The sequence below is a fragment of the Juglans regia genome, chromosome 14 (genome assembly GCF_001411555.2).
Source record: "Juglans regia cultivar Chandler chromosome 14, Walnut 2.0, whole genome shotgun sequence".
NCBI classification, from domain to species: Eukaryota; Viridiplantae; Streptophyta; class Magnoliopsida; order Fagales; family Juglandaceae; genus Juglans; species Juglans regia.
In genome coordinates, this window is record NC_049914.1 from 19203613 (window position 1) to 19275701 (window position 72089).

Genomic DNA, 72089 nt, shown 5'->3' on the forward strand with positions numbered 1-72089 from the left:
TTTTGGCTTCTATATGTTTCGGCTAAGGCCCTTTTTCATGGTTCCATGTATGTGTTTTGATATCTCATATGGTTTATGTTATCATGCTATGAATTGAACATGTCATGCTTGGTTATTTCATGCACGGCATTTCATAAGCCATACGTCAAGTGTAAGTACGCATTTTATAAGTCTCATGTCACATGCATTTTGGGAAAAGTGTTTTCAAAGAAAAGGGTTTAAAAGTTTTAAGATGACCCCAAGTGGTAGGGCAGGGCAATGTCCACTCTGGAGTGATTAAGAATTAAGTGGAAACCCCTGGGTCGTCAAAGTATCATCGACAAGTCTCGAATGGATTCTTTTCAAAGAATGCCGGAGCGAGGAAGCACCTAACGCTAGTGGATGCATAAGGCATGTAACGCGACGAAATAAGGTCGAGTTAATATGAATCTCTATTTATGACGTATTCATCACGGTGCACGAACCTTGATGGTGTGGTAACTAGCAGGAACATGATATGCTAAGGGGAACCGTGTAGTGTCCACCCTTTGAACAAGAATAAGAAGGATCACTCGATGCAAACCTTGTGATATCTTCTGATAAGGCTTGTTCTGATTAAGATCACATGAATAAGAAGAGTTAAGAAGTTTTTCTGAAAAGTTAAGTTTCGTTACAAGTCTTTTCAAAATGGTCGTCATATGTCAAGTACATGTTCATGCACGCATTTCATGATGTACCTCTTGTATGATTGTGTTAACTATAGTATATTGTGTAATTACTTGCTGAGATTTCTTGAAATCTCATTGTGGTAGTTTCCACTACCATTTCCCAAACAGAATGGTATAAGTTGTTATAGGTATAGTAGACGATGCCCATGACCAAGAGAATGATAAAGTCACATCCTCCTCCGGAGAGGATCATGCCTAAGATGGTTGCAAGTCGCCTTAAGTCCTCCATCTTGGATAGACTCGAGGCCATCTACCGGGAGATCTCTGGAATTCTTTAGTTTATTGTGAAATTCAAACGGAAAACAATTGGGGACAAAGATAAGACCTTGGAAAAGTGTGTGAAGCTCGAACCCTCTTGAAGAAAATGGGAACTTAAGTTGTTTTGTCGGAAAAAAAAAAAAGAAAAAAAAAGGGACTTATGGTTTCGATCTCAGCTTTTATGGAACTATGTTTTGAGGAGGTCCCAGGTTTTGAGAGATTTAAACTATACTGATTTGAACATGTGGGAATGGAATCCCTTGAACCCACAATCAATTTGAAAACTAGGCTCTTGAAACGAGTTCTTCAACGGGTCTAAATTTTCCATTGGCTTGATTTTGGCTTTCTTGGGTGAGTTTTCAAATTAATTGTTGGTTCAAGGGATTCCATTCCCATGGGTTCATATCATATATTCTACGCTTTTGGGATGCTATATTTCTATGATACATGTTTATGTTTTGGACAATGTTGAGAAAGATGTTAGTATGGTGCCATGTGCTTTGCAATTGCTTATCGCATTGCTTAGGTTATCCGACCTTTACTATTTTTTTGCTGCTACATTATTGCATACTGCTAGTGTACTTAAGTGCATAGAATAATATATGTCATGTATGAGGGATATGTAGCCGTGTGTTATATGTCCCGCCGTTTCAGTCACCATCAAATCCCAAGTGGAGACTGGGGGCAACTTACATGACATGTGAAGTTTTCACCATTTTAGCATGTTTCATGAAAATGTCATTTTCACATTAAGCATACTACATAAGCACATGTCATGAAATACATTTTGAGTATAGCATGAAAGTAATTTTTGTCATGACCCCAATTGCTAGGATGAAAAATTATCCTAGTGAAAATCCTTTGTTCACTCTAGTGTGAGTAAAAAATGAGTGGTAACCCTTGGATTAGCAAATAACCGTCAATGGGTTTAGAATGGATTTTTTTTAAAGAATACCAGAGTGAAGTCGTATATGACACCTAATGCTGGTGGATGCATATGTTTTGATGATATGTTATGTTGATGAAATGTTATGTTATCAGTGCATTGAGTTATGAGTCTGCAGATAACATAGTTTCAACGTGAGTTGTACTACGGTCACCAGTAGGTACTCACAGTGCAAAATGAGGAGTTGTGATGATACCATATGTTATGTTCTATTAATGATGGCTCTAATGAATAAGAAATGTTACGTTTTAAAAAAAGATGAAGTACAAAATGTTATTTGTAAGAAAATATGCATTAAGGTTTTTCTAAAAGATGTTGATGAATCAGAATGGGAGACAAATACGGATTTTTTGCATATCTGGCTTGCATCTCATGTTTATCATTAATCATCTATATCTTATTTCTGTGCAAATTGGTTGTTTAACTTATTGAGATTTCAATGACTCTCACTGTGGTAGTCCCACTACCATTGCCTCTGGAATGGTAGAAGCTATGTCAGGGCCAACCTCTGATGAACAGGATGGTGATGAACTCCACCCATTGGCTTCAAATGATTGAGAATGAGTCCAACCTTGACAAAAAGATGGAGTTAATAATGATGTTCCTAGAGATGGTCATGTTCACTATGGAGCGTATTAGAGAGATGTTTTGATCTACCTATTTATGGAACCTACTATAGTTGTCCATGATAAGGAGATTCAATTTCTCACTTTATATCTGAACTTATGCCTTACTATTTGGACCTTTAAGTAAGGCATCATCTATCTATGGTTAACTTGAATTATTGGGATGTTTAATTTATTTTAGCATGAAATTTTATCAATTAACCTTTTTTTCGTTGCAATTATTACATACTGCTAGTTGCATACTAGAATGCATTGATATTAACTATTACGAACAGAGGTATGTAACCATGTGTTGCATTTTTCGATGCTTCAAGTCTCTGTTACATCCCAAGTGGAGATTGGGGCAACACAATTGTGATGGTTATTGGAAGGTGGAGACGCAAAGAGCGCAGTGGTTGAAGTCAAATGGGAGGTACCACGTTTGTGAAGCAGAAAGAACACGCCGAACAAATCATGTATTTTACGCTACACAAGGAGATGTGTCTTAAATGGGCTGACGGATTTCAGGTTGCATGATGAAATGAATCATGGGGTGATAGGTGGAATGCACAAATTACTTACGCTACAAGGGAAGGACACATGTTCTAAAGGAAGGTATAAGATTTGAAATGGATGACTTGGAGGGAAAAGATAAAATTCTCACTAGCACACGAGAGGCAAGGATTTGCAGGGGGTAATTATTGAGAAAAATTATGTTTATTAGGCGAAGAATGAGCCACAGGCGACCAAAGGCACAATCATGAGTGGTTCACGTGATAAAGAGCAATTAAAGAAACGAACTACATCAAATGAACCATATGGGGCTAGGGACAAGGGTCAACCACTTGTATTTCTATAATATAAGTGCCAGTCCACAAGGATAAACCTTAGAAGGGTGTAACCAATATGGAAACCTAACTAACCATATTGCGACAGGATTCAGATCTATGAAGATAAGTTCGAGCGAGATATTTACGTTTGACGGACACTATCAATGGTCAAATCGTGCTACTTTAGAAGGTAATATCCCAAACTAAGTGCCGAGAATTGTATCTACAAGGAAGTCTTGCATATTAGGTTACCTCAAGCTTATAAATAACCTACTAGGTACGTACCATTGATTCATAGATTCATTTGTACTTGCAAGAGTACAACTCTTCACTCACAACTCTCCTTTTTGGTTGCAACATACCCTAGGACACTCGTTTCTCCACATCCTTTCAGCTCAGTCGTCAAAGGTCTAAACTCAAGTTTGCCTCATGATCCCATGAGTAGGCCACAAGAGACCCTACAATAGTAGTTTCTACAATCTTTTGGATTGTCTGCCAACAATCTACCCTCGAGTCTGCCTTACAATTCTATAAGAAGGTCTCGAGAGAACCTAGGTGCTAGCAAGCCTAACTCATGATCCCACGAGAGGGACTCGAGACCCAAGGGCACCATATTCTCCATTAGTAGAACAAGTTCTCGTGATTTGCAATTGCCTCGTGTTGGTCTTCCTCTAGGAACGAGCCACCGAGCTCCGAAACTGCCTTGTGTAATGTACATTCATGAAGAAACCTTCAAGCTCCACAGCCGCCTGGTGTCACGCTAGTTTCCTCCATGATCAAGCCGCTAGGCTCCACAATCACCTCATAGGGTTCCATTTCAAAAACGAACCAATGTGATCCACAATTGCTTAAAATGGTTTCAGAGTTGATGGGCCCCTAACGACCTAGCACTTGTAATTACCAATAACAATTTGAAAACTAACTTCAGCACCGTTTAGTAGTGAAAGTACTTCATCTCATCTCATTTTATCATTACAATTTTCTCAAATTTCCACACAAAATATAATAAACAATTCAACTGTTTCAAATCTCAAAATAATAATAATATTAAAAAATAACATTCTAACAATATTTTATTCAACTTTCAACTTTTATCTCAACTCATTTTATTTGAACTCTCTATCCAAACCACCTTAAACTCTAACTACAATCTAAGAATGACCCTCCCTGAACTAAGCCACAATCATAGCATGCTAGCAGCATTTATGACACCAAAAAACTCATTGACATTAGTTGAAGAGTCACTCCTCAAAAACAAAACCTAAACATCCTTTTATGTTTTGTTTATAAATTGCTTGGTGAAATTTTCAGTTTTTATTAAAAAAAATTACTAAAGTTTTATAGATAAAATCAATTTGCTTAAAAAATGAAAATAAAAAGTATTAAAAAAAAAAAAAAACTTCTTTTCAAAGGAAGACAAGTAGGGAGGGGAGGCCCTTCCATCACAGGCCACCAGACAAGTATGGACCACTATGCAGGTGGTAGACATTTTCATGGCCACCCCATTGTTGTGGCCAAAAGATTGGGCCACCATAGCGGACTGAGACAATGGTGGTCGATCGTATTCAACCCCCATGGCGGCTTACCTCCCTCCCTACCAGCCTTACTTTTTTTTTTTAAAATAAGAGAGTAAATTCCTTTGCTTTATGTGGCTATAGATAAAAATCAATTACCCAACTTATACAACCTCGCTAAAAATCCTAGTTATGGTTATGACCCAGAGCACGGTATCTTGGAATTGGAATAGGTCTTTAATATAAAATGATGTATTTTATTGGATTTTCTTCTTCGTATTCTAAAATATAAATTTGGTTAAAACATATAGGGGCATAATGGTAATATTATTATACAAGTATTCATTTCCCTTCCATCTAGTTATACCCTCAAACAAGGCTATTTGTTTTTCATTCCTTTCCATCATTTTTTAAATGGGTGAACTTCAAAATTCGTCTTGAGTTTTTACAAATCAAGACCTAGGTTTTCGCTTTTTACAAATGTTAAATATGTACTTTTAAATGGCAATATTAGTTTTCTAAAAGAGGAGAAGATTAGGGGTGCAACCCGCACCATACGGTGCGGGGGCACCCCTTACCGCTCCCCACCCCGCATGAGACAAGGGTGGGATTTTCCCCCTGGCACCTACCCCCGCACCACAGGGTACCGGGGTGGATACCCCCTGCCCCGGGGACCCCAGGCCCAGAAGCTATTTTGGGCACAAAATGGCCCAGAAGCCATTCTGTGCCAATTTCAGTGTTTTTGGGTCATTTGGGCCCAACAATAAAAAAAAAAAATGTATACATTTTTAAATAGCAATAAATTGAATTTACAATTAAAAAAATACAAATTAAGAGAAAAAAAAATTAAAGAAGTACTACTATTACTCTTAAGTCCTAATTAAGAGAATTACAATTTACAATAATAGAATTTATAATAAAATTATAATAACTAAACTATTACAATAATACAAATTAAGAGAAAATAATTAAAAAATTACAAACATAAAAGGGACATTGTGATTGTATCAACATTACAAAGAATTGAATATGTAAAATCTAAATACAATTGTCAATTGAACATAAATGATAAAAGTGACAATGGAGATCTTTGAATTTTGACTTTGACATTTGGGGCAGGTGGCTAAGGGTGGAAATAAAATATAGTGCTGCCTACTGTGAGTTGTGAGATCATAAAATTTGAAACATTAACAATTGAATAAGAAGAAAAATTAGAATTATAAACTAGAAACAAATGAAAAGTTATAAATTAAAATCTGACTAACCAAGTTGAGATGGAGATCAAGATGCGACATTGAGAATATATCATTTGAATTTCGGTTTGGAATTAGGATTGAGACTTGAGGTGCGCATGACAGTAAGATTATAAAAACAATTATATACCAAAAATTATATAAATAGGAAAAAAAATTAAGAGACAAGACAAATTGTACAAATATATGGCAAATGGTAATGGTGGGTCAAGGTCCAATATAGTGGACTCATACTGCAACGATGGTAAACGTCATATCATGTATAACTATAAAAATTAAATTTAAAATTAATACTGATGAAATGAATATACATAAAATAAATCAAAATAATAAAATGAAACATTGAAATCAACAATTACCAAATCTAGGCTAATTACCACCCTCCTCCTCGTCGGCCTCATTAAGTCAAGAACATTCGGAACATGAATTTGAGTCTCTTTAATCCAATTCTACTTGCAAATCAATGTCTTCACAATGGTATAAAACAGAGAACTCCGAAATGGATCCAATATGCATCTTTCGATACTAAAGGCCAACTCTAAGGCTACGGTGTTAATAGAGATGATCAAAATACTGCGGGCTATCTCTCCAATAACGGGATTGTTCACGCCATTGATCTTTCACCAAGTTAATATATCAAACCCTTCTGTATATGGGAGAAGATCCCTGCCAAATATTGGTCTACGTTCGATTTCACCTTTGTAGATTGACAAACTAGTTGGGGGTTCTGTGAGAGGCTTTGGGCCCACACCAACCTATGTTTTTTTTCCTGCCCCAACTTCTGGAGGAGGTGCTAGGGTAGGTGTAGGTGCACTACCACCCCTGATCATGGCAAACTCATCAAATAATCTACAGAGGGTGTCTCTAACCATGCCCCCAATAAGCTTAGCCCATGCGGCCCCTTGCACAAGTCTCAAACCATATACCATGCAATCAAGCTTGAGCTGGGGGTCACAACCAAATATAACAAAATATTTTGCCTACTCAAATCCCTCAATACTTGTTATATTTGACCCTCATCATCAATGTCATCTCCCGAATCCTAGTATGGTCACCCATACACATCTAATCCAATTCTTCTTTTACCCTATACATTTGTTAAGTGAACCATTGAATGTAGGGTACAAAGAACCAGATATTTTCAATGTCAGCTTGCAAAAAAACCTTAAAAAATCTACAAAGATAGCAGCCATCTTCCAATCATCATCAATAGGCTTTCTTAATTTCTCATGCTCATCAAAATATCTGACATAGTGGATGTTTTCATCACCCTATAATTCAAAAACTGCTTTATATTCTTGAGCCGCCTCCAACATCTAGAAGGTTGGGTTCCATCTTGAAAGAACATTAGTACAAAGGCCCTTCTTGGATGTTATGCCCACATTCCTTGCAGCATTTTTGAATTTATCCAAACTAGTAGGAGAAGCTCTCACAAATCTCACAGCCATTCTGATTTGTGCAACATAGTCATCAACATCTTAAAAGCTATCAGACACAATTAAATTCAAAATATGTACAACACATCTAACATGCAAACAATCACCATCCAAGATTGTCTTATTTTTCACTCTAAGATAGGTATTAAGGTATCCCAATGTGACATCGTTAGACGAGGCATTATCAATTGTAACCATCGAAACCCGTGTCAACCCCCATTCCTTTATTGCAGCCTCCAAGGCCTTTCCAATCGTCTCACCCTTGTGATCGGAAATTAGATAAAACTTTACAATTTTCTTATGTAGTGTCCAATCACAATCAATGAAATGCACAATCAAAGACATGTAATTAAAATTTTGGACGGATGTCCAAGTATCAGTAGTGAGGCTTACAACTTGATCCACCAATTGGCCCCTCAGCAAATCCTTCTCCTTTTGGTAATGTTTTTTAATATCTATTGTCACAGTGTAGCGATAAGGAATATTAAACCTAGGTTCCAAACAACTAAAATATTCTTGGAACCATCTCCCCTCCATAAATTGAAAAGGCAACTCGTCCATGATAACCATATGAGCTAACTTTCTTCTATACTCATCGGAGTCATACTTAGTATACCTCTTCAACGTAGACCCCCACTACTCTCATCCGTCATTTTTTTAGTCCAATCTCTAGTCTAGATTGACTCTTCTCTCGTAAGGATATCAATATTGAATTCTTCTTGCATTGTTCTTCTAAGGGCACATTTAACTGTGATGTACTATGTTTCCTATAGTGACATCCATAGAGTTTAATACAATGGTTACACTTTGCTTGGGGTCTATTGGGGTCACCACCCTCTAGTTTGATAAAATGAAACCAAACTATAGAAACATATTTCTTGCTTTGTGTGACTTGGGGGTAGGATAGCTGTCACTAGGGTTAGTACTGGGTGTAGGGTTAGAGGTTGGGGTAGGCCTGATAGGGGTAGGATAGCTATCACTAAAATCTGAGGGAGTAAAAGAAGACATTCTCCAAAACAAACAACAAATCTGAAATTAAAACAAAAACATGCCACTAACATCAACAATCAACACATAGGGATCAAGTATCAACAATCAAAACATGCCACTAACATTTTCATTATTATAATTTGTTTTATAAAATAAGCATGCACAATCAAATTTCAACATGTCCCTAACCTTTTCATCATTATAATTTATTTTATAAAATAAGCATACACAATCAAAATAGACAACATATTATAAGCATGCACAATCAACTACAAATTTTTAAGAATTTTTTTCTATATTTCTATAGAGTCTTACTATACAACCTCCTACTGTAGCATAACCTCCGCACACAGCTGACCTGTAATTTGTTTTTTTTTTTTTTTCAAAATTCACCAAATGAGCCATTTTGAAATTTAAAACCTCGAAATCAAAAACAGCATCCAGATTTCATTCCCTGCTTTTCCCCCCACCCACCCCCAAGCTTGGTTCTCTTCCACTGGGTTTCGTTGCACAGCACTTCTCACCGATCGTCTTCCAAACGCCACCCTTTATTGCCATTGACAAGGGTAAGAACCGACCGAAAGAAGTCTTTTTTTTCTCTCCATTTTGTTTCCCAGCATGAATCATTTTGTGTGTTTTTGTGTTTCTTGGATCTGCGGTTTTGTGTTAGTTTGAATCTGTGTTTTGTGTATTTTGGTTGCTTTTTTTGGGTATTTCTCTGTATTTCTTCTCAGCCACGGTTTGTTTCTATTTTTGGATACATGTTTGGTTGTTAAGAAAATGTAGGGAAGAAAATGTGGTGGTTCCGAATTTACTTAATAAGACGTCATGCCATGCGACCCCATGCAACACTCGAGGATCTTGCACAATAAGCTCGACAACTCTTTTCTTCGATTTAGATTTTCTGTTCTCGGTACTGGAAAATTTTAGCCACTGTTTAAAGTTTGGTTGTTATAATATGTGAATTTTGTTGAAGAATGAAACTTGGGATGATGTTTTATACATACTGTTGTTACGTTTTAAGATTAGATATTGAACGCTATAAGTAAGATTAACAGACACTGGGTGAGTAATGAAGTAATGCACTGTTTTAAGCTTTCTGGTCTGAAGGTGACGATTGGTCTAGATTTGAACCTTGGGTAGGACGTGCTTAGGTGTTGTGATTTGTACATAACTTGAATCTATCGAGTTTTGATAATAATTTGAAGAGTTTAGCCTCTATTTTGAAGCTTTACCATTTCTAATTAAAAATTATGCAATACTCATTCAGTTGTATAGGTAGCTATATATCATGTATTTAGTTATGTCTGGAAGAGATCAATAATTTGTAATAAAAGATTGTCTTCTTCTATGAGACCATGGTTCATTTTTTTTAAAAAAAGATATTGTTGTTTAAGTGATAAAATGTCCTATTTCTCTCTGTTTTCCACCAAATTGTAGCAGATAGGAATGGAAGAAGCTCATCCACAATAGTTTTTGGGCCCTTTATTTTCTTGCAATGATTTCTGATCGTGAAAGTTCAATCTTATGGTAAGGATAAGAAAATGAAAGACCCAATATTCGCAGGTCCCATTTGACCAAAGCATACAACCTCTGGTCCCATATTTTTGTTTCCCCTATCACAAAGGATATGCATCTTTTTTGAAGGTGGCAAAGATATGACTGATTTTCTTTATTTTTAAGAGTTTTCAATCAAAGAAGCAAGAGTGGATGACTATTATTAAGCTTAATAGCAATCCCATGGAAAGATAAACACTCCCAAAGTAACTAAATCAACTATAAAGATTGGTGGCACTTATAGACCAGCACTACCTTTTTAAACCTAGGCCCTCTACATCAATTTCACAGACTCAGGTATAATACACATTCGTTATTTGAAACTGTCGTAGTGTCCGATATTCTTGTCATCTAGTTAATATATTGTTTATGTACGTAAATAGGTAGTACATTCTGGTCGAGTAATTCTCTATATGGTATAGTGCATGCATATTAATGTGTAATGAAAGTGTATTTTTGTTTTGTCAAATTAGACGTGAAAGAAAATATTTGACGAAGACTCACAATATGGTGAGGTCCCTGAAGCACAACTTGGTCCTGTTGTTAACAACATTATTATCCCAACCCATTGTAGTACTATCACACGACCAACGCCACCTGGCAATGATGAGGTGTGATATGTTTCACTTTTTTAGGTCTTTCTTCTCGTTGTTCCATTTTTAATGTCTTTGTTTAATTTTTCTAGAATTTTAAAATATTCAGGATGGGTCGTGCATGCCCAATGGGACTTAATATCTTCAGAAATTGGTTGAAGTATTTTTTATGGTCATGCATTTATATTGCTGTTAGTTAGTTAGACTCATTCAGTTAGCATTTTATATGGTCGTGCATTTGATTTTTGCACTGTTGGTACAGGTATAAACCACATAATGAGCAACGAGAGGAGTGATGCGTTCAACATACATGAGGGAAGATTGGGCGTGTGGCATTTTTGTGAAAATGAAAGTGTTCCATTTTCTTCAAGTGTAATATTTTCAAGAAGTGTAAATCATGATATGTAAAAGGGGTACTATTTTTTGAAGTGTAAAAAAATAGGACTTCATTGAGCTTTGTAAATATTTTTTGTTCAATTGTGAAATGCAATGAGGAGTGCGTCTTATTGTTCAGGATTTTTGGAATGCATCATGCTTAGGTATGGGATGCATTTTGCCTTTCTACTTTAGAATGCCTTGACGTTCTACCTTTATGATTTTCAACCTTTTTTATTCTATTTTAGAATGCATACTTTATGGGAGAAAATCCAGCTAATGAGATCAAACAATCCCATGCCTCTTGTCATGGTCTTTGGATAAATATATGCTAACTCACGAATTGGTGAGCCAATGGGCAGTTGGCAACCATAAGATGAGACCAACTATCTAGAACTAATCTGATTAAATAAACAGAGACAACTTGCCTCAGGTATCATAAAAGAAGAAAAATGTGTCACGGGTTTGTCCCCTAGCTACATCCCTCATTTCATTCAAATCCATTAATCAGAAGATTCATTACCTCATTTCATTGCATATAAATAAAGCTCACAAAACCTCATTCCATTACATAAAATCAGAACCCCATCCCATTCAAATGCCTCATTTAATTGTAACAAAATATAGTTTGGGCTGTCCAAGCAGAACCTCATTCCATTGCATATAAATACATACTTCCTACTCCACAAGTATTAATTAACACTTACAACTCAACATACAACTATGGAAGGAAATACACCAGTTCAGTTTTCAAAATAAAACAACAAGAATGTATTGTATCTCTCTAACTTGAGTTTAAACAAATACAACAACAAAGACAAAACCAGCAGCTAAAGCCATTATTTGGCTGCAACTATTTCCATAAATCTTCAGTCCTGCAAGTGTCCAAAGTGTTGTCCAAACCCATTTTTGCATATCCAACATTATTTCTGTAGAAAAAACAAAGAAACATATAGATGAGACTGACTTAAATTTCCAGTAACGAACAAAAGCATGTCCTAAATATATAAATGGGACTGACTTAAATTTCCAGTAACAGAAAAAAGTTGAGTGCCAAAACAACAGGAAAATGTATTAGAGAATGGAAATTCATCATTGCAATAAAGTAGTCGGCAGCCACTACTTTGTATAAATAGGAACAAATTTAACATAAAACTTTAACAGCAATGAAACACATAGGGGGAAAATAATTTTTCTAGAAAAGTAATGTACAAAAGAAAACTTCTTAACTTGAATGGTATCGTGTGTATTGGGAATCTCTCGCAGTTCCCGTCTAATGCACATATATTCACCTAGCAAAGCCATCACTGCAATTCCAGTACCATTAGAACCCACCAGGTTATTGAGGAAGGCCAACCTCCATAGACAATGCATATGAAGAGATGTGTGATGTAAACACTGGCTGAAAAGTCTATGCACTTTTTTGCCCTCTCAATCAGAGAAGACATATATGCAACTCTGCACAAACAAGAAAGGTTTGCTAATCAACAAGATAAAACTACTATTTATCCTCTTATTTAAATAAAAAAATGATAAACATTTGCAACCCACAAGCATGCTTTGCCAAATTCTCTTTAGTATTGCAAAGTGCATAATTTGTTTTTTGATTGGTAGCATAATAGTTTTTAAAGGAAAGGGCATATTTTAAAAGCAAAAAACCAAGTCAAACCATCACAAATACAACCTATAAAAGCATACAACACTTTCAAAGATAGAAAAGTGGCATGGAGTTCTTACCCTGCAAGCGAGCTGAACAGAAACGAAGCAATGCCACGGAGGAGACGACGACAGAGGGAGGCATTGGTCATTGAAGAGGGTGAAGGAGGGGCTCGAAGCTCTGAAGGGGTTTCTCCTTGGGCTGGGGTGAGGATTCGAATTTTTTCTAGGGTTTCATGGGTGAAAGACTATTTGGGTGAGGATGAGAAAATTTTCTTCTAGCCTTACAAGGTTGAGAGAATACCAGGGCTGGGGGATCTCGGCGTGAGGTGGTGTTCGCTGGGCTTTCGGAAGGGAAAGAAATGGGGGTGACGGTTTGCAAGGGGCTAAGACATGGGAGGGTTTTCACTGGGGTGAGGATGTTGGAAGAAGGTGAATCAGGTGAGGGCTTTCGGGAGGGGAAGAAAGGGATGTGAGGGAGGGGGAGAAACATATTGGCTTTCGGGAGGGAGAAAGGGAACTGAGGAGGGGGAGAAAGTCTCGTCAAGTGAGGGAGGGGAGGAAAGAACCGTGACGTGGAATTAGACTCGGTTTGCCATGTTGGAGGTGTGTGGAGTGCGGTAGGAGACCGGGGGCTGAGCAGATTTTCTCATTTCTATATGCATCACAAGGAGCACAATTTTCTAACATTTCTTCTTTACAACTTGGATTTCACGTTCGCTGAAGGTCCAGATTTATTGAATCAAAACTAGAAGCAAACCCTTTATGCATTGATATACTAGAGAGAATATTTGAGGACCAATACCAATTTAAATATTGTCAGACTATATCTTAGATGCAATTTTGTTTTAATTTTTCTAGCTCTCAATTCATAGGAGCTATTTGAGTTTTTGTCTTTTTATGTTTCTAGTGGTGGCTACAACATAAAAAAAAGGAATAAAAATGTATTCCTGTTAGCTTTGCCACGTGCCTCGTGGGTTGATGAATATAACTTGAAATTGTGATGTTTTTAGTCAACATAACACTGAAATTTTATTTGAATTGAAAATAGTGGAAAATAACATTACTTTTAATACTCAATTCGAATATAACTTTATATGTAATCATTAATGTAACGAAATGTTTCTAATCATATCTCTAGTAAACCAATATTTCTTCTAGTAAAACATTGTTCATTTGTTTTTTTTTTTTTCTTGTATGGATAGTCTTACTACAAAACTCAAATATATAATGGCCGGCCAATATTGTAAGGAGTATCATATATAAAAACAATGCTACCCAAAATCAATTACATGATTAATTCCATATTATTAGCCTCATTTCTAATTAGTGCCAATTTTGAAACATTTTTTAACTGATTAATTGGTAAACATATTTATTTCCAACAATAGCACACATGAGCCCAAAAGCACAATTGAAAGATGTTAAAAGACATTATAACTCTCATACGAGAAAAATAAAATAAAAAACTATGACAATATCTGAGGAAAACCCATAATTAATAAGTTCAACAAAAATTTAGTAATACATGCATCTTCAAATCTATAGTTCTGAGGTTGATTTCTTTATCAAGTAACTAAAATCAACTATAATCTATCAATATTGATGCTTAATAATTAATTAGCTTTAATGGTGGGAAAAAAGCCAGATTAACATGAATTAATAGACAACATTAGCATAAAAAGATATACCATATAAATTTATAAAAGAAGGCGCCTGTATTTATTTGGATTGGAACCCTAAATTAATTTAGAGGTTTCATAATTTAGATTGGAACCCTAAATTAATTTAAGGGTTTCAAAGATCAATCTTTGAAACCCTTAGATTAATTTAGGGTTTCAGATTTAGTTTAGGATTCCAATCCAAAACCCATGCACAGAATCACGAATCACAAAAGTTCATATTCACAAATCACATGCACAATCAAGATTCTCCACAGCACACAGTTCACAAATCTCATCCTCCATCTCCATTTAATCCCAACCTTCCTCCAATCTCCATAACTCAACAAAAAAAACATAAAATACTAAAATTAAGAGGTTCGGATTTGGGGCTTACCTTTAGCAACGATGATGCGATGGACACATAGAGCGATGGCGACGGCGACGGACACAGATAGTGATAGAGATGAGAGACGTCGGACACAGTGAAGAGACAAGCGACAGAGAGAGACTAAGGGTGATTCGATTTCGAAAAGGGGAGGGCTGGGGGGGAGGGGAGTCACGAGAGGGGGGGGATTAATTAACCCAGACCAAATGGCGTCGTTTTGTCTATAATGACAAAATAGTGTCGTTTCGTCTGATTTGTTTTTAAAAAAAAACCACATCATTTTGTCTATGTAGTTTTTTTTTAATATATATTATTTATAGAGGGGCAGGGGAAACCCAGAGTGGGGTTGGGCCCCCTCCATACCCCGCCTCTACTAGGGGCCACGATGCGGGCAAGGCCACCTACCCCCTACATTTGCTGCATGGATCCCCCGCCCCGCTTAGGTGGGGGAGGGGTGAACGGGGCAATGCAGCAGCTAGCGGAGCCCTGCTGCCCACCCCTAGAGAAGATGTATGAATTTTGTGAAAGTTGAAAACCTAACTCTTGATTTGCAAAAACATGCAAATCCATATGCTAACTTTGAAATTAACTCTCTCTAAAACAACCAAGTAAGAAAGATTCATTCTACTTCATTACATTCATTGGTTTAAACTCCTAAATGAAGCTTTAATGCTTTGACCTATAATCCCGTATCAACCCCATCATACCAATCGATATCAATCCACCACCATATGGACAAATTGACCTACTCCCAAGGGATTGTAGAGTTTCTTGAGATTAGACGTGTCATATATATGGGTGCCAAATGATATGTATTTACTGCATGTACCATGTTTGTAGTATTTTGGACAATTGACCCTTGTGGGCATATGACATTATGGGATTTGTATATCCACATATATACATAAATATCATGTTGTATCTATAAGTTCTTGTTATTATCATCTATTAAAAGTTTATATATAAAAAAAATGTCCAATCTATTAGCCTCTTAGGAAATTTAGATCATGTGCCTGAATCAAAGTATCAAGACACCTCACTATCTCACTACTTTTGGTAGTTGACCGAGTCAAGATTCGTGGGGTTGTGACAATGTTTTATAAGAATACTGGTATATATAAATTCCAAATACACAAACCTCACACATGCATCTTCTAAAAAAGCGGACCACATTATGAAAAAGTGCGAAGAACTCACTTTTTTCTTAGTAAGATCTACTTTTTTACAAAAAGTTTGCGCTTACACATTTATGGCTTGTTCTTAACATTACTCTTATTATAATAAATCTCATTTTGAATGTTGTGTCATGACTTATTTGTATATAGCCATCTCTTATTAGATATTGTTGGAGTATGATTGAATAGTTATATCTTGACCATATCACAAAATACCATTTCATTTAATTTATTTATATAAGCAATGATTTTTAACAATATGACATCACGAAATTAATAATAACTTGTCACAAACTCGTGTGATGTAAAAACATTATTTTATTTTTAATATTACTTACAATATAATTATGAATTTGTTAAATACTAAATTACTCAATTATTAATTATAATAAATAAGATATAGGGAGAGAAGAAGAAGAAGTGTTATAGAGGAAAGATTATGAAGTGCTAGATATCGACCCGGTAAAATTCTTTTTTGGTTTTTTTTTTTTTTTTTTATAATCAGATTTGCATTAATTCAAAATCTCTATAAAAGATGAAGAATACATGGCGAAATATCATCCAATAAGTTACATCCAAAGCATTTTTTGTACGGGTATGAGCAACTCTGTTATTAGACCTACAAGTGTATTGCACTGACTAAGAATTGAAATTTGCCAACAATACTCTAGAGTCTACCTGCAACATGCCAAAACTTGTTCCAACTTCATGATCACTTTAAGTCCCTAAAACCCATTATGATCAATTATTAAAGGATACAACAAAGATAAAGTTTTACTCAAATTGATTCATATAAGCTAGTATAAACTCGAATAACTCGTATTTATTATTTTTATATCTCTCTCTATTTATAATGAGAGTATTTAATCCTTAGGCATTGACTCAAATGGTGAGAGCCCTGATCCTAGTGTCATGCTCCCTCTAGGTCTAAGGTTTGAGTTTTTGGTGCAAACAATTTCAGTGCCATAGGATTGGGTGAATTTCATTTTCAATTACTAAGGTGCACATGCATGAAACTTCTTACTGAGAACTTGTGTACTTCCATGATTAGTTGAGACTTTATTATGAACATTCGGTACCAATAAAATCATATTTCTAAAATTAAGCATATTAATTACTTGAATGCTTATAAATATAATTACTAATATATATATATATATATGTATGTATGTATAAACTCTATTGTTGGGTATAAATATTATTTATAGGTGAGGAAAGAGCCGCAGGCGATTAATAGGAGAACATGCCGACATAGTGGGCAAAAAAGAAATAACTGACAGCTAAAGATTGTGGTCACGTGGGATTGACGTGATAGAGGACAATGATAGGTAAAGCCACGCAAATGCACAATATGCACTCGAGGATAAAGTCAACTATTTGTAGCCCTCTAATATCGAGATCAATCTATAAAGATAAATCATAGAAAGACGTCACCAATATGGAAACCAGCTAATCGTCTCTCGACAAGAAATGAATTTACAAAGATAAGTCCAAGCAAGATATCCATACAGGATGGGCACTATCAACTACCAAATTGTGCTCTAAAGGTAACGCACAAAACTGGGCACTTAGAATCGTTCCTCTAAAATGATTTTTCCATATTAGAATACCCAACCCTTATAAATAGCCTACAAGGTACGTACTATTGATTCATAAATTCATCAATCATTGAGAAATCTTAGTTCTTCGCTGACTTAAGAATCGAAGTCATCCTGCACTAAATTCCTCAAGTTTTGGCACGCTACAAGTATACTTAGAAGAGAAATTCTATATAAAAGCTTTACACTACACAGCTTCACCTAATCAATATGTGATTTTCATCAACATCTATAAGGATTTTAGCAAAAAGTCAGAATTTTTTTATTAAAGTTTGTAGATAAAGTTATCAAATATAATACATATAATCTAGAATTCGCCTTAATTTGACTTTGTTAGCAAAACTAGGTTGGCGATTGATTCAAAATCCTAACTCATTGTTGTCTCGGGTCTATAAAGCTAAGTATTTCCCTTCCACAAATTTTTTTCATTCACATTTGGGTAGCAAGCCCTCATATGTATGAAGGAGTATTTATGCTACTAAATCTCTTTTGTTAGCTGGGAGTATTTGGAGGATAAGGAAGGGTGCTGATGTAAGGATAATTCAAGATAAATGGCTCCCAATTTTCTGGTTGCCTGAGTCTATTCCACCTAATTATGTCATTTATAATGATTCGAAAGTTAATATGCTTATGCATCAGCCTAATGGTTATTGGGATGTGGATTTGATTCAATCTATATGTAACACCCCGTATTTTAGTGTATTTTTATTGAATGATTATTTTTATGTTATTCAAAAAATTATTCTCTTGTTTTAAAATTACTGGATTTTAATTGGATTATTTTTAGGATTTTTAACTGGGTGAAAATTATTTTTATGTGCTTCTTAATATTTATTTATTGTTATGTATTTAAACTGCTTTTAATATTTAAATTAATTACTGTGAGATTTAATTATTTCAATTTGACTTTACCATTACGTTTAAATTATTTTATTTAATTTGTGGTTTTAAAATCATTTCCGTTGGATCATTTTCGTGACCCAAGTTATGAGGACTGGACCTCATTTCTTTCCCTCTATTTTTCTCTTTCCTCTCTTTCTTCTTTTCTTTTTCTCTTTTTCTTTCCTTTTTCTTTCTTTCCCGCTGCTTTCTCCCCCCGTGCGCGAGCTCTCTCTCTTTTTCTCTCTCCCCTCTCCTCCGCCCGATCCTTCGTCCCCTCCCAGCGCCGCCGTCCGTCGGCAGTGGTCGACACCGCCCGGTCCCTTGCATTCCTCAGCTGCCGGCCGTCCTACCCCACCAATATCACCGCCGTTCGTGCCACCGTTAGCCCCCACGAAGCCCACAAAGCCGCGGCACTCTTTCCGCCCAGCGCCGCCGTCGCACCACCATTGGCCACCATCTTCCTACCACTTCATCCCCGACCTCTTGGCAACCCTTTGGACCCAACCCCGGCTCCGATCCGTCACCGGTGAAGCCCCACCAAGTCCATTTTCGATTTGTACATTTTTGGCCTTAAACCACCATTTGCGCCGTCATTCACGGCAAACCACCACCACCATTGGCTTCACCGACCTCTCTAGGCCCTACCCTATCATTTTGGGGTCTTCGTTTGTCTCCGTTGAAAAGTGGGTATTTGTGACCCGCGGCCACAGTGTATTTTACACTGTGGTGTTGCTCAGACGTCGCCTTTTTCAGCTTCGTGATCCTTCGGAAATTGCTTTATTGCACTGTAAGTATTTCTCCAAAGAGTTCTCATGAATTTTATGTATTTTTGCACTAACGCATTTCACTGTATTTTTTTGGCATGCCGGACTGAGTCCGAGGAGTACGGGGGTCGGATGGATTTGTGATTGGAGTTGTTGGTTTGATTGGATTGGATTGGATTGGATTGGTTATTGGTTATTGATGGATTTTGGATTGGTTAGTTCATGTGCATTTCATTATTTCATGCATGTTCATGTTTGTAAAGGAAAACTGGGTTTTCGTATATTGCATTCATGTTCATGTGTTTATGAAAACTGGGTTTTCATGTGAATGATTTGTTGGGTGCGTGTGTATCACGAACCCCAAGCCGAGATGGGGCATTATCTCGGTGGAGCTCCTCTGGTTACTCGGGAGCGGAATAAACTGAGTAACGTCCCCTGGATTGTCGCTGGGCGACAATGGGATCGGACGAGAGATTCGTGCCGACTCCGTGGTCCTTCTACTGGCGGGGACTAGAGGATGTCTGGCCATGTACGCGCTGGGCGCGGAACTGGGCATCGCTCGTTGCGTAGTGAGTGCTCGGCCATGTACGCGCTGGGCGCGGAACTGGGCATCGCTACGAAGCCAGGACGTGCGGATGGTCCCTAGGGGAGGCCATGGTGCATAGGGTATTGACGGATTAAATGGACTATTTTCTGGGAAAAATAGTGTGAGTTGGATTTTGTGTAAATAATTTTCTGGGAAAATATTTTACAGATTATTTGTGGGCCAAATGGGATTTTGGCGTGTGTTGGAAAATTATCATTTTCGGGGAAAATGATATTTTGAGAAAAATATATATCTCTTCATATGCATGCATGTTAGTTGTATTAAATGCATTTTATTCCTGAGATTTTTTTTGGGTTATACTTACCTGCGGTACCATTCTGTGATAACGCAGATTTTGATGCAGATGAGGAGGAGGGTGAGCCTGAGGAGACGGCTCCGCCCGAGGAGTGATCTAGGATCACTGTTTATTGTTATTTTATTTTACCATTCTGTATTTTCGGGACATGTGTTAACTTATTTTGGATGACTGTATAACTACTTTTAAAACTTTACTGATGTTTACTTGTATTTTAATTCTGGTACTTAGTTGACTAATCCGCTGCGTTGTTGTTGTACACCGTTGCATGTACACACACTTGGCACTTACGTTGGGATGTGTGACCGTGTTGTCATCATCCCGGCGTCTCGATTCCCGTGTTTTCCTTACACGGGGGTCGGGGGCGCCACACTATATTTCCTTCTTTTGTTGATAATGCTATTGTACAGCTTCCTTTATTACCAAGCGGTTGGGATGACAAGTTTGTATGGATAGGCACAAAAAATGACTTGTATTCAGTAAAGTCTAGATATCATCTTGTTGTCACATTATTTGATTCTACTGTTGGTGCGAGTAGTTCTAAATTTCAAGGCTCTTCATCCTTTTGGCATCAATTCTGGAATTTAAGTCTTCAGAATAAAGTTAAGAACTTTGGGTGGAGAGCTTATAAAGATAGTCCTTCTACAAAACTGAATTTGCTAAAAAACAGTGTTATTTCTAATGTGGATTGTTCTCTTTGCTCATTGGTACTACAAGATTGCTATCATATTTTTTGTGGATGTCCAGATGTGGAAAAATTGCTGGTTGTATGTTTTCCTTTTGTTATACCTTTTTTGGAGATGATGGGCAATTATTTTGATTTGGTTGGAGTTTTGATGCAATATGATATATCTTCGGTTTCACATTTTATTCCTATTTCTTGGGGTGTTTGGAAATATAGAAATATGAAGTTATTTCAGAAGTCTAACTGTATGCTTAATGATGTGGTTGATAATTATTTGGCATATGTTGAGGGGTACACTGTCATTAAACTGCATCAATCGATTTTACGTAAGGATATCATTCTTTCTTGGAAACCTCCTTTGCAAGGTAGGATAAAACTTAATTTTTATAGTGTTTTGCTTCATTCTTCTGATCTTGGGATGTGGGGGCTATTTTAAGAAATAATAAATGGGATGCTTTATTTACTTTGTGTTAGAAAGAATTTGGGTTGTTTGAAGTGGATGACATTGAGCCTTTGGCTACTTTGAAGGGTTTACAAATGATCTTGCATTTGGGTTTCTCTAGTTTGTTATTGGAATGAGATTCTTTGTCTGTGATTAAAGCTATTGTCTCTAAGGAAACTAACTTTTTGGGAATATAATATCTGAGATTCAAGAACCTTTTTTTTTTTTAAAAAAAAAGGGCAAAACCTCTACATTTATTAGATGGCCTCACTCAGGTGGAGGGAAACATGTGGTACATAAGCAGATAAACGAAAAAACCAAAATGCCGGAACAGTACATTCGAAAAAATGCAAAAACACAAAATCCTCCTAACGTCATGCTATTGTCTAATAGAGGGAAAACCCAAAAGTATCTAAACGAATAATACCCCCCAGTGATCTTGGTAAGCATGCACCTGAACCGAAAGTCCAATTGAGTCCCTCTTCGCCTCGTCTTGCCAGAAAATCTGCCACTTGGTTACCTTATCTAAATGGATGAACCACCTGAAATTGAATGAGCTACAATTACCAAAGATCATCCTAATAATCCCAAAGATACCATAAATTACAGCACCGAGTATTCAGCCAGTCCTCCACTATCTTTGAATCACACTCCAGAATTGCCAATGTACATGCCATTTCTTTACAAAGTCGCACCCCTTGTAGCAGGGCTTGTAGCTCTGCCTCGTTATTAGTCCCAAAACCATACTGTGCCGAGAAACCTGCCATGATATGGCCCCCATGATCCCACAACACTCCACCACCACCACAGCTTCCCGGATTCCTAAGACAATTGCCGTCCACATTCAGTTTCCACTAGCCACTAGGGGGTTTCAACCAAGCAACCTGCTGAATTTTTTGTACTAATCGGACTTGAGTCCGAATATCCAATGCATTCAAAATTTGGAAATCTGTCTGAGACAACTTAATATCAACCATTTCATTTACCAATTTGTCTAACCATAACCGAATGTTCCTCCAAACACCTAGTACAATGTCCTGAACACCTTCCATCCGAGCCTTGCAGCGGCATCGCCATAAACACCATGGTTGAAGACTAGGCAAGAGGCCAATCAACAGACCCCTCTTGGTTCTTTTTTTCGCACATCTCATCCAAACCTCCACTCGGTTCCACCACGTCCTAGATTGCACACGCGAAACACCCAGCGTCGAGGATGCTAGGCGCCATACTTGGTCAGCAATCTCTCCATGCACGAGAACATGATCCAGTGTTTCCTGAGTTGGGGACGAACAACAATTGCATTTGGAGGCTATCTCAATTTCAAGTGACTTGACTCTATCATCAACAGACAGACATTTAAACCGAGCACGCCACATACATACCGAGATATTCTTAGGCAAATGTTTGTTCCAAATCTAGTCCATCCAAGTAAAATGATCCCCTTTAACTCGGATTAAATTCCAAGCTGAAGTTGTCGAGAACCGACCATCCTAAGCTAGTTTCCAACAAGCACGTCTTGCCCAGGTTTGCCTACACAGATCTTCCGCATCACTTCCTCTGCCATTTCCTTACCAATTAATTGTTCTAGCCGCTCATAGTTCCAATTGTCGCCAACCCAAACATCCTTGACTAGCAGAGAAGGAGTGCCAATCACATCCACCGTATGAGATAAAGGGCCATCCGAAAACCATATGTCAAACCAGAAGGAAGCCACACCTTCCTTTACTTTAATTTTCGTAGCCTCACAGACCTTAGGAAGAACAAAAACAATGCATTTCAAAATCTAGAACTGGTCCGGCATGATTCCAAAAGAGACACATGTTGTCCTCTTCCATATTTTTTCAACAAGAAATGAGATCACAAGGAGTCCATCGACAAAAGAAGCCAACCCAACTTCATATGCAAAGCTTGTTGAATCTCTGAAAAATCCCACCAATCCAAACCTCCCTCATCTGTTGGCTTATTGATCCAAGACCAAGCACATCACTTATCAAAACAAACATGGTTTAGCAAAATCAACATCCCCCCTTATCAAAACAACTTCGCTTTCCAACCTGCAACCTTGGCTAGAATTTTCACTATCAACTTATCAAAATGGCCAACTTTCAGTCGACCACGCACCAAGGGACCAAATACGTCACTGGAAAATTACCTTCCACAAACCCAGTCAAGTGCACCAAACTCCTCTTCCAAGCTAAAATAATGGTGGTTGAACCAAAAATAGAAGATTTCTCACGACTAATGTGTTGCCCCGACCGTCGCTCATAATAGGACAATCTGCTACAAAGTTGACGCAATGAACGGTTCTCACCATTGAGGAACATCAGAATATCATCTGCATATAATAAGTGTGAAATCAAAGGGGCCCCCAAAGGATGATAGAACTTGCCAATGCGACCATCTTCAAATTGTTTCTGCAAAAGCTTGGAGAGAATTTCCTGCATCAAAATAAATAGGGCGATAGAGATCCCCCTGACGAAGGCCCGGCTTAGGCTGTAAAAAACCTTTGTAGGATCTATTCATCATCACCGAGTACCAAGGAGAAATTACACATTCCTTCACCAATTTACAGAACTGATTTGAAAAACCAAACCCTGCTAGATCTTGAAATAAAAAATCCCAATGAACCTTGTCATAAGCTTTAGCCATATCGAGCTTCACCATAACATTCCCGCCTTGGGTTTTTTTATTCATCACATGAACCATCTCCTAAGCGAGGGATATGTTTTCAAAGATGCTTCGTCCCTGAATGAAAGCCCCATGTTCCGATGACACTAATCTTGGCAAAATACCAGTCAAACGAGACACAAGGATCTTTGAGAAAATCTTGTACGCCACTGAACATAGGTTAATTGGCTAAAACTTCTCAAAACTTTTAGAATCCAGAACTTTAGGAATAAGCACAATGTACAAGAGGCATAAAACTTTGGCAGTTTAGCACATGCAAAAAAAACCCCTTGCCGCCTCCGCCACATCTTCTTTCACAATATGACAACAAGAAATATAAAAAGATGAGCCAAAGCCATCCTGGCCTGGGCTACTGTGCTATGGAATGGAAAAAATCACTGACTTCACTTCCTCCTCCGAAGCTAGACGGCATAAATCAAAATTATCCTCCATAGAAATTTTTGAACCCAAAAACGGTGATAAGTCCGCAACCTCAGTACTCAGCATCTCACTAAAAAGTTTTGAAATAAATCAACAGCCCCTGAATGAACCTTCTCAGGAGAATCCAGCACCGTTCCATCATCCAGGCGCACCTTGGAAATAACCAAACCATGCCTACACTGTGAGACAACAACATGAAAGAATTTTGAGTTCTGATCTCCCTCCTTCAGCCACTTTTTCTTAGCAACTTGGGCCAATCGAATCTCTTATCTTTTCTCCCAAACATCAAGTTCCAGTTTAGTAGCCAAGTAATCCGCATCTGTCTCTTCCAAAAACTCAAGTTGAACCTGAAATTCCAGTGCCGCAAAGCCTCTATTCTAGGTCTTGAATACGTTTTTCCACTAGTCCAAAAATGTTTCTATTCCAAGACCGCAACTCCATCTTTCTCTTTAGTTTAGCAGCAAGTTTTATCAAACCCGAACCCAAAACGGGTTGCTCCTAAATTTCTTTAACCAGACTTTGAAAAGATTCATGAGAACACCACATTTTTTGGAATCGAAAAAGAGAGGGGCCATACCTGGTGTCAACACAAGAGTCTTACCACCATGGGGCTATGATCAGAAGACTTTCTTGTAATATACTCAAATTCCACCATATTAAAACGAGCTGAAAAAGCCACGTTCATGAGAGCCCAATGCAATCTCGCCCATTTTCTAGCAATTCCTTCCGGACCATTGCACCAAGACAAATGATTCCCATGATAGTTTACTTCCACTAGGCCACAAGCATTAATGCACTCATTAAAGTCATCCATTGCTTGAACAGGTCGGGGACATCCTCCCACTCATTCACGATCCTCCCAAATAATATTGAAATCCCCGATGAGAAGCCACGGATGACCAGTTGGTCGGCAAGCCACCAAACTCTCTCATAGACTCCTTCTGTCCACATGGTTACACTTTGCATATATGAAAGAAACAAGAGTCTCTGTTGACTCTAAAACGAGCCATCCCGTAACCATCTGGTTAGAGACACTAACCACCTCAAATTTGTATGGAGTACGCCACAATACCCATATTTTTCCCCTTACATCTTCAGTACAAAAATAGCCATTAAAACCCAACAAACTGACTAATTGTTGTAACTTGGCTTCACTTGCAAACGGTTCAAAAATAGCAACGATAACTGCATTATTTTTCCAAATTAAATTTCATAAAACACGACGAGAATTACCCAACCCCCTTATGTTCCATGCAATGATGGAGTCTATCATAAGTTCAATTTAGCAGTGCAAGTAGAAACCCGCTAGGATTGACGCACAACCTTGTTTTTCCTTTTGATGCTCTACTTAGAAACATGAAAATTCTCAGAACCATATCCCTTTTGCTTGGCAACCCCAATAATGCTATCCTCCTTCTCTCCCTCAGTACCATACAAAACAAGGTCATTTGGCCCTTCAATCAGTGGACTACCCCCCCCCCCCACCCTTTGGAACACAAGCCCCACTATTCTACACCTTGGAGGTATCATAAACTTCCATCTCAAGGCTAGTACCCTTCGCACTATCTCCCACAAGTGGCATTCTTTCGAGATCACTGGGGTTCTAGAGGACCCCAATTTAAATTGAAGAAAGCTCTTCAACTAGCTTTTTACACAATATTCTCTCCAACAATTTCATCGACAAACTCTCTAGATCATCTCTTATAACGTGAACATCATCATCCTTAGTATTCGAAACATCTTTATCTTCAATTACCATCAACTACGCAACCTTGTCGTCCTGAGAATCCTGTTTCGTATCACCCCTGTCTTAGTCACCATGCACCTTTGTATGTTTATGCTTCTCTTGCCATATTTTCCGAACACCCCCTTTTGCCTCCTCCCTTCCCCAACGTGATGGTCCTTCGCCAGCCCTACAAAAAACTGAAGTATGGCCCTGTCAAGAGCATTTTTCATAGTAGAAACCTAGCCTTTCATAATGGACCTTCTGCCAAAATTTTCTGTTAGCCACCACGATGGGAAAACCCTGCACCGGTTCATCGGCCAAATCAATCTCCACACACATATGTGCCCCTGATGCTCTTTATCTATGTAGCGTGGCATTGTCGACACCTAGGAACCTTCCAAACCTTATTGCCAGCATTTGCAGACAGTTTGTTCTATACATATGTAGCGATAGACATGGCAAAAAAATCCAATGAGGCGCTAAAGAGGATTCCTTATGTAGATCAAAGTCTTTTGTCCATCTAAAAAGCTGGAAAACAGAATCAGCAATCAAGCATCCCCGCGTGCCCATGCATGCACAAAATCCCATTCAGATTGTAGATTCACCAAAACATGGTGATCATCCATCACACTAACCGTCAGAATCTCCAATAAACCCCACGATTTTAAGATGGCCAAGCGTATATCATCAATCGTTGGTCTAATACGTACAAACTTCATCACTAGAGATAAATGAAAATCCTCAGCCGCTTTCAACATCTCTAGTTCTGTAAAAAGGAACCCAGGCTCTCCATCCACATCCACTGAATATATCATCTGTAACTTGAAAGTGGAAGACGATGCACCTTTCAACACCATTTGCGCGAAAGACAGAGCCCCACCATCACCACCAGCAGCCCCCTTCGACGAAGGGGGAATGGTGGGCTCCACCATGGGCTAACCCTAGGCGAGGAAAGACTAGAATCTCAACAAAAAAGTAGGAGCGTTTTCAAAACTTGCTGGTTTGGCCACAGTGCTTCTCCGTATTTGAGATTCAAAAACTTATTTCTTCTTTAGGAGCCTCATGTACTTAGGTGTCGTTTGGATAGTGAGTTAAGATGAAAGTTAAATAAAATATTATTAAAATATTATTTTTTTAATATTATTATTATTTTGAGATTTGAAGATTTTGAATTATTTATTATATTTTGTGTGAAAATTTAAAAAATTTGTAATAATTAGATGAAATGAAATGAGATGAAACACTTCTTGTATCCAAATTGGATTTTAATGTTGTGAGATAAGGTATAAATAAAGTAACTCATTTATTTGTGAGACATGATGGTCTTGTGAATGATACAGTTTAGTAGTCTCAACGTCGAGATTTTATTCTATCTAAAGTGTTACTAGATGCTGATCTGTAATTACATGATTTATCACTGCAACTGTTAATGTTTTTTTTACGATTGAAATTGTTCTGTTCTAAAATAAATAAATAAAGTGTTCGTTTACGTTTATAACTTTACGCATGATACAGATCTGGAGTTACGCTCTCTCAAAAACTCCCGCTCTCTCTAAAACTTTCTGACCGGCTCGAGGTGGGAGCTCCTTCCCTCACTCTTCTCTCCTTCCCTTTGTTTTGTTTTTCCAGGCCGAACAAAGGGAGATTCGCCGTTCGTGATCTTTCGGGTCCCTATAGTCAACACGCGCCCCACCAGGAGGTTGTCCAGCCGCCGATCTACACGTCCACCGAACACGGCCCCAACCGAAGTGGAGCGTAGCCTGCACGTGCAAGACGAAAATTCCAAGCTCGACGGCGCGTGTCCTTCATGCGCCACCAAGGAGCTCTCCGCCGTTGCAATGCGCAGATGCTCCCGAACCGGGGACTCTAGATCTTCCAAGATCGACCGTCGATTTTCCCTTTTGAGGTGTTTTTGTGCACTGTTTTTCCCTTTTTACAGTATTTTCTCAATGTAATTTTTTTATGCCTTGTCTTTATTTTCAAGAAAACAAAAAAACCCAAAAACATTTGTTCCTTCGGACGTGTTGTCCCCCCTCCGCTTAGTCGGTGATGTTGGGGTTTGGTTTCTCCATACTCAACCTAGTTGGGTATGGAGTTTTATGTTTGATTACTGTGAACTCTGTCGGGAACAGAGTTGTGCTATCTCTTAGACTTCGGTCTGTAGAGATAAGTCGTCTGGACTAGACCATATCAGTCACAATAGTGTACTGAGATTCTATTAATATTTGTAATTGACTTGTCGTTTGAAGTCAAAGTTGTATATCTTTTTTAAATGAATGGAATGACCTTTTTATCAAAACAAAAAAAAAAAAAAAAAACTTTACGCACGATAAGCTCGAACTCCGCTCATTTATTCCCTTCAAAAATTATATATTACTCGCATACAAGAGGAAGTTCCAGGCTTCCAGTGCAATGGAAAACCAACGAGAAGAAGAAAACGTAGAAAACTGGAGCGAGGCAGTGGAGGACCTCGTCGCCGCTGGAGACACCGACGGAGCCATCTCTCTCCTCGAAACGCATGTTTCGAAACTCCAAACCCTAGCCTCGTCTAATGCTACCGTCCTCCTCCAATTGACCTCTGCTCTCACTGATTTGGCTAATCTCTACTCTTCCAAGGGTTTCTCTCTAAAAGCCGACGACCTTCGCTCTCGGGCCTCGCTCCTTAAACACCAAGTTCTTTCTCGGTATCAACTTTCTTCTTCTTTTCCACCTTTTTCTTTTCTTTCTGTTTTGATGTTAAGAAAATTGTCGTTGGTTGCTTCGAAAATGCGGGACCAGAAAGAGAGTATTTGAAAACTTAAAATTTTACGTCGTTCACTTGTGTTCTGTATGTGTTATCAAGGACATGAGAAATGGACCCTTTATATTTTGGAAATTCTCATCTCTGAAATCAAAAGAGTTTGTAAGTGGGCTAAGTTTAATTCTACATTTTTCTCGAATAGAGATGGCATATTTCATGAAAGGACAGCGAGAATTTTATTCATTGCCGTCTTTCGTGTTTCAGTGATGTGGAGGTTGTAAAGAAGGACCAGAAAGTGGATCAGGTTTTGGCTGCAGATGCTTCTTTGCGCGGCAATGATTCCTTGCACGATGATTCTTCTAGCGATGGTGAGTTTTCTATTTACTTGGTTATTTTTAAACAAAAAAAAAAAAAAAATTGTTTGCTCACTTCACATGGTTATAGTTATCTTGAGCACTGAATAATGTTCAAACCCAACTGAAATGCGATATTAGTACTCTATGAAAACCTTACCACCATGATTATATATGTGAAGTAACAAGTGTTGGCTTCTTTATGTAGGGCATCTTGAGAAACAGAAAAAATCTTCCTGCGATGAAAAGGCGGGAAATGTGTCTTCAGATGATGGTAGTTTTATGTTGCCTTACATTTCCTTTTTCCTAAATGAGGTTAAGCTCTGGAACATTAATTAGCTCTGCAGGGCTTTGTATCATCAGATTGATTTAGGATAGATAAGGTCTTTTCAAAATTTTCCATGTGCAATATTACAACTAGGATATTGAGTCTGCTATAGTATAATTCAGAAAAATCTTATCAATAATCATTTAGGCATAATTTATAAGTGCAATACTACAACTTGTTTTGTGAGTACTGTATGACTCATATTTATTTACAGGGTTTTAATTAGGGGTGTGCACTGACTCCGACTCTTGACTTTGACTTAGTAAGAGTAGATGTCAGATCAATGTATCGGAGTTGGGTGAGGCCTTTCTTCGGGCTTTGACATATCTTCAATAGATTTTTGGGGTTTGTAAGTTATTTTTACTTCTTTTTGGCTCCATCTGTTGTGTATTTTTACACAATGGAGGTTGTTTTTTGGGACTTTTTTGTGCTTATTAAGGCCCTCTTTTTAACTTGAAGGGCTTACCAACAAAGTAAGTAGGAGCAGGCACATAGCACCAAACAATGAAAAGGGAAAATAGAGAAATAAAAAACAAAATAATAGACATAGAAAAAGTGAGGTTTGAAACACAACAATAGACACATACACTACTCATATACCGACATTGAAACAACGACACTATTTTGTCTTTTATGGCCAACTTGTTTGTTCAATCCTCCCTAGACCCGCCCTTAACTCACCAAGCGTTACATGTTTACAAATGACAAAAAGCACAAAACCAACATAGAAGTCAAGTTATAAACTTATTATCAAAAGCTAAAACAAGTTACAAATCCGACAATGATGATGGAGTAACACACCGGTAAGTATCCACCGAACAGTCTTTACATGCACAATACTCTTATGCAACCTGTTTAACCACAAAAATAATAAGCAAGCATTTGTTATGATAATGCTAATCAATTCTGACCTGACAACATATTGTAAGAAGATACTCTTCAAAATTTTTGCTTGAAGTTCTATTTTGAGGCTTTCCACAATATAAACTCTTGCTTTTGAACTACTGTAAGACATGAAGAATAAACAGATGCAACATCTCACTCCATGTTCAAAAGAATTCAACCAACCAATCTGTTCATGACAAAATTCAAACCCATGGAAGAATAGTCATAAGAACACTATATATTCACTAAATGTAAATCATTGAAGATAAATATGAACAGGCCCTTAACTGTACACCATCAATCTGTAAGTTAAGACATACATAGAACAATACAGTGATTGGAGAAACAATACATTGGAAACCTGGGAAGGCTCATCTGAGAAAGAAATGTCCACCAAAGAGACCAAAAATCTCAACAAACCAAAACCCTTTATGAATAATATACCAATATTGTAACATAATTAATTGTGATTTTGCAGTTTGTATGCTAGACTTGCAAACTAGAGGTCCACAGTTTGAACATTGGTAGCCATCATGTTTCACAACTTAAATATATATATAGTACATTTTTTTTATAGGTAATAAGAGATTTTATTCCAAATAAATAGGCATAGCCCAAGTACACAGGGAGTATACATGAGAATACACTTAAATACAAACTAAAACAAAATACAATTAAAATAAAGCATTACAAGATATTCATGTCCTTCACTAGATTGTTCACCCAAAAATTTAAAGTGCTAAAGAAAAAATCCCTAAATTCCCCCATTGAGCTTTCACAATCTTCGAAGCACCTCCCATTTCTCTCCAGCCATAGGCACCAGAACAAACACAAAGGAATCATCCTCCATTCAGCTTGATTGCCTCCACATCCTGCAGTGCCTTGCCAACTAGCCAAGAATTCTGCCACTTGAAAAGGCATCACCCAAGCAATGTCTACCCTTGCAAATAACTCATTCCATAAAGCAGTCACCAATTCGCAATGAAGAAACAGGTGATTAACTGATTCGCCATCTTTTTTGCACAAGAAGCACCAATCCAACACATATAAACCCCTTTTCCTCAAATTATCAGTTGTTCAACTTTCTCCAGCAACACTAACCAGCAGAAAAATGCAACTTTACTGGGCACTCTCGCTTTCCAAATGCATTTCCAAGGGTATGTATTATTATCATGTCTATTTAACACCTTGTAATAGGAATTCACCAAGAATCTGGACTTATTATCATGAACCCACTGCATCCTGTCCTCCCTGATCAGATCAATCTTCGAATCATAAATTTTTACAAAGAAATCAGCAGCTTCACACACTTCCCAGTCCTGTAAATCTCTAGTAAATTCCACATTCCAATTCAGCATGTTATTAGAGAATAAATATGAATCAACCACAGCAGCCCCTTTGTTTTTAGCAATCCTGAAAAGACTAGGAAATGCTAATTTAAGAGGTAAATCACCACACCAAACATCGTGCCAAAAGAGAATATTAGTCCCACTCCCCACTTTGAAATTAATATTTTTAACAAAATCCCCCCATCCCAACCGAATGGACTTCCATAAACCCACCCCAAATGCGCATTTTATATCATTAGAACACCAATTCCCCCACATCCTTCCATATTTAGCATCTACAATCTGTCTCCACAATGCATTTCCCTCGTTGCTGTATCTCCAAAGCCACTTCTCAAGAAGAGCTTTATTAAAAAGCTTTAGATTCCGCACACCTAAACCTCCACAAGACACCGGAGTACAAGCCTTATTCCAACTCACCAAATGGAATTTTCATTCCTCCCCAATTCCATCATAAGAAATTTCTAAAAATCCTCTCAATTTTTTTAACCACCCCGTTGGAATAGGGAAAAGAGAGAGGTAATAAGTGGGTAAATTAGACAAGGTGCTTTTAATTAATGTAACTCTTCCCCTTTTGGACAAATATAGCTTTTTCCAACCAGCTAGTCTTATTTCAATCTTCTCAATTACTCCATCCCAAACAGCCACAGATTTATGAGGAGCCCCCAAAGGTAACCCAAGATATTTCATGGGAAGAGAAAATACTTTACAATCCAGAATATTAGCAAAATCATAAATATTGCTAACTGAACCCACTGGAACAATTTCAGACTTATTTAAATTGATTCTAAGTCTAGAGACAGCTTCAAAGCATAACAATAAAGCTCTTAAAGCATGAAGATGATCCTTGTTAGCATCACTGAAAATTGGAGTATCATCCGCGAAGAGAAGGTGAGAAATCGTGATGCATCCCCCAGAGACGTCTCCCACCTTGAAGCCCGACATAAAACCTCTTACAACTGCCAATTTGATCATACGACTCAAGGCATCCATGATTAAGATAAAAAAGGAAAAGAGATAATGGATCTCCTTGCCTTAATCCACGGGAGCTATTGAAAAAATCAGCCGGAGATCCATTCACCAAAATAGAGAACTTTGCCGTCGAAATGCAATGTCTTATCCACGAGCACCATTTCTCCCCAAATCCAAATCTCCCAAGCAAGTAGAGAAGGAAATTCCAATTGACATAATCAAAAGCCTTTTCCATGTCCAATTTGACTAAAATTCCAGATTGTCCCATCCTTTTCCTACTTTCCAAACACTCATGAGCAATTAATACCGAGTCAAGGATTTGTCTTCCCTTCACGAATGCATTTTGAGGCTTTGTTATAATCTTGTCCAAAACCACACAAAGGGTTAGCTAGCACCTTAGAGATGATCTTATAAACCCCATTAACCAAGCTAATAGGGCGAAAATCCCTCATATCAACAGCACCCGCCTTTTTAGGAATAAGAGTTATGAAAGTTGTATTATAACTTTTTTCAAATTTTCTGAAGGAATGAAATTCATCAAAAACTTTCATAATATCATCCTTCACGATATCCCAGCAAGCTTGGAAAAATGCCATAGAAAAACCATCGGGACCCGAGCCTTATCCTTGGACATGGCCCTAACTACGTCAAGAACTTCATCTTCCTCAAAAGGCCTCTCTAACCAAACTGCAGTAGGAGGATCAATGGAGTCAAAATCCAGCCCATCTAACTTAAGCCTCCATATATATAGTACATGAATATATTTAATGAAAGTCGGAGCCTCCAACTCTGACTCCAAATAGTAGGAGCTGCTCTAACTGCTCACCCCTAGTTTGCTTACTGAAAACGGAGATTTAGTCATTATGAGAAGGGTGAGATTTTGGGAGCTGCCCTTCTTTGCATTATGTGGTGGGAGAGAAGCAAGCAAAGAGAGAGCTGGATGAGAAGTCACTTAAAACCCTCTTCTTAATTCATTATTTGATTGGTTGCACACTTCATGTAGTGTATGTACATTGTGATTTTACTTATCAAAAAAAAAAAAAAACAAGTATGTACATTGTGATTTTTTCTTGGACTTGATTACTGTTTTGAATTTCTGATTGTAATTTGTTGAGATGGTGTCCAAATAAACATTTGATTACTTATCATAAGCATTTGGTAATTTTGTCTACATAGGAGTACCATACCTGAGTTTTGCATCAGGTTCCACAAAAACGAATCATCTGATATCATGATATGTCTTTTTGAGTTTAGTGATTTTGATCTATATATAGGAAGGGTTGTACCATTTATTCATTTCTGGGTTACACATCAACAAAGTTATAGCAATTCAATCTCTTCTTTTGTGAGTATGTAACGTGGTGGTGGGGTTTCAAATACTTCCTTGCCCACGGTCAACTGCAAAGGGAGGGGCCTTTCACCTAAAGAGTGGGAAAAGCCAGGGTCCCTTCGATTTCCCTTTCCTTGAATCCATACTAGACAAGATAGATGAACCCATTATGACCTTTGAACTGAAGGCGACATATGGAGTTGGGATTCTAGAATCTAAACATAATTGAAAGTTCTGTGCACCATATGGGATATGGCTTGATCATACTATATACACTGCTGAGTTCAATTAATTGCATCTTAAAATAAGCTGGCCATCTTCTAAATGGTATGAAAAATTTTACAGATTGGGAAGCTATCGCAGATCGTGCACCTGATGAATTACTCTCTTCACAATGTGTGCCTAGAGTATCAGAACTTTCATTGACAGATACCAAAGTTCAAACTCCTAAGCGGCGTGGAAGGGGAACATTCTCATATAAGAAACATGAACTGTATTGTGATCAGTTATCTAGTGAACCAGTTATCAGTAATTCAGAATATGAAGATGTGTTCCAAAATTCAAAGGGGGTGACAGACAAAATAAATTGTAAGTATGAATTTCCTTCACGTCTGCATTGCCAAAATCATATTTTGTGTGAAATTTGTATATTTCTGTTTTTATTTTCGTACCTCAACATTTAATGTTTAAGGTTATGTTGAATGTTAAAACATAAATGATACATAAGAATGTGCTGTGTTATTCGTCTAAGCGTCAAATCCTTGTAATAGTTCAGACATTAAGTATCATCATCTACACTTACTTTTAAATACAAAAAGATAGCCCATCGCCTAAAGGCGGTTGGCAGTTGCCACCTTTCCTAAGGTGCCCATCTTAAGTTTTTTGCATTATCAAAAAGGAATTAACATTTCAGGTTGATTACCTTTGTTTTCACTCATTTGCAAAAAGCTACCCCAATTTTGAACTTTTGCACAATAGACTCCTTATTTTTAAAATCTCTTATTTTGCTACCTCCATCAATTTCCCTTCAGAAAATTTTTCTTTTTTCTTATCGATAAACAAGAATTTTATTGATGAAAAAGATAGGCATAGCCCAAGTACATGGGACATATACAAGAGCAACACCTAGGCATGATTAACAGCTATTACAAGGAAGTCATGAATATTCAACCCATCAAAATCTATTACAATTGACCAATGGAGTAAAGGGTTAGAAAAGTAAGCTATAAGCTCACCCATTGATTGCTTGTCATCTTTGAAGGTTCTTTTATTCCTCTCCTTCCAAAGGCACTACAATAGGCAAATGGGGACCAGTTTCCATATAGCCGCAATTTGTGGCATATTGATGCCATTTATCAGCCAATCAAAAGATGCCATGTCAACAATCTCGCCTCCTAACACGGGAGATTGACAGGGGTAGCAAAATGAGAGTTTTTTTAAAATCAAGGGATCTCAGAAAGTTGAAAAACGAGGTAGCTCTTTGCAAATGAGTGAAAACCAGGATACTGATTTTTGTAATTAACCCTAACATTTTTGCTCAATTTCCTCGCAATATAAACAATTGGTGGGAGTTTTCACTCTTAAAAGTTGACCAAATTAGGATGCTTTTCTACTTCTTTTGTTAGGTAATTTGGGGTGCAAGTGGGACACCAATGTCTAGTAGATGGGTTAGAATGTATTTAGTGAGGTCCTATAGAATACTTTTGTGCTTGGAATATATGCACAAATGTATAGAGTTTCATTATATTTTTTATGCACAAAACATATACAATTAGAATCTGGAGGAAAAAGAATCCTATTCAGATAACCCCTGTTCAAGTTTATCGTATCCAGGGAAGTGATAAATTCCCCGACTATTTTTACAGATAACTATGCTGATTTCCCATTTTTAAAATTTGAATTGTTCTTCCCACTTCATGCTGGAGGGCAACTCTCTTTTATATTCTTAATAGATATACTTTGGGAATGAGTGAGACTTGAATAAACAAAACAGTATGAGAATCCTATGACGTACTGTTAAATGTTTTTACCAAGTTGGATTTTCTTTGTGGTTTGAAAATAAAGTCTGATCAGCCAGAATTTTATAACAGAGATACTAGTGCCTTACCATGAAACTATGACTGTTACATTAGAATTATGCAATTATTTTCTTTTTGTTTTACCACTCGGGGTGGGGGTGGTTTGGCTTTTAATCTTATTTGCATTGCCATGAATTAGCCAATAGATTGCTTATAAATCTTGCCTGTTGTTATGTGCATAAGCTTTCTGTCAAATAGCATGTGGGATCTAAGGATTTTTTATTATGAATTCAGCAAGCTATGGTACACACCATGTTCTTGTTCTTGCTGACTTTCCACCGAGTACTAAGACAATAGAGCTAGAGAAGCTATTTCAGGACTTCACAGATCGTGGATTCATTATTCGCTGGGTTAACGATACAACTGCACTCGCAGTATTTCGAACGCCTGCGATAGGTAATTATATCTCTAATAAAAAATTTTACAATATTGGACTTGATAAAGTAATTAACTATCAAGGAAACATCTTTCATTCCATTGTATTGTGTCACATCTCGACATGGTGCTTTCTCATTTATTAGTGGTGCTCAATTTGTATTGTAATCATACATATAATAGGTTGCAGAATGGCATACATTGAAATTTATTGGTTGGAACTAAGATTGTTTGCAGTTTTTACTCTCTGATCTTCTCATTTGTTTTTTTAGTTAAAATTTGTATGAATATGATTTATTTTTGTTGTCTTCATGTCTATATGTTAGTAGATACTGTTATTTCAGCTATTATTACAGGTTTGAAATCATCTACTTGGTGCATTCCAATATAGGAGAAAAATAATTGTGGTAAAAAAGCCATTTTAATAATAATTAATCACTGAATAATCAATATATATTCGAATATTCACCCACTCAATTGGTGGTAGATCTGGCAGCAAGGAGTATCCGAAATGTGCTTGAAAGTTGTTATCTTTCTTTTTCAAAATTTAGGCTAACAATGAGTTAAATGAGTAAAGCTACTCTCACCGCTCCCGGTCCCACTATATTTTTTTTTAATTTTTTTAATATTTTTTTTACTTAGTGATTAAGTGTTTTTTAATGATATTATAATTTATTTTTTTTTTTAAATTTACAGTGTTAAAAAAATACATGTATAAAAAAGTAAAATAAAAAAACACAACTTTTTACACTAAAGGTGGCTCCCAGAGAGACTGGGAGCGGTGGCTGTAGAGCCACCCCGAGTTAAATATATTTGTAATAGGCAATTACAAAACAATGCTTTTAGTTCACAATACTGGGAAGGGTGGAGGCAAGGGGCCTAGGTAGGGGGTATGAAAATCTGAAACTTATATGCACGCATGTTTTTGGGAAGATTAAAAATTTGTGTCCTAAATCTATGAATATAAATTACTTAACTGAATAATCTAAAAATAATCTATATATTTCTTAAAATTCAAACTTTGGTCCAAAAAGTTTCGAAAATTGAAAAAATATTTTTCTAATGTTCATAACGTGCAACTTTTCTTCATCCTCCCTGAGCCCCTTTAATCCTTGCTAAGTCTCTGTAGTTTTCTTTCTTTCACTTCACGTCTCCCCCATTCTCTTGATTTCTGCCTCCCCTACTCTGTTCTTCCCCAAAAATACCTTTTAAGCTTTAGCTTGTAGAAAAACGTCTGTAGTTTTTTTTTTCACCACCATAATTTTGCATGTATGCTATTAACGATCATTTATTACTACAGATCTAAATTATGCATCGCTAGGTTGATGAACATATTTAGTATATTTTTTGCATCTTGAAATATGAATGGGAATCGACTGGGAGGATCACAGATGGTACATATAACTCTAGGCACAACTGCCACAAAATGATCTGAGATTTCGTCATGTAACCTCCCCATCAAAATGATAGAGACAACAATACCCCTACCAAAGGAAATGCCCCATGGAGTTGGTAGCTTGGACCCTTGGAGGCATTCTACGAACATTGCCTGGAGTTTCAAAACTGTCTGATTGCATTCGAAGAGGTGGTGTTCTTGTGGTTCCACTGTTAGGGTGACAACCTGGCCATTTCATTGCTTTAAGTGATGGGAAAAGTTGTATATGAAAAATGGATATACCTCTTAGGCATCCTTATGACATGTCTTGAAGGGGAAGCAACCCATAAGGGAGCTACCTTGCTGCACATGGTAAAAAAGGTGAAAAAGCCCATGTAGATGGGTGCGCAGTGGAAAGAGTGACTTAAATCCTTGCAAGATGCAGGATTCCCCGCCTTTTTTTTATGGATAAAATTTTTTTATTGAGACAAGTAACAAGGCAAAGCCAAGACATAGGAAGTATACAGAAACTGAACCTATTATAAGTCAGGAACTAGAAAAAGAAACAAGAAAATCATGGACCCTAGTTCCATTAAATACAATAGCTGAAGCCCACTGAAATAAGGAATTAAAGAAAAAACATCTAAGTTCATCCTCCGAGTGTTCCTTATCTTCAAAGCATCGGCCATTCCTCTCAACTCAAATACACTAAACAAGGCATAAAGGGATCATATTCCAAACAGCGGCTATTTGCACATTACCCCTTAAACCTCTCTAGCATGCAAAAAGGTACCCTCCTAGGCATCACCCAAGCCATACCACACCTATTGAACACTTCATACCATAACGACCTAGTCACTTCACAATGTAATAATAGATGATCCATCGATTCACCAGATTTCTTGCATAAGAAACACCAATCCAAAACAATTAATCCACACTTCCTAAGATCATCCAACGTCAAAATCATCCCTAAAGAAGCAGACCAGCCAAAGAACACAATCTTTGAAGGCACTTTACTATTCCAAATACTCTTCCAAGGAAAAGAATGAACCCATTCGGCCTAGACAGTGTCTTATACCAAGAACGAACTGACAACTTCTTGTTACCAGTATGCATCCAGACCATCTTATCCCTCATATCCCTCCCAAGTTGAGCAGCATACAATAAACCAAATAATTCAGGAACAACCCCCATTTCCCAATCATTCACTGCTCTAGATAATAGAACATTCCAATGAAAAGAGCCACTAGAACAAACCAAAAACTCAGTCACAGAAGCATCCAGATTCTAAGAAATACGAAAAAGATCTGGAAAAACAGCACAAAGAGCCCTACCACCACACCATAGATAATGCCAAAAACGACTTCTGGAGCCGTCCTCAACCACAAAGATGACATGTTTTACAAAAGCATCCCAGCCTCTCCTAATATGTTTCCATACTGGCACACCATAGGTACCTCTTACCTCCTTAGAACTCCCAAAAAAAAAAAAAAAGCACTCCCATATTTAGAATCAATCACAGCTCTCCACAAAGAATCACTCCATGATACCTTCAGAACCACTTCCCTAGTAATGCTTTATTAAAGATGAAACTCCAACCCACCACACCACAAAGGAGTACAAATTTTATCCCAACTAACCAAATGAAACCTAGCTTCCTCCCCTATAACTCTCCATAAAAGGTCTCAAAATAACTTCTCCAACCAATTAGCCACACCGATTGGAATGGGAAATAAAGATAGAAAATATGTAGGAAGGTTAGTCAACGTACTTTTGATAAGGGTGATTTTATCCCCTTTTGACAAATACAACATCTTCCAACCTGCCAACCTTCTCTCTACCTTCTCCAACACCCCATCCCAAATCGTACTAGCCTTGAGCATAGCCCCCAAAGGAAGCCCAAGGTAACTAATCGGCAATGAGGAAACCTGACAATCTAGAATACATGCCAACCTACTCATATTTCTCACCTGGCCCACCGGTACCATCTCGAACTTCCCTAGATTTACCTTAAGGCCTGAGACAGCCTCAAAACAAAGCAGAAGTGCTCGCAGAGTTTCCACATGGCCTGGATTCACATCATAAAACAGCAAAGTATCATCTACAAACAAAATATGAGAAACCATAACCAAGCCTTCTTGAGGTTCTCCCATCATGAAACTTGACAACAAACCACTGCCAACCGCAGCCCCCAACATATGACTAAGAGTATCCATCACGATGACAACAAGAAAAGGAGACAATGGGTCCCCTTGTCTCAAACCACATGAGCTGTTAATAAACCCCTCAGGAGAGCCATTCACTAAAATTGAGAAATGAGCAATCGAAACACAGCATTTGATCCAACTACACTAGCTCCCCCCAAAGCCACATTTTCCAGAAGATAAAATAGAAAAATCCAATTGACATGATCATAAGCCTTCTCCATATCAAGCTTACATAAAATACCTGGCTTAATCGATTTAATCTACTATCCAGACATTCATTTGCAATTAATATGGAATCCAGAATTTGCCTCCCTCTAACAAACGCATTCTGTGATTTCGAAATAATCATCTCAATAACATTACTCAATTGATTGTCCAACACTTGAGAAATAATTTTATAGACCCCGTTAACTAGACTAATGGGATGAAAATCCTTCACATCATAAGCTCCTGCCCTTTTTGGGATAAGTGCAATAAAAGTAGCATTTAGACTCTTTTTGAACTTACCAAAAGAGAATAATTCATGAAACACTTCCATCATATCCTCCCTCACAATGTCCCAACAATCCTAAAAGAAAGCCGTAGTAAAACCATCTGGACTAAGAGTCTTATCTTTGACCATCCCTTCTACCACAGTAAGAACTTTGTTCTCATCAAAAGGTTGCTCAAGCCATCGGGCGCTAAGAGGATCAATAGTATCAAAGTCTAAACCATCCAATTTTGGCCTCCGATCATGCTGCTACGTAAGAATATTCTCATAGAAAAGGCAAATATGCTCCTTAATGTCTGACTGGTCAGAAAAACAGCACTGTCAACCTCAATCAATTCAATAGCATTGTTTCTCTGATGAGAGTTTGCCACCCTATGAAAAATCTTTGTACATCCCCTTCTTTTAAACCATAGGGCCCTTGATTTCTACCTCCACGAAGTCTCCTCCATCAGAAACATCTTCTTTTAACCATAGAGCCCTTGATTGCCACCCTAGACAAACGCTTCTGATACACCTCAGGGAAATGAGATTCCCACCAAGGAGATACCAAAAACCTATCTAAACAGGACAAAGTCCTATTATTGGACGACCCCCCTCCCCCCGGGGCTAGAGGTAAGTCAACGAAATCAGCCTCAAAATGAATTCAGAGAACTCCTGCATTGTCAAGGTAAAACTGGAATCCAATGATCTCTCACTCAGATTCCCTGCACTTCTTTAGTTCTAGGTTCATTTCCTTGCTTGCTTGATGAAAGTTCCAACCTCCACCTTCAATGGGCAACATACTACTGTCAATTGATGAAGCCAAAGACCACTATGACAAATAAGTGCAATGTATACCAAGCTGAACGAGAACTCCATTGGTTTAGGTATCGTCAAAGGAGGAAATAGGCTTATGACCACCCCCATTCAAATCCTCCCGTTAGGCCTTGGTAATAGAAAAATATTAGATTGTGTTGCCTCTTGGGTGAAACCTATGGCAATGTATCCATCGTTTACAAGAATCATAGTGAAATTTCTCCTTTTTTTTTACTTTATATAATTGCTACCATTTACAACATGCACTTTTCCAAAAAAATATTACTAGATTCAAGAATGACTACCAATGAGTCAAAGACAACCATGATGAAGCAAATGACCTCAATCCAACCAAACAACTAGTCAGGTTGGGAAGTGGCCATGAGGTGAGGTAAAGTCATCTTTCCTGATCAACCAGCTTTACCAAAATGGTAAAACCAAATCAAATATAAGAACACTTAAAAGGACATCAAGATATACCTCTTGAGCAAGACCAAAAGAATCATCCAACCCACTAATCAAGATATCCCAGTACCCGACCAACTAGTCACATTAGGCATGCGAATTAGGGGGCAACTGATGATACAAAATAATAGCAATCTGGGCCAGGTAAGACTTAGTCTGATGAAACGTTCCTAAAGAGTTGCCATAATGCAAAATCCTACTGTCAACAAGACAAGGAAAAATGAAACTACCTGGTGCATTCCCAAGAAGATTGAAGAATATATCTTTCCCATTCCTCTAGCACATCTCCAATGTCATTCTGCCTTACTCTATGTGTGAAAGAACTTTTCTGTAGATCGAAAGTGATGAGATCTAGTGAAAAGGAATGTTCCACTAAAAGACAAAACCAGCAGTTACCACCCATAAAGTTCCTTCAATGCAATGACAACACATGGCGCAGTAGTAGTCTTAATGGGGCTCCCTGCAGACAAAAGGAATGTGCGATAAAATCTATTAGAGCACATTTTCACACTCTAATAGGCTTTCAATTGAGCTTTCATAGTATACTTATCATTCTTTGTATTACTATACATTGCCAAAAATATGTTCTTTAAACAATTGGATAAATATTGATTTTCTTACTATCATTATGTCCCTCCCCAAAAGTGATTTCTTCTCTCTGCCATTGCTACTAGGCTGCTTTTTTTTAATGTAAACTAGAGAAAATAAGGAAACATTTTAGCTCGAACATATTTTCAGTGAAAACTACTTGTTTTCCATATTTCGATGGAGACCAAAAAATAATGCCAAAACAATTTTCCCAGCCATCTAGTGTTTGGCTGGTATGGAAATTATATTATTATACCCCAAATTAAGTATATGAGATTCTGAATGAGATCCTATATCGTTTGGAAGAGAGAAGTTCTTACCGTTGATAATGAGCTCCGATTGTAACCTTGACTAATCCTTTTGATGCATAGGTTTAGATGTGGCCTGTGTTTCTTTGGATCGTTACAAATAGTGTTAGAGGGAATTACATCCTAAAGAGTGGACTTGAGCCTTGCCACCTATAATAGAATGGCCTAATAAGAACATCTGGAATTTGAGATGGAAGGGATTGCAATATCTCAAATTGAATATATGAGGTGGTAAATGGGATCTCCCACATTGTTTGGGAGGGAGAAGATCTTGCTATTTTTAATGATTCCAATGAGCTCCGATTGTACTTGATTAGTCTTTTTGGAGTCTAGGCCTAAATGCGATAGGCTTTCTCTGGGTACATACACACCATTACGCCCCATCAACCCTAAACCACCATCAATTACTCATTATCAGATTTTGCAAATGTTTAGGGGCTTTTACACATCACTAGAAACCACCAAAAAATAGTTGAAAATCGCCCCTTTTTTTGGGGAGGGGAGGGGGGGACAGTGTTGGAAAGCACTGCATGTTTGTCATTGCTACACTTAACATGGCTCTTCCAAATCAACATAACCAATCAACGACATTAAACACAACAAATCAATCAAAAACCGTCTTCAAAGATCCACAACAGTAACAAAAATTGGTTGATGATGCCCATTCATGGCTTGTTGATACCGACTTTGCTAGCAATATGCTTTCCCAATCTTTCAATCCAAGTGTGCAACTGTGTATGTCTTGCCTCTACTAGTTACTGCCACTTGTCAACTTGGAATTGGTTGGTGGTCTGATCAAGCAGTTTTGTTTGGGAGTAATTGCAATGGGCTGTGGATTTGTGGGTGGGTACTGTATTTGCTAGCTCAAACTGAAATTTTTTGCCATTATAAGGACAGTCTAGAGGAGTTGTGGATTCAAGACCCACTCTGTAAGTGAATAAATTCCGGTAAAAAAACTTTTTTTTGATAAGTAATTCCAGTAAAATAATTTAGACATTGACAAATCCCAAATTTCATTGTCATTGTTAATGTATTTTTTAGAGTGTACTTCAGTCTAAAGAGAGGTTGCTATGCAAGATACAAAAAAGGCATATGGTCATATCAATTGAAATTTTTTGTTATAATGCTGAGAAGATTTGGATTTAGGGAGAAGTGGTGTTATTGGATAACATCGTATTTTCTCATTGCATTTCTTTGTTTTCATGAACAGTTCTCACTTCTCACATGAGACTTTTCAAGAGTTCTCAAGGTTAAAGATAAAGAGATTTTTTTATTTTATTTTATTTTTATGTCAGGGAACCTCTCCAAGGCAGGGTCCTTAGGACCCACCCCTGCATAGTAAACCCTGGTCCTGTGCACCGCACCCTCGAAAGTTTCCCTACATGGAACTGGTTAAATTGATGGCTTTTCGCCAAAAGGTGTGGTCCCAAAGGATTGTTTGCACACGAGGTGTTGAACCTTGGACCTTGAAGGGAGTGATACCCCAAGACCAAGGCCTTCACCACTTGGGCCAAACCCTTGGGGTTTTTTGAGATAAAGAGATCCTTTGTCTCCTTTGCTTTTGTCAACATTTTTTAGGCCTTAGGGAAGATTATCTCTGTCACGGTGCCTAGGGGCTTTCTATTAGGTTTTTCTGCAGTATCTCAGGCTGGTGACAGGCTTTTCATATCTCACCTGCTATTTTTGCAGATGACACTTCAAGTTCTAGTGAGGCAAACCCTGATCACCTTCTTTGTTACTTCTTTCTATGTTGAGAAGTAGTTTTAGAACTAAAGATTAATTTGGCTAAATCCAAATTGCTCCTTGTTGGTAAGATTGGTAAGGTTGATGACTTGGCTAGCATTCTTGATTGTAGGTTTCCTCTTTGCCTATGAAATACCCAAGTCTCCCTTTGGGCGCTCTTTTTAAGGCCATTGTTTGGAAAGGCATGCTTCAGTGCAAAGTGTGATGGTTGAAGTGCTTTGCTTAGCAACAGAACTTTTCTTGGCACTGTTTGTGTGAGCTTAAAGCGAAGGAAAGTTCATAAAAAAAGAATATCCATTCAAGACAAGTCGAAACAAATATTCTTTAAGCATTTAGTTGATATTGAAGGAATTTACGTACCCATGGCTCCACATGTCATATATGAAATATGATTAATATGATTGAACTCGATATAGTAGTCCAATTTGGCTTTCTAGGTGGGTTGATATTTGTTAGCATATTTGGTCATGGCCATTTTGGTTCAATCATGTACTTAAATTTTATTGTGGCTATCAAGTTTCATGAATGTGTACTTGTATACTACATGTGTACTTGAGCTATGCCTATTTCATACCGATAAAATATTAAATTTAATGAAAAAAATATATATCATGAATGTGTATATTTTGTAAAGTACAAGATAATTATATAAGATGCTATGTTTGAATATTAAGTAATTAGTTGATTACCTGATTGTCGTGTTTCATAGTACTCTAATAACATTCCTTCATGAATTGTTTACAGAGTAGCGATTTTACCCGTTCTAGTGCTACTTTTGACGTCATCCCTTGATTTTCCATTGCTACATGTTTGCATCTGTAGTTTCTAATTGTGACTGATTGTAACATTTCGCTTTTGATCTCCGCAATCTTACTATATTAATTTATTTTTTTATAAGTAACTATAGTTTCAGTATTTGACAATCTCGCTACTCTATTGCAGCACTTGAAGCCAGTACTCACATTCGAAGTCCTTTTAAAGTGCGAATTCTTGATGTGGATGATAGTCTTATCAGCTCAATTCCACCAAGAGGTAAATGATGTTTTTTGTGAGAAGTATTAAAATTGTAGAGAAAATAGGCTGGCTTCTCTGAAATTCCATTTTGTCAGATTCTCTAGATTTGTTTTGAATCTTAAAGAAATGGAAAGCCCAGGTAAGTTTCCTGCATAAAAGCTCTAATTTAACCTCTAATAAATATAGGTAAGGAATATTGGAAAAATATCAATGTGTGATAACCATTCATCGTCTTTTAAAGATTTTCTTCATGTTGCAAAATTCTTATGATTTAACTTTCAGTATGGTGCTAACTTACTAAAACGTTTATGAGGTTTCATAGATATATTTGTTCACATGCATCACACCACACCTCACAAAAGGTACTGTCCCTGATGTCAGTTAAAAATGCCTTGTTCTGCATAACTAATAGAATGAATAATGTCCTGGTATCCTGTCTCATTTGGCATGCAGGGGTATATTAAAGTTGTCATCAGACTCAAGCAATTTTATTTTTTACTCTTCTTTCCCTCTTTCATATTTAGCTCTTCTCAGTCATTCTATACCTTTATATATCTAAGTTGAATTAGTTCAACATTCTCGCCTGCTCACTCAATATGGGTTTTTGACTACATTCTGGTAAGTATTGCGTCACCTTTCACAGAAGTGGGCAGTATTTTGCTCTTTTCATATCTTCCCCTTATTGGCCATCAGAACAGTCCTTGAGATTCCCTCTATTTCTGGGGATCATTTAACTGGGAACCTATTTGGGTGCTGTTGGACCGTCAAATATATCAATTGGTTTGTGTCTAGATCAATTCTCATCTATTATTATTTCGTTATAATTTTCCTTATTTCTTGGAGATCGCAACTTCTAAGGAATCCGAGGGAAATTTCTCTTCGTTAGCTTTCTAAACGGCACTCAAAAGTTGTCCTTCATTACAGATCTAGAACCTCCACGACAAAGGCCGCGGACATCAGCGAGAACTGCACAAAGGTTGATTGCTCAGGGAATGGGATTGAAACTGCCTACCACATCTTCAGGATCCCAAGAATACAGAAATCAGGAAGATTCCAGAAGGAACAGAATAGCCACGAGGCAAAAATTGAGAAATGATGCTTGGGGTGAAGATTTAAATTAAGATCTCAAGTTTTCCCTTTGATAATATATATGATAACTCCTCAATGTCATCAATAATATATATATATATATAAACGTCCTCCCTCAGTTTGGTCTTTATATGGAATGCATGCGATTTTTGTTGCTAGAAAAACAAATCGCTGGCTGATTATTGTCTTTATAAGGTCTTGAAATTCTCAAAAAATTGCCTCATTTTTTATAAGCTGCATTTTCTTCTTGCGTAGTCTATATTTCTTTGCCTATATTGGTTATTCCAGTAGTACTAGATTTTGTTTCCATGAGAGACCAAATAATTTTAAGTAGAATATGTAGTAGTATTTGTAATACCTAATATGGGGCTAAAACTTCAGACCATATAAATTTCTCACGTAGTCTATGAAATGTAATGTTACATACAGTCGTGGAATGTGCAAATGTCGTGCAGTTGTTTTAAAAAAAATTAGTTCATTATTAAAAAATTAATTTATTTTTATGTGGATTTCATATTTATTTATTTTTTTCAAAATAATTATACGGCGTTTACACACTTACAATTGTTGTAAGTATCATTTCTATATTTCATTGCATGTATTGGCTGTGTTGAAAATCCGGGGTCATTTCCAGACATGCATGAGCACTTGTCTAGAGATTTTTCTTTTGGTTCTTAGGCTGTAATCGAGTGTCCCGTCAAAGAGCTCCAGTCGAGTTCCTTTCATCGTTTGAACACAACGTAAGGTAAAACATCTTTTTGTCTAGAGTTGACTCGAAACTCGACAAGAAATTGTGTCGAGTGCTCGTGTAACCTAATATATAGCATCATTCGAAACTTACATATAAATACAAATTATCTTTATTAAGTATTTAGAAATTCACTTTAATGGATATATATTGGCCCTACTTTTGAGTCATTTTTTTTTTTTGGTTCCAGATTTGTCTCGAAACTCGTAAAGAAATCTAGTCGAGTGCTCATGAGCATTTGGCTTCACCCACCTCAGTTGCAGTTTTTTTTTTTTTAATTATTATTTCAAGAAGATGAAAATATAAATTAAAAAATATATAATCGATTATGTTTACTTATAAATAACATCATTCAAAAGTTACATAGAACTACAATTTGTGTTAATTATTTACAAATACAGTTAAATGGCTACTGGCCTTATCGCGCAACAACTATAATCAATTAAAATGATTTGTCTTTTTTCATGAAAATGTTGGTGATCTTTTAAACGTGAGTTTTCTTACATGCTCCACATCATTGAGAGCATTTTCAAAAGCTAAATGCTGGTGCACAAAATAATGTAAGAATTCTGTACCTACCGTCTTTTATCATTTTTGTCACTTTATTTTAGACTTTGTTTTATAGTATTTATTATGTTCAAGTATATTTATTTATTTTGAACTACTTGCTCACTTCACTCTAACTATTTCCTTCATGCGAGTTCTTCATTGCTCTTGTTTTGAAGCCTTACAGTGATCCCTAGTTCACTATAACTATTTAAGTACTTTGCCTCGGAGGTTCTTACCTTTTTGCTGAGGATTACTTTTCTTTTTTTCCATCCATAAGAGTCCACAATGAGCATCCTTTATTCTATCGAGTGAGAATTGATCCCTTTAGGCAAAGGTTGCCGTTCCGACCGTTTTTCGATCAATCCAATTCAATTATTCTATTCCCAACTAAACTATTGGGCTATCCATTGAGAGATCAACCGATTGGTTGGGCCTCATAGGAACACCAATATAAGCAAACCCTATACTCAAGCAATCAATCAAAGACATAATCAAATACTGCGATCAACAACGAAGGAAAGATGAAGTTACGTAATCGTATACTGATTAAAGAAAGTCATTGATTCATTGAGTTACAGGCTTTCAAGGAACTCATAGATTACATAGCTTACAGATTAGATAGGATTGTTTCCCCCTCTTCGCTACTCTCGTCTCCCCTTAAGGAAGATTTAACAACAAACAACTAAAACTTGCAACTTCGGTTTCTTTTGTTGAAAACACTCTTGGTTACATTCCTGCCTCCAAAGATTGTTTCACTGGCTACTAAGAACTCAAAGATCGAATTCAAGGAACCGTCTGTGACATTTTCAGAAGCTGAACTAATGGAATGTTCATACCGAAAGCTTAATCGCATATTTTAGGATTCAAGAAAGCTAAGGCTTGGGGTAGGTTCGACCTACCTGTTTCCCGCAATCAACTCCGATGTAACTGCATTTAGAGGAAGAGATGACAATGGTTGTCCAAATATGCTTGAGGATTCATGAGTGTGAGACGACGTTGAGTTGATCCACCTATTTCCGGGTGTGGACTTTGGGCGTGTTGGAATCGGGACGAGGAGTGTGACCCTTATATGCCTGAGACCCCTTCATTGCTATACTATACTCGACACTAGCTCCATACCCAAAGGTCCTTTAGGATACATATGATAGGTGCTTTGAAAATTAATGTGTTCTCAGATAGGCTTTCAGTTGTTTCGGTTTTGGATTTTGGCTTTATGGTTTGGATTGAGGAGAGGGCGTCCCTTACTCCATTCATATTGAATGGCGGGACGGGTGAGAAAGACAGTTTGTAATGCACTTCGTAGACAAGGAATCGTCTTTCTCATAGGAAAAATATGAGGAATACCATGCACTCAAATTATGGTGTCGCGCACACGCATCCCTTAAACACGCTTCCCCTCCTTTGTTGCGCTCATCTTCCCCTGAGGAGGAACATATTTCTCACTCTGTATGAGCTGCATACTAATTACGGCTCCCCCCTCTACTTTTTAGGGAGACAGGAAAGCCTTATACTCCGCAGCTCTAGAGATGTGAGGCTAGCTCAATTGTTTGTGCATATCTTGGGATACTCACTCACTAACCTTAGCTCCTCAAGCTAACTGCAAACATTCCAAAGCCAATTCCTGATTGTCAATTACTTCATCAATTGTGGCTTAGCTTAAACTGAACCAATTGCCATTGTTAGTCAAGTGGAGACTGAGTGATCCTCCTTTCTCCCCACGATTTGAGGAGTGGAAGCCGAGATCATATCCATAGCCTATGGCCCATGCCATTGTTCCAACCATCAAGCTTTGAGCCAACCGATTCTCCTTGTTCAACAATAATAGATAGCAGCTAATCTAGTTGATCCCGTATAGGTGGAGGTGAGGACGAAAAAAGCGGGGGCGAAACCAAAGCTAGAAGTGGTTTATCCAGGCTGGTTGAACCGATTTGCCCGAAAGAAGCACCAATAGCATAATCCAATTGCTATCATGGTTGGAGCATAAATAGCAAAGGTATGGGTAGAGGTAAAATGAACACATCTACTAGTTAGGTTACACTCTCAATCCATATTCGCTAATACGCGGACCCCTAGATGATAGCTGCTAGCTAGAGATAGTTATGTTAGATGGACTGCCCATTCTGGAAAAGGAACTATAGATACGGCTGGTGGCAATGCAATGGAATTGGTGGGTGTTATCTAGCTCACCGAAAATAATTTGTTTGCCATATAATGTTATTTTCGGTAAGACTTACTTGCCATATTTTCCGCAAGGATTGTAGTTGGAAATTATTTTTTGTAGCGTTTTAAAATCACCAAGAAAAATAGTAAAATTTTCAGCGATAAGATCCATTTTGGTAGAATTTTTCCGACGAACAATATGGCCTTTTGCGGGGACAGATAATCATAAAAAAAAAATCAGTAAAAGTGTCAGAAATTCGTTTTCTTGATTTAACTATGCAGCGACATTCCAATGATTGAAAAATGGCTGAAAATATGTATTTTTTGCGAGTTTATGGCTTTTTCCGGTGACTTCATTGAAAAAATATATTTTTCTTGTAGTGACATGTCAAGGGAGGTTTGATAATTATACAAAATTGAATTTTTTGCCTTAGGCTTCATTTGGGAGTTTAGTTGGTAATGAAAATGAATGAAACAAAAAGGAATGAATAACTAAAGTACTAAAGAGTTGAATGGAATGGAATGGAATTGAAGGAATCTATCTTGCATGTTTTGTTGTTTTAAAAAAGATGATGGAAAGGAATGGAAAATAAAGAGCCTTGTTTGGGAATATAATTAGATGGAATGGAAAGGAATACTTTATAAATATATACAATTGTGCCCCTAGTTTTTTAGAACAAATTTATATTTTATAAAAAAGGATAGGAGAAAATCCAACAAAAAATGACAACATTTTATAAATCATTATTTAGTATTCACTAAATCCAAAAAATGCATTTTTCATTATAACGAGCCAAAGGACAAGAGAAAATAGAATGAATATAGGAGTGAAATAATTCTATTTAAGCGTCTTTACATCATACACCATTCACGTGGCACAGTTCGATTTGGAAAATAAGTTTTAAAATTTGAATATTACAAATTAAATTATGTCATGTGGATGGTGTGTGATGCAAAAGTTTTCGAATAACACTACTCTTCATTAGGGGCAAGCAATGACTTAGTCGGAGTCAGACTCCTCTAAATCCGATTCCAACTCTGGCTTGTGTAGGCTCCAATCTGACTCCAACTCAAAGTCGGAATCGTATTTGGGCTTTTAGCTTTGCATTTTTTTAAGCTTCATATTTAGCTCATTTGAAAAAAGAATTTTTTTGCGGATTTTCAAATTTCAGTTTTTCCAAAAAATTAAAACCTAAAACTAAATCATTCACTGCTAATTTACTTTTATACTAATATCTAACTTATTTTTATACTAGACTTGTACTATAGTGTCTAATTACATGTTATCATACTATATGTTATTATACTATAATATTACATGTTATTACATTATATTAGTGTCTAACTTATTTATAATTTATTTCTACACTAGATTTATTTTTAGTGCCTAGTCACATGTTATTATACTTTAGTAAATTAGTATTATATGTTATTAACTTATTATATTAGACTTATTAGTTATTTCTATACTAGTGCCTAATTTATTTATATACGAGACTTATACTATAGTGTCTAATTACATGTTATTATATATTAGTATTACATGTTATTATACTAATTTCTAACTTATTTCTAACTTATTTAATTATATACTAGACTTTCTAGTGTTTAATTACAATGTTATTATACTTTAGTAAATTAGTATATGTGTTATTAATTTATTATACTAGACTTATTTAAATACTAGAGTCTAACTTATTTCTATACTTGATTATGTATGGTAGTAATACTATAATAGTTATATATACTAACTATTTATATTATGGTATATATATAGTATTTTATAATTTAGAACATACTAGTATATTATTGAATTTAATTATATAACTATACTAGTATATATGATAAATATATAGATAAATATATATTTTTATAACATATGTACAATATCGCGGTCAGATTCGGAGTCAAAGTCTGATCAAATCAGAGTCTGTCCAGTGACACCTCCAACTCCAACTCCGACTGAAGAATTAAAAAGAAAAATCTAACTCCGATTCCATTTTATCGAAGTAGGAACGGAGCTAGAGTAGATTCGAAATGAAGTCAGATTCGAAGTCGGATTTTCGAATTTTTACTCAGCCCTACTCTTCATAATCTTCTCAGTAAAGACTTCACCATAACACTCATAACTTTAGTTGGCCAATCAGTAGCCATATATGGCAATATTATCAAATAAAGGAGCACTTTGTATTATCTTTTTCAATGACTCCTGATGCTTTCTTTAATAATGCTTATTAAAGACCTTGTCTAATGTGAAGGTGCTCAAGAACAAGAAGCATCATTCTCGGGTGAATCTCAAAGACTTTCATGATCAACTTTAAAAATTTTCCAAATAGATCACTTCATTATGACTAATCACCATATCAATGTCACCACAAACAAAAAAACAAAGTATATATGGTTATACATGTCACCTATAAATGCTTTCCAAACTTCAAGTTCAGTTTGCCACGTGCTTAAAGAATGATCATTCCAATTAAATCCACTTAATCTGTGCATTCACCAAACTTTTTGTAATGTCTTCTCTCGATATTCCACCTTACCCTTGTTAATCACTTTATTAGATTTTGCAATCAATCCCCTCACTACAATCACCATCATGTGCCCTAATGATAAAGTTCCATTGACTCTTCCACCTATGTCCGCGGGCCACTTAAGATAACATGAATGCGCGCATCAACCACAGCATCGTCCAGAACGATGTTGGTCCATTGCACTTCGTTTGGATCGATCTCCACCATCTTTATTGCTTTTTTGCCCGTTCTAGAATCGTATAATAACAACTGCATGCGAGCACAAATAAAGTTATTCTGAATATTAATACCAACTCATATCATATCAAAGAGATACACAGAAAATTAATATTGCATTGCAAAATTAGTCTTTCTTTCTTTTTTTATTTTTATTTTTTTTTAGTTGGAAGCGGGGTTTTGAACTCCAGACCTCTATTTTGGAGGCTGTGAGTTATATCAATCAAGCTATAGGCCATTGGCTTGCAAAATAAGTCATTCTACTTAATAAGATCAGTACAATATATCTAATAAAAGTTGTCACATACATTATAATTAAAACATATCAATAGAAGACAAAATGACTATCGTATTGTGATATAGTACTCTTGTTACATATATAGCTAATGCAATAGAAACTCGTTGGCAGGCTCATCATATTCTCTTGGATCATGTCTCTCATCTTCGCGATGAGATTGTTGTAAAATCCTCTTATGAACGTTAGCAATGTCTTTCATCGGGATCAATATCCATTAAATAATTATACATAATGAAACAAGCTATACTGATTTCAGTCGGTATGTCAACTTATATATATATATATATATATATATATATATATATATATATATATATATATATATATATATATAGGACCTGTAGTGTTTTCTACGATAGGAAATGTGAGAACGAGGCAAACATAGAGTTGAATTGCATATACTAGTCCTATATAGGAGAATTAGCTAGACAGAAAAACTTGGAAAATTCAAATCTTCCAATAGGATTCTTTTTTAACAAAAGAAAGGTGGAATTAATACTAGTCCTCCTACCTAGAATATTTAGGCTTCAACAAAAAAATAATAAAATAAAAAAAATAAAAATAAAAAAGGAAAGATATGCATGACTAAGTGTGATTACATAGAGTAGTGGTTCAAAATCACAAATTGTTTGTTATGCATGCATGGTTCGTCCAAAGGGATAAGGTGTGTTCTAAATAATCAGATTTTGATATAGTTAAATTAGATTCTTATTGTCTAATCTTAAAAAGTGATAAAAAGGCCCATGTATTGAATGAGATTGTTAAGATGATGGTTCAAAACTTAGGATGAAAGAGAGGTTGAAATGTTCGTTCGAAGTGTAAAAATGTGAGAGTCAAACCACTCATTAGTATTCTAAGCTTGAAGTTCTATTTTATTTTGGTTGGTGTTATCTTGAAATAGAAATGTGGAGCTTATAAAAAGTGAAAATGGAATAGAGAAAATGGAGGAGTAAACTACAGAGTTTTCTAGGTCTGTTTCAAGGACCCAATGGAAACTAGGAAAAATTAGGAGTGGCAATATGTAATACGACTTGTGAACCCAACACGAACACGATACCAAATTAGAATGTTTGGATTTGATGTTAACGACTTCGGGTCAAAACGAGTTGACCCGTTAAGACATGATTACTTAACGGGTTGATAACGAGTCAATTCGCTTGGACCCGTTAGGGAGTCAAATTTACCCTTATATCCTTAAAACTAAAAACTAAAAAAAACCCTAAAGATTCTCATCCTCATTCTCAAATTATAATTTCTCACACTCACCATTCATGCCACCCCCTCACACTCTCAAGCTCTCCCACCTCCCTCGATCTCCCTCTCTCTCATCTCTTTGTCTCACCATCGTTGGTCGTAATCACCCACTGCAAGCATCTCACGGTCATTGTCGTCGGTCTCATTGTCTCTCTTGGTCTCCCTTTCTCTCAAGCGGACGGCGTCCCCATCTCTCAAGCGATGAGCCTCAATTTCTCAATCTCTAATGATCTTCCTCCAATCTCTCTCTCTATCTCTCGGCCACTATATATACCTTTCTTCTTTGAACTAGAATTTTTCATACAAACGAATGGATATTATATCTGAATTGGGAAGAATGTTTGGAAAGGTCAGGAAAAAATGATTTATTAGAATAAGCGAAGAAAATCAAAATGTCGTGGCAAACGTACGTTGATGAGCACCTGATGTGCGAGATCGATGGCAGTGTCTAGGCACAAAGCTCCAACTTCACTTAGGTTCTCTCTCCTTTGTGACTCCGTCTTAGATCTAGTTGTTTAGTTATTCAATTTTCTTTTGCTAGATACTTTTCTAGTTGTTGTTTTTATTATTATTACTTTCTTTAGCATGTCTGATTTATTTGTGCGATGGATCAATCCATTTGGCTCTCCCTAGAAAACTCTCTTCATGGAATTGTTCTATACCAAGCTAAATACAGCTCTTCTTCTTCTTCTTCTTCTTCTTCTTCTTCTTCTTCTTCTTCTTTTCGTTTCAATTGTTGTTTGATCCGTTCAATTTCTGATTGTTTTTAGAGGATCCATTGTTCAATGTGATATTCACATTATTTGAGTGCCATTATATAACTTCTTGTTGACTTTTCAATTTTGGATTCAGATATTTCCGTGAAACTCATTTGAGCTTTGTTTGGTTTCGGATAATACTTAGGATGGAGAAGAAATTGTTAGAGTTTTATGATAAATCATTAATTATTTTTTCATATTCTTCTGATAAATGAATAGATTGTCTGAACTTGGGTACCTCTGTATTAAGCTTTGAGATATACTTTCTTTTCGTTATTTTATATGCAAGATGTAATGGGGACCAGTGATAGTGAGGTTATTTTGCCTATTTATATGCAGTTCAAGACTAAAGAAATTAGCAATCATGAAAGATTTTGATGAACCCAGCTCTCTTACCCCAACTAGGTTACACCTCGGAGGCATAAAGTACATGGTCATCCAAGGAGAGCCTGGAGCTGTTATTTGTGGGAAAAAGATGTTTTAAGCTCTTCAAATCCTCATTTCATTATGTCTAATATATTTGTTAATGGTTCACAAATCTTGATGATAAAACCAGATATTGTTGAAGCATTAGTTTGCACAAGAGATTGATTATATGGTGAGCAAGGTAACGTTATTTTTATTTTATTAAATAATTAACTATAATGCTTTCAATATAATAATTTTATTTGATATAAAACTTTATTGGTACTATTTTTTTAATAGAAACACAAGAAATAAAATTTGAGGAGTTTATCAAAGATGTTATGGAGCTGGATATCAATAAGAGCAAGGAGGATGTTTCACTTCCACCTTTTTTTTTTTATAATAAATAAGAGATTTTATTACTAAAAATAGGAAGTATACAAGAGAAAATACCTACATACACTCAAGAAACTGAAAAAAAAAAAAAAAAAAAAAAAAAAAAAAAAAAAAAAAAAAAAAAAAAAAAAAAAAAAAAAAAAGAAAAAGAAGAAGAAGAAGAAGAAGAAGAAGAAGAAGATTGAAAAAATGATCTCCATTCAATACAAAAGTCTCATCCTACAAACTCATAGTATTAAAGAAAAACTCTCCATGTTCTCCCATCGAGCATTCTTTGTTGTCAAACATCTCTCATTTCTCTCCAACTATAAGCACCACATCAAAAACAATGGAATCATCTTCCAAATGGCAACAACACCATGTCTTCCCTCAAAACCTTTCCAACATGCCAAAAAAATCCACCACTTGCTTAGGCATCACCCATGCAATTTCCTTCTTACCAAAAATCTCATTCTACAAAATCATTGCCACCTCAAAATGAAGAAAAAGATGGTTAACAGATTCATCATCTTTTTCACACATAAAGTAGCAATCCACTACACAAAATCCACGTTTTCTTAAATTATCCGTGGTCAAAATTTTTCCAAGAGATGCCAACCAATAGAAAAATGCCACCTTACTAGGCACCTTAACTTTCCAAATGCATTTCCAAGGGTAATCACTAACACAATGGCAGGTTAGTACCTTACAAAAGGAACTAACCGAAAATCTGGAATTTCCTGCATGAACCCACAACAAGCTATCCTCCCTTCATTGGAAAATTTTTAAATCATAGAATCTTCTAAAAAGATCTGAAACAACATTTACTTCCCAAACATGCAAATCTCTCACAAATTCAACATTCCATTGAAGATTATTATTCAAGAAAGAAAGAGGATCAGCCACTGCAACATCTTGATCTCTAGCAATCCTAAAGATGGAAGGAAAAACATTCTTGAGGGTTGAATCCTCACACCATATATTATGCCAAAAATGTATCCTTATCCCATCCCCCACCTTAAATTTAATATGTTTGACAAACTTCCCACAATCCATCCTTATGGCCACAAACCAATCCATACACTCCTCTAACTTCATTAGAGCACCAACTCCCCCACAATCTTCAAGATTTAACATCAACAAAATTCTTCCATAATGCATCCCACTCACCATGATATCTCCATAACTATTCCCAAGAAGGGCTTTGTTAAAGAGCCACAAATTTGACACCCCCAAACCACCACACAAAATTAGTTGACACGCCTTATTCCAACTTACCAAGTGAAACTTTTTCCAACCCCTTTACCTACCCCCATAAGAAATTCTTACAAATCCTCTCAATTCTATTTGCGACCCCTGCCAGCATAGGGAAAAGATAAAAGAAATAAGTGGGAAGATTAGACAATATACTCTTTATCAAAGTAATTCATCCCCAATTAGACAAATATAATTTTTTTTCCAACCAGCCAACCTTTTCTCGATCTTCTTGATTACCCCATCCCATATCAAAACAGATTTATGAGGAGCACCCAAGGGAAGACCAAGATAGTTCAAAGGCAATGAAGAGATCTTACACTCTAAAATATTAGCCAATCTGAAATATTGGAAACCGAGCCCACTGGAACAATTTCAATCTTGTTTAAGTTAATTCTAAGACCCAAAACTATTTCGAAACATAACAACAAGGCTCTCAAAGAACGAAGATGTTCTTGATTAGTCTCACTAAAAATTAAAGTATCATCAGCAAAAAGAAGATGTGATACTTTTAAGCTATTTCGAGACTCATTTCCATCAACAAACCCGACAAGAAACTTCTTTCTACCACCACTTTAATAATTCTGCTCAAAGCATCCATAACTAGAACAAAAATAAAAGGAGATAACAGATCTCCTTGTCTCAAGCCACGTAAACTATTAAAAAACCTAATCGGGGTGCCATTCACCAAAGTGGAGAATCTCAGTGTCGAAATGCAATGCTTGATCCACAAACACCACTTCTCTCCAAAACAATATATCCCAAGTAAGTACAAAAGGAAATCCCAACTAACATGTTCATATGTCTTTTCCATGTCCAATTTGATCAATAATCCAAATTCATCTAATCGAATTCTGCTATCCAAACATTCATTAGCAATTAAGACCAAGTCAAGCATTTGTCTCCCCTCACAAAGGCATTTTGAGATTTTGAGATTTTGAGATGATTTTACCCAACACCACACTCATGTGATTAGCTAGCACCTTAGAAATAATCTTGTACACCCTATTTACCAAACTAATAGGACGAAAATCCTGCATTTCTACAGCCCCCACCTTTTCAGGAATTAGTACAATAAAAGTAGTATTGAAACTTTTTTCGAATTTCATAAATGAATAAATTTCAAGAAAACCCTTCATAATATCTTCCCGCACTATATCCCAACAAACTTGGAAGAAAGCCATTGAAAAACCATCAAGGCCTAGAGCCTTATCCCTTGCCATTCCTCTAACTTCCTCCTTCAAGTTCTAAAATTGTATAAATTTGTGTTTGTCATTATTGGGATTGTAACATTAGTTTTATTACACTATGTTTATAATTTTATTATTTGGATTGTAATTTTAGACTTGTGAAGTTATGCTGTCATATTTGGTATTGTGGGGATTTTAATTTTTGTGTTTTTATGGTTTGGAATCTGAATTATAATTTTGGATTTATGCAGTTGATTTTATATTTTTTGGAGATATTTTGATTTTAATTTTTGTGTGAAACTAAGGGAAACGGGTTAAAAAGGGTTATAATAGGTCGTGTCGTGTCATGTTGACCCATTTTCTGATTAATTAATAACGGGTCATATTGTGTCCTGTTGTGTCAACCCGTTATTTTAATGGGTCGTATTAGAGTTTGGAATTCTAACATGTTAAGTTTAACGGGTCTTGTTCATGTTAACCCATATAATATAATATCTATGTCATAACACGACTCGAACACGACCCGTTAACACAATTTGCCACCCCAAGAAAAATAATCGAAAGTAATTTTAAAGGGATTAGTAGGTGTGTAAAAAAAGTCGAAAAACTAGTTGAACTGAACTTGTAATACCTTGCTTCTTCCTTCTTACGTACGCTTCTCTTTTTGACGTATGTTCCGTCTTTATGACGTAAGCAAATCCCGAGGGCAAAGATTTTGGTAAATTGTCTGCCCCTTCTCCCTAGCGACTGCGAGACTTATCATGCGTGTCGAACCATGATGCTGTGTTTCAAAGATGCCGTGTTTCAAAGATATCATGTGACTTCTAGGGCACGCCCAGTGTTTTAAATATGCTGGAAATATTTATATGGAGTATTTTCAGTGTTATTGAATTAAGATTGATCTTAAATAAGACAATCATAATATTCTTGAAAAGCTCCAAAAATATTATAATTGCCGGAAATCATTTTAATATTATTATTAAAATAATTTCAATTATTTAAGATATTATGAGATTTAAATTATGTTGAAAGTTTTTATTAATCAAATGGTTTTATTCTCTTTAATATGTTAAGTGAGACTTCATCATTTTACTAATGATGAAGAATATTATTTTATAAACTAAAGTTAGTTTAAAATAATATTCTACCTTAATTCCTCTAAGCCCTTTTATTAAGTTAATATTTACGCATTTTCAAATCAGTATTTGAGATCCATCATTAGAACGTTACGTGGATCCCCAGACGAAAGGACTGGGTTAAATACCCAGACCCCCCTCTCTTTCTCCCTCATTTCCCCGCAGCCCTCTCTCTCCTCCCTCTCCCTCAAGCGTACGCAGTACGCGGCCTCCCCTCGCCCGAACTGCTCCATGCCCCAGCCCGGCACCGCCGTGCGTCGCCAGCCCTCACCGCCGGCACGACCAGCTCCACCTCACACCGGTGAGTCCTCCCATGCCAGCCTCTCTCTCTCACGCTCTCCCTTTCTCCCCGTTGGAAGTGCAAAGCCCGAATGGGCTTGGTGCACGTAACGCCGTCGTGCGCCGTCCTCCGGTGCCACCACTCCCACGGCAGCTTCCTCTACCACTGGCCACCACTCCCCAGCGAACTCAACTCCTCCCATGCAGCCACTTTCCCCGTAGCATGCAAGAGGAGACCCACGCACAACTTCACAGTGCGCGGCACCCACGACCACCAAGCGACGCCATAGACCTGCTCTCCCCTTCCCCTTCCTCCTCCACATGACCCGAGGCCCATAGCCTCCTTCCAACTCACAGCTTCTTCCTCCTCTCACGCACGGCTTTTACACCTTCCACCACCGTGCACCGCCACCCATGACAGATGACCACCACCTCCAGCCTCCTTAGGCCACCACCGAACTATCCCAACCGCCATTAGCTCCGATCTACCACCCATGCACGCACACTCTCTCTCACTCTCCCACGGCTTCTCCTCCACCGTGCGGCCAGATCCGCCACCAAGAGCCATCGTGGCACCACCCCAGTGCCACCACGAGCTCCACCAGCAACCCCTCAGTCCAACCCTAGGTCCAAACCACCACTTTGAGTGGTGGTTAGTCACTACATGAGATGGACAGCCACTGCGTGTGGCTGACCTCCACTATACACGGCCAGATCCGCCGTGTTACGCTCCTTGCCACCATCACAAGGCCACCACAAGCCCTTCCAAGACAACACCTAGCTATCCAAAAGCCTAAACAGTCACCATACGTGGGTTAGCCACCATGTATGACTCTTCCGACATCATCGGCTGTGACGATCAACGAGCAACGCACGGGTTATCCCGTCAATGGTATAACCCTCTATCCCTCGTAGTTATGTTAGATATTGATTAGTTGACTAGGTTGTGGACTGTGCTGTTAGTATTTGTGAAGTTGTGGTATTGTTATGTGGTGATGTGGTGTTGTGTGATGAAGTGTTGGGCATTCTGTGTAGTGAAGTGTTGGGCATATCTGTGTTGTATGGAGTTGCAATGTGCATTGTAGTGTGCTGTGAAGCGTTGGGCGTAATTGAGAAGTGCGCTGTGTAGTGTTGTGGACTGTGTTGTAATGGTGGTGTGGTGTATGTGGAATGGAAACAGTACACGTTGAGTGTACTCTGTGTGTGGCGTAGTGTGTATGAATGAAGTACACGAGGAGTGTACTCCATGTGGTAGAGTGATGCACCATATGGCGGATATACCATAATGGTGATGTGGCGTAGTGAGTGTGAATGGAGTACATGTGGAGTGTACTCCATGTGGTGGAGTGATGCACCATATGGCGGGTATGCCATGATGGTGATATAGCGTGGTGTATGTGAACGGAGTACACGTGGAGTGTACTCCATGTAGTAGAGTGATGTACCATATGGCGAGTATGCCATAATGGTAATGTGGTGTAGTGTGTATGAAGGGAGTACACGATGAGTGTACTCCATGTGGTATAGTGATGTACCATATGGCGGATACGCCATAATGGTAATGTGGCGTGATGTATATGAAAGGAGTACATGTGGAATGTATTCCGTATGGTTGAGTGATGCACCATGTGGCGAATATGCCATAATGGTGATGCGGAGTAGTGCATGTAAAGGGAGTACACATGGAGTGTACTCCATGTGGTGGAGCGATGCTCCATATGGCAGGTAAGCTATAATGGTAATGTGGCGTATGTAAAGGTAGTAGACATGGAGTGTACTCTATGTGGTAGAATGATGTACCATATAGCGAGAATGCCATAATGGTGATGTGGCGTAATGCATGAGAATGGAGTACACATGGAGTGTACTCCATGTGGTGGAGTGATGCACCATATGGCGGGTATGCCATAATGGGGATGTGTCGTAGTGTGTATGAAGGGAATACACAAGGAGTGTACTCCATGTGGTATAGTGATGCACTATATAGCGAGTATGCCATAGTGGTGATGTGGCGTATGTGAAGGGAGTAGACGTGGAGTGTACTCCACGTGGCAGCGACACTCTGTGAGGCATGTCACAATGATAAGGATGGTAATTTGATTGATGGGTGTGGAACGTGATGGGTAGTGTCGGGAACTGTGGAACAGTGTCCCGAAGTAGTTATGGCGTAGCCGATAGTCTGAGGTGACAAATGTCACCGTGATGGACTTATGGCTAAGAGTATGCGGGAAGTAGTAGAACAAGTGTAAGAGTGCGCAGCGGAAGTGTAACGCCCGTTCCCGAAGGTTCAGAGAGTTAACTCTTAATACCTAAAATTAACTTAAATAACATAACTATAAAATTCAGAAAATCCCATAAAATATTAATCCACTTAATCAATCCAAAAATCTAAGTTCCTCCATGGAGACAATAAAGAAATCCCCAATAACATAAATTAGAAATTCTCCAAAACTCGAAAACATCCTCAACTCATCAAATCAAATACCCGAAAAATAAATCAGTTTACTAACTACGACCCTCAAATGAGCATATGTACCCTCAGACACTTATTCCACTACGATCATCACACCTTGCTAAATTTTCTACTCTTGTTCTCTAGCTGAACCATCAGAATTATCCGAAAAATATATGAAAATAAGGGGTGAGTTATCAGCAACTCAGTAAGCAGAGAACATATACTAGTGTGTAAACATGAGCATTTACAAAGTTCAGAATGCAGAACAAAAATATTTTCTTTCAGAATGTAGAATTAGAATAATATTTTCAAAATGCAACATTAGAACATGTTATCAAGAATATCAGAGCGAAAGTTCAAAAAATATTTATAATCAAAATCCCTTTGGCATAGCATAAACGGAAACATCACATCTTATCTTATCATATCAGAACAAATACCATGTTTAACCCCCGTGGTAGGGTTGTGCAAACCCCGGTAGCTAACCGAGCAGAAACAGAATGTGAATCTTCCCCTTATCATTCTCTGAGCCCCGAGTGTGCACATAGGAAAGACTATGCAGAAAACCACTTTGTTTCCAAAGTGGGTGCACCAGAAACAGAAAAGTTGGTACCAACCCGAACAGAGGCCACAGTTTTACACCCGTGGTGAGGTCAGAACGGAACAGAAACAGAATGTTATGCCAGAGGTTTTCAGAAATCACATCAGATCATATCAGAGTACAGAAAATCTTCATAACAGAACAAAATCATAATACAACATAATTTATGCACAAAATTTCATATTCGCTCTCTTTTTCAAAATTCAGAAACAGAATGTCAAAAATAAGCTCATGTCTACACCAGTCATGACAGAAAATAATTTCTTCTTAAACAGAATCTCATGAGTAATGCAGAACAAATAGCTAAGGCAGTTCAAACTTCTTTTCAACATCAAATATGTATATTTTCCAAAAATAACTTCAGTTCATTTTATTTTAATGCAAAGTCTAGCATAGGAACCCCGCTTACCTAGACTTCTTAGCTTTTCAGGAATTTTCTCAAAATGCTGAACAATTATTAATTGTCACCTATAACATAATAACGTAATTCTCATAAATTTCCAATCGAACACAATTTCAATATTTAAGCCTAAGATGCTAAAATAACCTATTTTAATTCTTCAAAAACCTAACTTCGCGTAACCCTAAAATATCGTCACATTTTCTAAATTCATCAATGTCCCAATAATTAGTCTGTGCAAAACACAAAACTAACTTATTTACTAATAAGATCAAATTATAAAATTTAATTCTAGCTAATATATTTATAACAAAATATTTTAAAAATTAAAAAGTTAAAAAATTATAATAAGCAAGATCATAATAATAAACACAACGTTATTGTTTACTCTTTGAAAGAAAACCTTGCTTAATACTAATTTAATTAATGGGTTTCTGTAAACATAATAAATTAGAGAGTATTATTACATAATAAAAGTTTAAAAGCACATTCGTACAACAATTAGTAAAGGGTACTAAGGTAATTTCATATAATTCTTTGAAGCACAAACATAATCTGCGTGAAAAAAAAAAAAAAACTTTGCATGGCAGGGGCTTACCACAGAGGCAATCCAGCAGCAGCGTGCGACCTAGGCGAGGGACTAGGCAGACGACGGTGATCAAGGTGGAGTATTGGACGAGAGAGAGAGAGAGAGAGAGACCAACGAAATGAGGAGAAAAAAGAAAGACATAGAGTAAGCCGAGAGAGTGTGACACAGAGGTGCTGTCGGTGGCTTACCGAGCTGGACGTGGTGGATAGGAGTGGCCTGGAGTGACCGTCAGAGTTCTCTGTGACGGTGGTAACGACGTGGAGGCGTTGGCACCATGCGTGGTGGCGTTGAACGACAAGGGCACAGGGCTGTGTTGCTCTGTTTTCGGTGGCTAAAACAAGGGAGTTTCGTGGCTTGCAACGGAGGCTACAGGAGGCGTTGGGCGGTGGCTTGGTGTGGCTGGGCATGGTGGTGGGGTCTGGACAGAGGTTTTCGTGAGGTGGATGAACCGGCGGCAACTATGTGGAGGTGTTGATTCACTATTGACCATGCATGTGTGCTGCTCAAGGTTGCCCGAATGATGAACAATCCCAACACAACCGTTTGATGCTGCGACTGAGAGGTGTTGGTTCTCGGTGGTGCATGGCTACGACGAAAGCTGGCAGCTTGCAGAGGAACTACCATTGCTTACAGAAACAAGGAAAACCCGAGAGGAGCTTGGGATGCTCTTGTTTGGGCTTCTGTGAAGGTCTGTTTCAGGCTATGGCTGGGGCCGGATGGCTTTTCCACGGTGGTTAGCGGTGGAGGGGGTCTGGCATGGTTGACGAGTGCTGAACCGTGAACACGAAGAGACAGTGAACTAGAGGGAGTTATGCGTGGGTTGCTGCGGCTACTACTTTTTCAGGAGAAAAACATGCATTTATACAGTTGATTAAAACCCTAGATGCGAAAAGAAAGGAAGGTTAACTAAGTTGATTAAAACGTGCATAAGAGACGTGCATGCGGAAACTGAGTTGTGCGTGTGTATGTATGGAGTGTACGAGAGTAAAACTTATGGGAATTAAGAGATATAGACGGAAAGAGAAGAAAACAAAATAAAACATGCGGGAAAAATAAACATGTGAAGAAAATAAAAAATAAAATAAAATAAAATGAACTAAAATAAATAAAAATTGGGCTTGATTGGGTCTGGGTGTTATAGGAAGCATGACTGAGGAATGTCACGAAGTGACATGACTATTGACAATCGTGCTTGTGATGGGCGAAGTAGAGGATCAAGTGTAAGAGTACGCAGTGGAAGCATGACTGGGCAACGTCACGAAGTGACGTGGTTATGGGCAGTCATGCTTATGACGGGTGAAATGTTAGAGTGTAGGAATGGCGTAACGGAAACGTGACGAGATGTCACGAGGTGATGGGAGTACGTGAGAAACCGTACTCGTGATGAGTCAGGAGTTGACATAGCGGAATGTTGGATAACGCGACAAGGTACAGTGTAGCTTTGGAGCAATCTCGAGCTATATGATGTGACATAAGGTGTAGTTGTAAATGGAGTCTTGTCGTGTTAAGTGTTGGGATGAACTGTCAAAAGGGACGGATAGAGTGAAAAGTCATGCTAGCAGGGTTAAGAGAAGATTGATATCGGAGTATGATGCTTGTTTATACAAGCAAGTGATCAACGTGTCATATGTTGATCTTAGGTGATGAAGGGGTAAGGTACATGTGTAATCTGGGTAGACATATGTGTTGGACGGATTCACCATATGTAATGGGTAATTTGTCATTAGTACAGTTACATAGTGCTTAAACCTCAGTGCTTAAACCTCAGAGTTGGCTTAGAGCCGTGTGGCTTGTATGGATGGGAATGAGGATTTAGTGTGGGCTAAGATGCATGGAGATAGTGACAGATGTATTGTCTAAGATTGGGATGCGTGACTTAGTCGGTCTAAGTCATGTATCGAGATGAGTTCATTAAGAAGAGTAAGACGAATGTCTTAGTGTCTTAATCCTAAGGTGAATCATGGGTTCACTTTAGTGGATGAGCACTCGAGGCAAGACTTTGAGTTGGAAGATGTGGTGACTATAAGAGGTCCCCGAATGGTTTAGCATAGTAAAGGGCACGTAAGTGCACTGGATAGAAGGAGAGTGTTCTAAGTGATGTGTAGCTCTATTTCTAGTTTAAGTTGCTTATGCATTAGATAGAGAATGATGCTAAGGTATGTGTATGCATATAGGTTGCTATCTGACAAGCACATGAATGGACTGCATGACATGCAAATAGCATGGATTCCAGGTAAGTGTTACGTTCATACTCTTCTAGAGCTTCCAAGATACAAGAAACGCTTTCCTTTAAGATGCTCACGAAAAGAAACGAAAGACGTTTTAAGAAAGAAAATGCTAATTGTTCAAAGGTATAAGTATGTACGGCCTCTCCTTGGCAGCCCCTGTTTACACACCCAAAGTATTAACTGTACTTATGTGAATGGATGACTATGCGCTGTATCTATTGTATGTATTTTCTAAGAAAATCTTTAAACTGATGAAAATGCATGAGAGGCATGACAGCGGATGCTTTTATGGATCCTACGAACCGACGCTTTCATGTGCGCAATGAGGTGATGCTCGTGGATGGCAATTGACGGCGTTCAAGGTGACGCTTATAGATGCCATGAAAGCTAACATTTAAGCCCATGTATGTTCTTAAATGAAGTTTTCACGAACGAACTATTAAAGAAAAGATAGGACTGAAATGAACTGAAAAATTAAAAGACTATTTTCGGGCTTACGCCCCAAACAATGTTTATCCATGAAAAGAAATGATTTCTCATAAAAAGGAATGTTTTCTCACGAAAAGACTGTTAAATGAAAGAAAGAACTGAATGAAAGCTCCAGCTCTTTGAAGCTAACATGAACGTATGAATGAAAAGCAAGAAAAAAAGAAATGAAAGCATAAAATGTATGAAGATACGTAACGGCCACATGAATGAATGAAAAGGGTATCAATGAATGGGCAGATTGCAATGCCGGGTAAGTAGTACTAGAAGTGCACCCAGTGCTGCCCCCTATGAAAGGGATTCCCAACCCGTGGCGACAGGCGGAATCCGGGTCCAAAGGAATACCGCTAACCCTAACACACAGGGCGTAACAGTGTGTACTGGCCTATGAAAGTGATAAGAATGAATGGATGTATGCATGCATGTACGAACGCACGAATGCACAAACCTTTAAGAAATGAAGGCACTAACGGGGAACACGTTTTAAAGAAAGGAAAGCCTTTTAAAAGGAAAAACCCCATCCAGTGAAGTTTTCAAAAGAACGCACGTACGCACGTATGCACGAACTCTTGAAGAAATGAAGGCACTGACGGGAGAAACGTTTTACGAAAAGGAAGCCCATGTTTAAAAGAGAAAAACCCCGTCCGATGACGTTTTCAACTGAACGCACGTATGACACATATGCATGCACGTAATAGTATGTACGAATGATGAATGCATGAATGAAAACCTATATTGTTATATTCTAACTGTATGAAGTAAAGCTTATGAGTCTTCGATTCATTTTAGTTTTTATGCATGTCCCTCCCCCCATAGGAACTGCATGATCACGGAAGTCTAGGCACAAGTTTTAAACGTATGAGAGACATTTTTATTATATGATTTATGTTTTCCGCTATAAATCTCTTTTATTGTCAAAGCACATTTTAATTTATAAATGTGGAGTCTCGCACCCTGGGTATGCAAGTGAAAAGTTTTAAATAGGACGATAATTCCCGTTGTCCATTTATAAAAATATTTTGTAAAAAGTCCCACTACAAGGACGGGCGTTACAGATGAGTACGGAAGTCTAGGCACGAGTTTAAAATGCACAAGAGGCCTTTTTATTTCAAGATTTATGTTTTCCACTGTAAACCTCTTTTATTGTCAAAGCACATTTTAATTTATAAACGTGGAGTCTCGCACCCTGGGTATGCAAGTGAAAAATTTTAAATAGGACGGTAATTCCTGTCACCCTTTTATAAAAATATTTTGTAAAAAGTCCCACCACATGGACGGGTGTTACAGAATTGAACCGGTAGATTTAGTCAGGTTTGTAAGCAGTCCGATGTGGTACCAGTTGATATGAACCCGAAGGAATAGAATCCCCTAAACCCACAATCAATTTGAAAACTCACCCAATAAAACCAAAATCAAGTCAATGGATGGAGAATCTAGACCCGATGAGAACTCGTTTCAAGAACCTAGATTATATTAAAATCTAGACCCGTTGAAAAACATGTATCAAGAATCTAGATTACAAAAGAGGAACGCCACAAAGGTTGTAATTTACCTTTGATAAGTTCAAAAGTTCTATCAAGAACAAGAAAAGTAAAACTCAACTCACAATGAATAAATTCATCAAATTTCATAAACTCTTTAACATGAGGCAACAAAGAGTATTTAAACTATAATCTAATTAAAACCCTAGCCAAAATAAAGTCCCATTTTACCCAAAATGCCCCTGGATGAACAGTGTCGTGGCTACAGTAACGCAACAGTAACCTCTTGTAACCCTAGTTCCTAAAATGTAACTTTCCAAATTAACCCTTGGCCAAAATACAAGGCCTTCCCAAAAACCCTAGTTCATAAGAAATAAGACATATGTGGGCCAAGTATTCTCAAACCCAATTATTCTAGACTAATTCCTATAATTAATAAAATAAGCATCTTTAATAAAATAAACAATTTCAATACCTTCAATCACATAATCATAATAATATCCCTATTTTATGTTGCACTATTCCATAACTTGTATCACGTAAATGATCACTGGATCTCCATCTCTTAAGCCCATCTTGAATATTCAACTCCTGCTAAACTCGTTCCAAGTAGATTGCACCAATTATTGCATTGTTTCCTTGATCTTCTTAGCTCTTGATCTTGTAATTGGCCCATCTGGAGCTTGCAAATGATCTTTAATACTAAGTCTATGTTGGTGCCCATCATTCTTCCTCTCCTCAAAAGGATTCGACCTCGAATATCCACCTAGATCAAAGGGGAAAAGGTTAGTGACATTGAAAATAATATAAACATGATACTTACCAGCAAGATCCACTTGATATGCATTATCATTAATTTGTTCAAGAATCTGGAATAGTCCATCCAAGATACTTCTGTCATCAACTGGTAAAGACATTAAATCTAAAAGAGTAAATGGATTAAGTCTATAAACAATTTTAAAAGGAGAATATAAAGTAGTAGTATGCATGATCCTATTATATGCAAACTCTATAAATGGCAAACAACCCTCCAAAGTTTTTAAATTCTTATGAACAATAGTGCGTAAAAGCTGAGTTAAAGTCCTATTAACTACTTCAGTCTGACCATCAGCCTGCGGAGGACAAGTAGTGAAAAATAAGAGCTTAATACCCAATTTTCCCCACAACACCTTCCAAAAATAGCTAAGGAATTTAGCATCCATATCAGAAACAATACTCCTAGGTACACTATGGAGTCACACTATCTCTCTTAAAAACAAGTCAGCTATGTTTGTAGCATTATTTGTTTTATGAAATGGAATGAAATGTGACATCTTACTAAAGCTATCCACAACTACAAAAATAGAATCTCTACCCCTTTTTTTTCTAAGCTGCCCCAAAACAAAGCTCATAGATATGTCTACCCATGGGTCACTAGGAACGGGTAAGGGTGTATATAATTCATGTGGCAAAAGCTTAAATTTGGCCTTTATGCATATAATGCACCTGCCACAAATGCGATTGACATCTATCTTCATCTTAGACCAAAAGAAATGTTCATGCAACATGTCTAAAATTTTTTTGACACCAAAATGATCACTCCAATTATATGCAAACTCAATGAAAGGCAAATGATAGTCCTGCAAACTTTTATGCAACAAGTCAATGTATGGCAAATGATACTCCCACAAGTGTTCATGCAACTCGTCTAAAATCTTTTTTACACCATAATGACCCAACAAACCACATCCATGCACTAGCATCTCACGCATAACACTAGTAGGCTCACAAAGTTTATTCTCTTTAATCAAATATCAATCTAGTCTATAGCACTTACCAAACGATGCCTTCTCACACCCGCCATACACACTAGCAAAGTCATCATCATTAGCATGCAAATCCTTATCATATTCAAATCTCAATAATTTTGCATATAAAATGAATACAAGGACATACCTTCTTGGTAAAGCATCAACCACAAAATTTTCCTTACCTTGTGTGTATTTGATTACATGAGGAAAAGTCTCAATACAGTCCTCCCTTTTAGCATACATTCTAGTCAACAACTTACATTGTCCATTCATGTGTGTCAAGGACTCATGTTCTTCAAATAAAGGTCGGTTAGGAATTGTCGCACTATCTCCCTAATTCGTGGCAATCCACTAAACACACCGCTAGGAAACACGACCTCATATCCCTGCAACAAAGAGACAACAATAATAGGCAAAGATACGTCAAGTTCGTTAGTATTAAGATTCGCCTTAGCATAAAAACTCACTTTTCTCTTTGTTTTTCTCCCACTTTCTTCAATCTCTCATGTCTTTTCACTCTCATTTTCTTTTTCACTCTATTTTTTCCTTTCACTCTATTTTTTCTTTTCACTCTCTTTTTTTTGTCACTCTCTTTTTCTTCATTTTTTTTTAACTCTCGACCTCACAATAGTTTTTCAACTCATTCTTTCTTTTCCTTGAGGTCTCAGTCTCATCCTCATATTTTTTTCTCTCTCATTTTTCTCTTTCTCCCCTTTTCGACCTCACTATTTCCTTTTTTCTCAATCTCACCTTCACTCTTACTTATTAATTCAATCTTACTTTCACTCTTGCTTTTTAGTTCAATCTCTTTTTCACTTTTTCTTTTCTATTCACTCTCACTTTCATTCTTTCTTTTTTTATCACTCTCATTTTCACTTTTTTTTTTTTATCACTCTCACTCTCATTCTCTCTTTTTTTATCATTCTCATTTTCACTCTTTCTTTTTTAAGCAACCTCACTTTTGAGTTTCAATTGGTCCCCATAGATCTGTGTTGGAGTTAAAGGAGCAAGTTTGATTGTTTTTCTATTCTTTTCAAAACAGTACATATTCCTTAACCCATCATGCATTACCTTCCTATCATACTGCCACAATTTTTCTAACAAAATATGGCCAGCATGTCCTGGTATTTTTCAATTGAAAAAGAAACTAACACTTGCTTATTTACTCAAATCTCCCCACAATCACTCAACCACTGTAACATGTATGGTCTAGGATGTTTCAAGATAGGTAAATTCAATTTCTCAACTAAATTAGTATTAATACAACTCTTCAAATCAATGATCATACTACATACCTTGTTGTTAATGTGGCATCTAGTATGAAAAATGTTTTCGTTCTGCTGCTCTTTATTATCTATCTTAATTTGTGTATTGAGTGCACGCCTAGTAACAAGAGAATCACCATACTATTCTTTCTTGTACCCATTTTCAACACTAGACTCACGTTGCCTCCTATCTCTCCTACTCTTTAGATTTCTAATTACCGCATCTTGATGATCCATCCTATCCCTCACTTCACCCAACACCAAGTTTAACCGTTCAAACTGGTGTTGCATGGCTTGCAACACAAAGGATGAGTTATTTGTCATCCCCTTTGGTGATGAGTCACTCCTATGAGACATTATAATTAGCTGCATAAAAAGAATGTTAGTGAAAAATCTCACATACTCCCTTACGTGTTTACACTCGAATAATAGCACTCTACTCGTATTTCACTCTTAATTGATTTTTTCTTGATAATAGTCTCACACTCTCTTGCATTTTACCTCAATAGTTTTCCCGCTCAAGTTCTTTAAGAACTAGTTGAACTAAAATCAAGACAATACAACTTTGTATTATTCTAACCAGTAATATAGATCCAAGAAACAAGAAATGAATAAAATGACAAGAGACTCAAGGAATTTATACCAGGGAAAGAGTAATTATAAAATAAGACACCAACTAGAAAGATGTATTCAGCCCCTTTGATGATAAAGCTCAATCAATATATGTATTTCATTCTCTTTGTCGTAACTATGTAGCAACCTTTGAATATGCTACATTTTCTTATCTTCTTCTTCCTCTTTTTTCGAATTTTTGAAATTTCTTTTCCTTTATTTTATTTTCTTTTCCTTTCTTTTCTTTTCTTCTCTCTAATTAAATCACAAACAGCAATACTCAATTGTGAAAATCAAGCAATTGAATTCAAGTACACAAGAATTGACAATGAAATAGAAGAGAATCAATGAAACGGCTCTCCAAGCAATTGACAAACTTAGAGATGCAAGAAACCCTAGAATTTTGAAACCCTAGGTGAATGCAAATCTCAGCTAAACCAAAAACCCTAAGAATTTCAACAGCCTACTTTTTCTTGCTTTTTTTTTTATTT

General features: G+C 37.2%; 1 protein-coding gene across 1 annotated transcript; it reads left to right on the top strand.

Moving 5' to 3' along the window:
* The first annotated feature begins 28419 nt into the window (after window positions 1-28419).
* On the top strand, window positions 28420-46792 carry LOC108988274 (coiled-coil domain-containing protein R3HCC1L). Its single transcript, XM_018961493.2, has 7 exons — window positions 28420-28735; window positions 29056-29159; window positions 29353-29418; window positions 34351-34593; window positions 36318-36479; window positions 45375-45464; window positions 46371-46792. The coding sequence occupies exons 1-7, from the start codon at window positions 28464-28466 to the stop codon at window positions 46565-46567; spliced, it is 1134 nt and encodes a 377-aa protein (XP_018817038.1). The 5' UTR covers window positions 28420-28463; the 3' UTR covers window positions 46568-46792.
* The last annotated feature ends 25297 nt before the right edge of the window (window positions 46793-72089 follow it).

What these genes read in the sequence shown, in the direction of transcription:
- LOC108988274 (XM_018961493.2), top strand. Translation starts at nt 28,464, where the DNA reads ATGGAAAACCAACGAGAAGAAGAAAACGTAGAAAACTGGAGCGAGGCA. An exon ending in CGATGATTCTTCTAGCGATG is followed by an intron (nt 29,160 to 29,352) that starts GTGAGTTTTCTA and finishes TTCTTTATGTAG; the next exon opens with GGCATCTTGAGAAACAGAAA. An exon ending in GGTGACAGACAAAATAAATT is followed by an intron (nt 34,594 to 36,317) that starts GTAAGTATGAAT and finishes TTATGAATTCAG; the next exon opens with CAAGCTATGGTACACACCAT.